Source organism: Triturus cristatus, chromosome 6 (assembly GCF_964204655.1).
Source record: "Triturus cristatus chromosome 6, aTriCri1.1, whole genome shotgun sequence".
Lineage (NCBI taxonomy): Eukaryota > Metazoa > Chordata > Amphibia > Caudata > Salamandridae > Triturus > Triturus cristatus.
The window spans coordinates 420426146-420498234 of record NC_140589.1 but is presented as its reverse complement, the minus strand read 5'-3'; positions in this window follow the sequence as shown (position 1 = coordinate 420498234).

Below are 72089 nucleotides of genomic sequence, written 5' to 3'. Positions count from 1 at the left end.
ATAGTACCATTTTATACTGTATTTTATTGCTGTTATACCTTACCTTTATATCCAATAAAATTTCTTTTACAACTTAAAAAATAGGTTTGCAGTCGTTCCCGCGCTTTTCTCTAGTATGCCATATCACATAAGTTGAGCACAGAAAGACACAATTTAAGATATGGGCCAGAACAGAAAACATTTTTGACTGGCACTATTTTATTTCTTGGAGTTAAGTAAAGCATTCGTAAAGTGTAGCATTATTATGTGATGGTGATGTGTTGTGTTTTTATGTGCTGTTTGTGTTGCTTCACGTTTTGATATGTAATGTATTGTGTCCTTTATATCTTCATTGTGCTGTTATGTTGCTTTGTTTGTGTTACTGTTATGTTCTGTTGTTTACTTTATTGAAGTCAGCAAATGCTACAACATTTCCAACCTAATGCAGCACATACCTTCAAAGATCCAGCGACAAACAGCCATTCACTACTGTCTACAGTGGTAATATAGTGCCATTCCGGCTAGTCAAATAATTAGGAAATCAGTCAGACCAATACTATGGCAGAACCCTGTCTTAAATCAGCACTTCCAGTGCTCACTTTATTTGCTCAGGTTGTACAACAGGTATGCCCAGGCCTGAGTCCAATATGCACTTCGCAATAGGACTCAAGCTGAACCTTACTGATAAGGCCAAAATCGTCCTGAACTGGTCTGGTGTGGCTTATGCTCCTGTTCAGTGGAAACCTGGTCAGGAAGTTTCAGCTTGACTCTTCCTAATTGAGCAGGACCACAGTAGATTAGTATATGGCTCTTTCTTTTCTGAGGTAGAATGGTGTGTAAAAAAACGTTAGACTGTATTGCGATCCAGAAGAAATTAACATTGGCTGATATTAATAAGCATTTCACTCATCACTTTTTTGTTTTCTGCCAGAGAAGGGCACCAGTACAGGGAGTAGGGCTAAAAGTTGGAAATGATGAGTCTGTTGGCACCCAGTAAATCATTTTGGGAAGTGAATATGAATGGTATTTTTTAAAGCAGAAAAAATAAGGGATAAAAGGAATCCAGTGAGTGATGGAGGTGAAAGTAGAGCACCACAGTGCACGTAGGGCACATATAATAATATCTGCTTGATTAGGATTAGAGTGACAATTCTAGCCCTGCTCAAGAAACCACCACAGACCCATTGATGCTCAACAACATCAGACCAATCTCAATCCCTAGCCAACATCCTAAAGAAAATGATTAACAAATGATTCACCAACCATCTCAGCCACCATCAACGTCTTGACATCCCAGAGTCCACACCACAGCATGGAAGCAGCCCTCATCGTTACCACAGATGACATCCACATGATCCTGTACAGAGCATACATGGCTGCACTCATCCTCCTGGACCTCTGCTGCATTCAATTCTGTATTTCACCCCATACTCATCTGACACCTGCACGAGACAGGACTGCAAGGACCCACTCTCTGCTGGATCAGCTCTTTCCTACCTGGCAGTACACAGGCAATCTACTAGGCCCCCTCCACCTCAGACGCTTGCAACCTCATCTGTGGGTCTGCACTGTTGTGTAGTTCCTATAAAAACTATATAGAATCTGCACGTTTCGACAACATACACTGTAGGATTGGTGTCAGACTGATTCTAGAAACCCCCACCTGGCATGTTGGCCTGTGTACCAGCTAGCTCACAGTGCCACTAGAAACTCCTCTTACCAGGGAGAGAATAGTTCTTGGCAACTATCGAACACGACAACCCTGATCCCTCAGGACAGTGGAAACAGTGTACTGCTTTTTGCTCAGTCACTCATGCTCACTTAGTCTCAGAGAGATAAACAGAATAAACGGCACAGACGTTTTTTAAAAAGTATATTGTTGAACAGTCGTTATGCTAGTGTAAAATAGGTGTGCTGAAACAACCATTAGACAGTAACAGATATAAATGATTAGAAGCATTAAAAAAGTAAAAGAATTGTTGATTTCTATCATTTTGCTGTAACCATTGCAAAAATACTACAGGCAAGTATGTAAAATACATGACAATAAAATGTGTACTCCTACGATGCTCTCATAACTAGATGCACCTAAGTGTACCTAGCATGTAAGTAAGTGTTAAGCCAAGTATCCCTCTAGGATAAAGTCAACCCCATTACCTGAAGTGAGAGACTGTGGGACCCCGCATTGGTCTTGAGTTGGACATCCCGCAAGGGATGTTAGACCACTGCGAGCTGGAGTAACTGCATGCAGGATCCTCAGTGTCTCATGTCAGTGTGTCGGCAGGGAAGTCCTGATCTCCTCTCTCTGTCTCAACAAAATGTGATGTTTATATACCCAAAGGTCTCCTCGGGGGTTCTACCTTGCTGTGCCACTTGTCAGACTTAGGATGATGTCGGGAATGAACTTTATACATAGTTATTATAAAGGAAATGGAAGTCCTACTGAGTTTCCAAGAATCCTCATGCATAATGTATGAGGCTTTTACCAGGGAAAATCCTGCGTTTGGTGTGATGTGTTGTTTCTAGGTAAAAAGTCAGTCACCAAGAAATGTTATGTGTTTAATGTAGGGGAGAGTATAGGTGAAAGGCTACGATGTTACCTGAGCCTATATCGGGGTACCTATATGGAATATAACAGCACAAGGATAATCCGTTAGCCCATCCCTCTTCAATGTATACATGTTATGTTATGTTGTCTTACCGACCTTGTATACCGCACAGCTGCCCCAGCAAAGGGGCGTCCCAGCGCTAACGGACGGAGGTTGGAAGGCTACTAACAGAAGGCAATGCCTAAAGTGAAGGGAAAAGGTTGTTTTAATGGAATGCCAGATAGTTTTTGAGGTTGCAGATGTGCGCAGGAAGAGAATGCCACCATTTTGCAGCCAGGGTGCGGCAGGAGCGTCCTCCTGCACGCACCTTGCTCACCCGAGGGACAACCGCCAAATGCTGGCCCATAGATCTAAGTGGGCGAGTAGGTGTATAGGGTTAAAGCAGTTTCGCCAGGATATCTGGGGAGGAGAAGTTCATGATTTTGAAGGCAATGCAGAGGGACTTGAACTTGATGCGCCTCGCCACCGGCAGCCAATGTAGTCGGCGGATGGCGTTGGTCATAAGGCAAGTTCTAGGGAGGCCAAGAAGAGTTCTAGTAGCCGCATTTTGAATCCTTTGCAGACAAAGGATTTCAGCCTTATTAACCCCCAGGTAGAGTGAACTGGCATAGTCCAGCCTAGACATGATGGAAGCCTGGATGATGACTTGACAGACTGTGGGATGAAAAAAACCAACAGCGGTTTGAGCCCTCGCAGGAGTCCAAAGCAGGTCCCAACAACTTTTTTGATTTGGACCTGGAAGCTGAGGTCCGAGTCAACCCATACACCCAGATTTTTAACCACCTGTTTGGGGGCGGGTGCGCAACCCAAGGTCGCCGGCCACCAGCTTTCACTCCACTGCTCAGGATCTCTCCCTACTAGCAGAATCTCGGATTTGCTAGAGTTAAGCTGGAGGCAGTTTGTGGTCATCCACTCTGCGACGGCAGCAAAATCACTCCTGAACTTAAGAGCATCCTGAGTGAAGTCATCAGAGAGTGCTACTACCAACTGAGCATCATCAGCATATGATACCACCGTTAGTCCTCTACTCCTGGCCACTGCTGCTAAAGGTTGGACATACAAGTTAAATAGCATAGGGCTCAATGCTGAGCCCTGTGGAACCCCTTGTTTGAAAGCGTGTATCAGGGAGGCGAAAGGGGGGCCGCCACCTGGAAGGTTCTCTCAGAGAGAAAAGAGGCGAACCATCCCAGGGCCAGGCCCTCAATGCTAGCCTCCTCCAACCGTTGCAACAGGATCTGATGCGATACCGTGTCGAACGCGGCGCTGAGATCTAAAAGTATCAGTGCAGAGGTACGTCCGGCATCTAGGGCCTCCCTCAGGTGTTTGGTCACAACTAGGAGAGTGTCCTGTCAGAATGGAGTTAATGTAAGCCTCGCGATCTTGGACACCCATGGCAGGAGAGAGATGGGGCGAACGTTCTCCGGTTTGGCGGCATCCAATGTGTTTTTTTTTTACAGAGGATCCACCATGGCTTGTTTCCAAGCCCTGGAGACAGCCGCCATGGACAAAGACAGATTGATCAGCTGACACAGAGGTGTAAGGAGTGAAGACAAAGATTTAAGAAATTGCTCAGGCTTAAGAGGATCTGCAGGAGAACCTGATTTGACCATACTACATAATGTATGTATCTCATCTTGGGAGATCAAAGGTAATACAGCGAGTGTGGAGGTGGAGAGGGGTTTATGAACAACGGGACCTGACCATGATACCACTGATAAGTGTTATCCACACCCGTGACATCAAAATCCTCTTCTACGCCAATGACACTCAGCGCTTACTCTCCCTATCTGACAAGAGTCCCAAAACCCAGAACAAGTTCACTGCCTGCATGACCAAAGTCGCTGACTGAATGAAGACCAAGTGTCTCAAACTGAACTCCAATAAGACCAAAGTTGTATCTTTCGGGAAAGACAGCTCCCATGGAACTTCACCTGATGGTCAGCTGAACTAGGACCCCCATCAACCCCCATCATCCACACCAGGAACCTCAGTATCATCATCAACAGTAAGGTCAACATGACCGCCCAAATCAATGCCTTCACAGCCTCCTGCGTCCACACCCTGAAGATGCTGAGGAAAATCTTTAAATGGCCCTGAGCAGTACCATCAAAACCATTACACATGAAAGCTGGACTATGGGAACACCCTCTATGCTGGGATCAGAAAATAAATCATCAGACTACTACAAACCATTCAAAGCTTGCCATCCAAAATCATTCTCAACCTCTAACAGTGCCCCACCTCAGGATCTCCACTGACTCCCTATATGCAAACATGCAGAGTTCAAACTTCTCACTTATACCTTCAGGGCACTATGCCACTCTGGCCATGCCTCCCTCAATAGATGGATCTCCTTTCACAAACCATCTAGGCACCTCTGCTGGACTCCATCTTTCACACTGCCGTTGCATATGCAGAAACAGATCCAGCAGTCAGACTTTCTCCCACATTGCTCCTAAAGCATGGAACGACATGCCATTACAAATTAGAGACTTATCCTCAAACCTTGTGTTCCATGGGAAGTTGAATTCCTGGCTGTTTGGTTTGTCCACCCCAGGCCAGACCAGTCTCACACATGCTTAGCACCAGTATACCCTCCTGGGTGATAGTGTGCTTTGCAAATACTCTTAACAGTACATAGAGCAATGCAGTGGATAGAGAGAAAAGTAGAACAAATATAAGGACTTTGACAGATCTGAGAAGAGCACCGTCTCTGGCAGTAGGGCAGTGCAACCAAATAAATGGAGTTATCTGGAAGCTGTAACTCTGCTACATTTGACAAAAACATCCCAACATATTGCTTAGATCATGCCACATATTAGTGTTTTGAATCATATGTGATTGATTGTTAGGTAGTATTATTAGGTATGGGTCACAAATGTGTTTTCTTGAAGTTTTGGACAAATAAGTTTTTTATTTATATCGAGAGATCCAAAGAGGGACAATACTACAGCATTTGTGAATGGAGATAAAAGATGTAATTGTTACTTTGTGTTGGCGTTATGTTGTGTTATGCTTACACTGTTTATAGAAAACTGATGAATTTCATGTAGCTAATAAAGATTTTAAAAATGTGAAACTGAGGCGATCAATTATGCTGGAATAAAAGTCAAGCTGTGGGTTACTTCCTACAGGTCAGCAGATCGGGATGAACCAGCAGGGCATAGAAAAACAGTCTCTTTTATGTTGCTCCCACATATATATGTATGTGGTATTTGACTTGAGTGAATCCATTTAATCTGGCACTTAAAGTTGGGGTTCAAGCTATCAAAGTTCATTTGATTGAGACAGACTTGCACTATCACTTGATTGTTGTTTTTGACAAATTACAGGAATTCTGGCATGGTGGAGCTGAGCTTTAGATATGTGTTGGACATACATATCTTGTTGAGGTGTGGTGATTGGGGTACTGGATTTCTGGAGTGGATGAGACTTTCACTTAAAGTTGTGTATCATTGACTCATTTCAGGATTCCAATGCTGCTGACAGTGATCAGAGTCACCAGAGGTTGTCTGTGTAGTTTATGGGGACATTATGGAACCCTGGGGCATGCTGCAGATGACAGGGATCTTCTAGAGATTTCCATGCAAACAAACTAGTGTTGGTTTACGAATGTAATAGGAGAACTAAAGAAGGGCATTGTCAGTGAATCCGTTTCAGGACTTTAGAATGTGGATGACAGTGGTATGGTCAATTGTGTCAAACTTAGGCCTACAAATATTAGGACAGGGTCATATTATTCATCCATTGCCAGGAGAGCATTATAGATGTGTAAGGTAGTTTAGCCCATGGTGCAGTGTGTTCTGAAGCCAGATTGGTAGTCATGCAGTAGATGGTGAGTGCTGATGCAATCTCGGGGCTCAGTGTAGACTGATTTTCAATGATGTTGCCAATGAACGTAGATGGGAGATTGGCTGGCACATGATGAGGTCATCAGGGTCCAGTACAGACATCTTTAGGAGTCTGAGGATCTGGTCTGCTATTGAGAGCTTCTGGGAATATGCCTTGAGTGAGGAAGGCATTGACAATAGGTATGAGATTTTCTGTAGAGACAGATTTGATGAAGGATAAATGAGATACTTCATATTCATAGGAGGTGGATTTGAGAGCATTGTGTATGTCAGCTGGATTTCCAAGATGTTGGGTTGGGAGGGCAAATGATTAATTCAAGCTTTAGGTTGATGAAGGAGAAGTCTTTGAAGGTTCTCAAAGTTTTCTGTTCTCTTTTGGCTTGACCACATTGAGTGCATTGATCAGGTTAAGGAGGGGTCTCTTTTAAAACTTGTCTAGTCATGCCACCTTAATCTGGAACCTTTCAACAGACATCAACAGTATTATATGATGCTACTCTTGAGGCAATAATCTGAGAGATTGCTGCAAATTAACAAAAGAGTGCTTCTAAAAGGGTTCTGGGTATAAAGCAAAAACTTGGATTTCACTCTCAGAATTGATAAGTAGTCAATGAAGGCTGCTGAAAAGAGGTATCATGGATAAACCTGCAAGAGACAAGTAGCCAGATTTTGAATGACTGGCTGCAGCACCTTTCTGCAGGTCTCCATTCTCAATTGAAAATATGGCTGAAGATTTGAGTCCAAGAGCAGAGTTATAATCATGACCTTAATCTTATTATTTCCAGTGGGTTATATTATTCAAAATACTTTAATGTAGTATGGGGGCAATACATTTTATCTGGAAATTTACATTTATAGATTACTAGGTACTATGTAAGCTTCAAGACTGGTGGACTTCAAACAGGCAAGAATGTGAGGCAGAGCCTAACGGAGGGTACCTCTTTTATATTTTGTAATTACCTTCTGCAAGATATGAGTCAAGTGTTAATTATTGCACAGGCTTGGAAGTTGCCAGAAGTAGTTACCTACTTCACCTACAAAAAGTTTAATGTATGTTCAATATTGTATCCTTTGTTTTTACTGTATAATGCTGAAAATGTAAATATTTGTAATAGGCGATTTACATTTCTAAACCTTACATGGGTTTTTAAATATTTTGTATGTTTTGTTAATATGAATATGTAAGTATCTGAGTGAAATTACTTCATAAATGAGTAAATAAATAAATGAACGATCCAACAGGGCAAAGGATCATGAGGACCCACATGTAAGATTCCCTGAAACAACAAGAAACTATCTTTTTAGTTATGGGAGTAAAGCTAAATAAGTGGTGGGAGTATGAGGGTATTGACAAAGGGGCTGTGATAAGAAGGCATTTTAAGAGAGAAGACTCTCCTAATATCCAGTACATTGTATTTCAAGAAATATGCAAACATATTGCCGGGAATCCATGAAGCAAAGTAAAGGACAGAGGCATCTACTGTCACGAAGAACTGATTAATATTTGTGAGAAACCATCTTTGATTAATCCATTGTTCGCTGACTAGTATTGCTAGTTTTTTAACTCATCACATTAGGACACTGCTGTCCAGTTATCTGTGTTTGTGCTCTGATTCCTAAAAGATGGTCAATTTGGCTAATCCCCAATTGGTTGATTTAACTTTCCAGTAAAGCCAGAGATTATAGTATAGGAAAATGCAACAATGGTATAGAAAGTTAAATGCCTCTTATTTTACCAGCCACTAAGCTTCAGGCATACATGTGTAGTCTGACTCCTGTTGCTTTTAAATGTGCAGGCGAAACGTCCAAAATAACAGTTTTTGACAGAAAAAAACCCTACTGTTAAATATTAAATAAGTCACCCTAAAGTAGGCCTGTGGTCTGCACGTGGTATGGTGCATAATGATGCATGTACCTGCAATGGCAAGTGATAAAAACCTGCTTTCAATGTATAGGGCTGTAGCTGTCCCCCTGGTAAAAACTCTCTGATTATACAGAGAATCTCCTTTGTGGCCAACTGCTTACTACACTCACAGTGGGACTTTTTCTATTTAACCACAAATATTATGTGAAGTCCTACATAGACTTTAACTTTTGCATTTACTCTTCACCATCCAACTCCTCTCAAGATCATCTGAAGATCATCTGCATCCACAAACTTTTATTATACTATTACCCAGATTACAACAAATCCATACCAAAGAAACACTAATATATATTACCAAGGACAAGCTTTAGACAATGGGTTGTTCCCAACCCTCTTTGAGTAGATTCAGGAATTGCAAATCAGAGCAGCTGGTAACCGACTATCAATGATTTACTGATCCCACTCTAATACCATCCTCCATCTTAAAAAAAGTAGAATAAAGGTTCATTTCTAAAATCATACTAATTATTCTTGATTCACATATGGCATCCCCTTGGAAGACAAACTATTAGTTACAGAAACAATGATAACCAATGTTTCTTCCTTCTACTGTTGTGTGTGGCTTTAGATACCTGTATATAGGTCTATTGAATCAAGCCCTTATGTAGGCACAATTCGACTTGTCCTTATTTAGGCGTAATGTTCCAGTCCTTATTTATGAATGAATAACAAGCTGTAGACTTGTAGGAAGCTGTGCACTGTTCACCTGGTGTGTACTTAGACACAGTGATGTCAATTCCAATTTTTTTTTAAAATAAATCCAATTTATTTCTGACAATAACAACATAAATTCAACCTCTTGTTGGTATGTCAAAAAATATTACTTAATAAAGTTTTTGTTCAGTAAAGTTTTGTTTTGAAGGATATCACACAAAAAATATCTTCATTTTACATAATCATTTGATTTCATCAAAACATTGCATAATCACTACATTGCATTTTAATGTGTGCGTGCCCAATGCATTTCGGAACACAATGGTTCCTTCATCAGGGGCTAATCTGAAATTAAAATAAACATATGTATCAGTAATGGTATCATAGGTGGCTCAAGATGATTAATGGGTACATGGGGTTGAGTATGTTGCATAGTAATTGTATCCTATCTGTACTGGATTACCGCTTGATGTGCACTAAGAAATCGAGAGTAGAGAATGAGTAGAACATGGTAGTGCCTATATTTCGAGTGTATCAAGAAAATACTAAGATGTCTACAGTTGGGGCTAACCTTAGTAAGATTAGAAGTACAAGCTGTGAAAAAATGACATAAACATACAGATTGAGCGTTCAATAATGCTCGGACTCGTGAGCGATATGTAGACTGAACTGAAGCGCCATTAAGGTTAGTAAGAAGTAGCTGATCGCTTACCTCTGTAGAGTAAAGTTCGAGATAACTGAAAATAATGACATAAAAAAACCCGTCAAAAACTAGTACCAAAGAAAAGAAGTACTCAAGCCTAGATATAAGAATGCTGCAAAAACCGCCTTACCTAGTGTTGGCTTAACGGGGATACATCGAGATACTCCGTGGTTAAGGTTTAGTTTGAAACTCCACGAATACCGCGTTTAAAAGGACATAAACATAGAGAGAGGACTGTTCAGGTAACGTCTGGACTAATGCAACGTATTATGAGCGCCATCTATAAACGAGGAGATCCTCGTATGGTGAAAATCATAAAAATGGGATACGGGTAAAATCGGAAATAATATTGAATACATAGGATATGTGTGGATTCAACGTAAGTCTGTGAAATATTAATTGAATCGTTAACGCGAATCAAGACCAGACCCCTGGGTCAATATGAAACCCTGAATATTTCGAAAGTGAAAAAGGACTGTGTTAACCGTCATATGACATAAACATAGAGAAAGGTCTGTCCGGGTAACGTCTGAACTGATACAACGTGGTGTGAGCGCCATCTTTAAACGAGGAAATCCTCGTGTGATGAAATTCATAAAATTAGGATACGAGTGTAGACAAAAATGATATTTCAAAAGAGATTTAAATTATGTGTTAATTCAACGTAAGTCTATTGAATATTAATTAAATCATTAACGCGAATCAGGATCAGACTGAATGTTTTGAAAATGAAAAAGGAGAACTGTGTTCACCGTCGTATGCCAAAAGTGTAACAAAAAAATCCTACCTGAAGGGTAATCAAACTCAAGATTTCATAGATGAAAGTGTGTTTCCATGAGTTAGAAAACACTCATATATTTAATGTAATCCTGGATAATGTTGGCAAGTATATGCTAACTGAAATGTAGGGGATATGTAACTCCTATTTAGTGTACTTCGATCTAATGATTCTATGGCCCATAGGATAATGAATGTGCTTATGTGAGATGTAAAATATGGATGAGTGTTCTACTCAATAAATAAAATTAAGGATGAAACGGATCCAAGAAAATAGTAATCAGAGCAGATTTCAATACTAACAATCTTTCATAAATAACATGACATATCTAATCTGTCATTGATTCCCTTTGGAAGCATGGTGTCAAGATATTTTATCCAATACACTTCTCGTTGTAACAGTTTAAGAAGGTGGTTGACTCCTTGTTTTATTGGTATAAGTTCAATCACTTGAAATCTGAGTTGGGATATGGTATGGTTTGCTTCTAACCAATGATTTGCCAATGAGGAACTCAAATTTCTGGTTCTTATGCGACTTTTGTGTTCGGTTATTCGAATCTTGATTTTGCGTTCCGTTTTACCGACATACATTTTGCCGCACGGGCATTTAATGCCATATATTACATTACTCACGTTGCAATCACTGGTGTGTCTCAATAATATATATTTTCCTGTGTTGGGGTGTGTTAAAACATTTCCCAGGATTACATTGTTGCAATGTGAACAATTTGTACACTTTAGAGTTCCTTTGAAAGGTGTAGATGGTTTAGTGTCTTTAGGTGGAGTTAAGAGTTCTCGTAAATTTGTCCCCCTTGTGTAAGCATGTAATGGCAAACTCTCAAAAATGTTGTTGAAGTCTGGTTCTTGAGACAATAGTTCCCATCTTTTATTGATTATTTTCTTAATCGCTGGAGCGCTCGTTGTGTATTTAGACACAAATACAATTCTGTTCTTTCTTTGTTGTGGTAGTAAGAAGTTCTCTACGGTGTTTTTTCAAAGCTCTGGTCATGCAGTCTTGTACTGTTTTTTCAGGATAACCTCTTTGGTGGTACTTCACTTTATATTCCTCAATTTTAGAATTACAATCTTGTGGATTGGAGCAGATGCGTTTGATCCTGATGAATTGTGAATACGGGAGGTTGTTGATGAGACTAGTTGGATGAAAGCTCGAGTGATGCAACGCATTGTTACGATCCGTGGGTTTGGTATATATCGACGTTTCTAAACTGTTTCCTTCATTTGATTTGGTGATTGTTACATCAAGATATTCGATGGTTTGTATGTGGATCTTGTGGGTAACTTGGATCCTTGGGTTATATGTATTGATTGTTTCAATCATATTTTCCAATGTTTGCCTTGAATCTTTCCAAATTAGAAAAATATCATCAATGAAGCGACAGTATATGTGGATGTTGGCCCACCATTGAGAGTTGTTCATGATATATTCATGTTCAAATGCTGCCATAAAGATATTCGCGCACGTCGGAGCCCCCGAAAAACCCATGGAGGTTCCCGAGAGTTGAGCATAATATGTGTCATTCCATTTAAAATAACTGTGGTGTAAACAAAAGTGTAATAATTTCATGAGAAACACTTTCTGAACATCAATGTCCTCTCTTTGTAAGATTGCCCATTCGACTGCCTCCATTCCTGCCATGTGTGGTATCGAGGTATACAGTGCCACCACATCAATGGTGCAGAGTAACCAAGAAGACTGAATATCTGTTTGAATATGCTCCAGTTTGTTAAGAAAATCTGTAGTGTCCTTTACATATGATGACCAGTTCTGTACAAATTTTTGGAAATAGTAATCAAGATATCTTCCGATGGGATCAAATAGTGATCCACAAATGGGTGCCTGGAAGGTGCTCCTGGGTTTGAATTTTCTCGGTGCTTCAACTCTTTGTGATGTGATGTTTACTATTAGGGCCTGTTCTTCCCGCTGCGCAGCGGGAAGAACAGGCCCTAATAGTAAACATCTCTTCAACAAACATGACGGCCCACCAAAAAAGCGTTTTAAACAAAGGATTAACCTTTGTGCCCAATAACACGACAAACAGATCGGAAATTGATAAAGCTTTATTCAAATTTATGCGTACATTACGCTAACGGCATTTCTTTACCAACATTGTTGACAGCGAAACATCACAAAGAGTTGAAGCACCGAGAAGATTCAAACCCAGGAGCTCCTTCCAGGCACCCATTTCTCATAAAGTGCAGGATACTTTTGAAGTAATGGTTAAAAAGGACATACAAGCATTAAATTTGACTAAAACCAAACGTCAGAATTTGACTAAAACTGAAAGAGGCATCATCAAAGCCATAGCTAATAATCCCAAGATCACAATTCAACCAGCTGACAAGGGAGGAGCTATCGTAAAAATGGACACAGAGTTTTACCAACAACAAGTCAACGATCATGTATTAAACCCTGAGACATATTTACCTTTACCCACAGATCCCACGACGGAACTTCAAAGCATTTTACAAGACATTTTACAAGAAGCACTAACACAGGATTGGATAGATGAACCTACGAAGCAGTTTCTCACAACCACTCATCCACGAAGACCTCATTTATATATGATACCCAAAATTCATAGGAACCTGACCAAACCACCATTCAGACCCATAGTATCAGGATGTGGATAACTATTTGATCCCATCGGAAGATATCTTGATTACTATTTCCCAAAATTTGTACAGAACTGGTCATCATATGTAAAGGACACTACAGATTTTCTTAACAAACTGGAGCATATTCAAACAGACATTCAGTCTTCTTGGTTACTCTGCACCATTGATGTGGTGGCACTGTATACCTCGATACCACACATGGCAGGAATGGAGGCAGTCGAATGGGCAATCTTACAAAGAGAGGACATTGATGTTCAGAAAGTGTTTCTCATGAAATTATTACACTTTTGTTTACACCACAGTTATTTTAAATGGAATGACACATATTATGCTCAACTCTCGGGAACCTCCATGGGTTTTTCGGGGGCTCCGACGTGCGCGAATATCTTTATGGCAGCATTTGAACATGAATATATCATGAACAACTCTCAATGGTGGGCCAACATCCACATATACTGTCGCTTCATTGATGATATTTTTTTTATTTGGAAAGATTCAAGGCAAACATTGGAAAATATGATTGAAACAATCAATACACATAACCCAAGGATCCAAGTTACCCACAAGATCCACATACAAACCATCGAATATCTTGATGTAACAATCACCAAATCAAATGAAGGAAACAGTTTAGAAACCTCGATATATACCAAACCCACGGATCGTAACAATGCGTTGCATCACTCGAGCTTTCATCCAACTAGTCTCATCAACAACCTCCCGTATTCACAATTCATCAGGATCAAACGCATCTGCTCCAATCCACAAGATTGTAATTCTAAAATTGAGGAATATAAAGTGAAGTACCACCAAAGAGGTTATCCTGAAAAAACCGTACAAGACTGCATGACCAGAGCTTTGAAAAAACACCGTAGAGAACTTCTTACTACCACAACAACATCACAAGAGAACAGAATTGTATTTGTGTCTAAATACACAACGAGCGCTCCAGCGATTAAGAAAATAATCAATAAAAGATGGGAACTATTGTCTCAAGAACCAGACTTCAACAACATTTTTGAGAGTTTGCCATTACATGCTTACACAAGGGGGAAAAAATTACGAGAACTTTTAACTCCACCTAAAGACACTAAACCATCTACACCTTTCAAAGGAACTCTAAAGTGTACAAATTGTTCACATTGCAACAATGTAATCCTTGGAAATGTTTTAACACACCCCAACACAGGAAAAGATATATTATCGAGACACACCAGTGATTGCAACGAGAGTATTGTGATATATGGCATTAAATGCCCGTGCCGCAAAATGTATTTCGGTAAAACGGAACGCAAAATCAAGATTCGAATAACGGAACACAAAAGTCGCATAAGAACCAGAAATTTGAGTTCCTCTTTGGCAAATCATTGGGTAGAAGCAAACCATACCATATCCCAACTCAGATTTCAAGTGATTGAACATATACCAATACAACAGGGAGTCAACAACCATCTTAAACTGTTACAACGAGAAGTGTATTGGATAAAATATCTTGACACCATGCTTCCAAAGGGAATCAATGACAGATTAGATATGTCATGTTATTTATGAAAGATTGTTAGTATTGAAATCTGCTCTGATTACTATTTTCTTGGATCCGTTTCATCCTTAATTTTATTTATTGAGTAGAACACTCATCCATATTTTACATCTGACATAAGCACATTCATTACCCTATGGGCCATAGAATCATTAGATCGAAGTACACTAAATAGGAGTTACATGTCCCCTACATTTCAGTTAGCATATACTTGCCAACATTATCCAGGATAACATTAAATATATGAGTGTTTTCTAACTCATGGAAACACACTTTCATCTATGAAATCTTGAGTTTGATTACCCTGCAGGTAGGATTTTTTTGTTACACTTTTGGCATACGACGGCGAACACAGTTCTCCTTTTTCATTTTCAAAACATTCAGTCTGATCCTGATTCGCGTTAATGATTTAATTAATATTCAATAGACTTACGTTGAATTAACACATAATTTAAATCTCTTTTGAAATATCATTTTTGTCTACACTCGTATCCTAATTTTATGAATTTCATCACATGAGGATTTCCTCGTTTAAAGATGGCGCTCACACCACGTTGCATCAGTTCAGACGTTACCCGGACAGACCTTTCTCTATGTTTATGTCATATGACGGTTAACACAGTCCTTTTTCACTTTCGAAATATTCAGGGTTTCATATTGACCCAGGGGTCTGGTCTTGATTCGCGTTAACGATTCAATTAATATTTCACAGACTTACGTTGAATCCACACATATCCTATGAATTCAATATTATTTCCGATTTTACCCGTATCCCATTTTTGTGATTTTCACCATACGAGGATCTCCTCGTTTATAGATGGCGCTCATAATATGTTGCATTAGTCCAGACGTTACCCGGACAGTCCTCTCTCTATGTTTATGTCCTTTTAAACGCGGTATTCGTGGACTTTCAAACTAAACCTTAACCACGGAGTTTCTCGATTTATCCCCGTTAAGCCAACACTAGGTAAGGCGGTTTTTGCAGCATTCTTATATCTAGGCTTGAGTACTTCTTTGGTACTAGTTTTTGACGGGTTTTTTTATGTCATTATTTTCAGTTATCTCGAAATTTACACTACAGAGGTAAGTGATCAGCTACTTCTTACTAAGCTTCAGTTCAGTCTACATATCACTCACGAGTCCGAGCATTATTGAACGCTCAATCTGTATGTTTATGTCATTTTTTCACAGCTTGTACTTCTAACCTTACTGAGGTAAGCCCCAACTGTAGACATCTTAGTATTTTCTTGATACACTCGAAATATAGGCACTACCATGTTCTACTCATTCTCTACTCTCGATTTCTTAGTGCACATCAAGCAGTAATCCAGTACAGGTAGGATACAATTACTGTGCAACATACTCAACCCCACGTACCTATTAATCATCTTGAGCCACCTATGATACCATTACTGATACATATGTTTATTTTCATTTCAGATAACCCCTGATGAAGGAACCATTGTGTTCCAAAATGCATTGGGCACACACACATTAAAATGCAATGTAGTGATTATGCAATGTTTTGATGAAATCAAATCATGATGTAAAATGAAGATATTTTTTGTGTGATATCCTTCAACATGTAAACAAAACTTTACTGAACAAAAACTTTATTAAGTAATATTTTTTGACATACCAACAAGAGGTTGAATTTATGTTGTTATTGTCAGAAATAAATTGGATTTATTTTTTAAAAAAATTGGAATTGACATCACTGTGTCTAAGTACACACCAGGTGAACAGTGCACAGCTTCCTACAAGTCTACAGCGTGTTACTCATTCATATTTTCTCAGTAGAAGTAGACAAACTTCTACTCTGCTGTTGCACCGCTAGTTTAAACGGTATTTCAAGTTGAATAAAAAAGAGACTACAAACGGAGTGCTCTCCCCTTCATATAACTCCAGTCCTTATTTAGGCATTGGCCATGCAGATCCAAATACAGGCATGGTCACCTACATCCGTCCATCCCAAGTCACAACGAGTTCTTAGAAACCAGACCCGTAAGCCGTTGGGATTTTCCCTGCTTGGATTATTGATTTCTCCAAGAACTCATCTATTATGCATGAACTACTATCCCTTAGGGGTTCATTCATGACGTCTTCCTCTGCCCAACTTTACGTCAATGCTAGCATTCCTAGACACCTTCCAGGTAGAAATATACCTACACTTGCCCTGGCAAATCACGGCACGGCACAGCTCAGCTATATGGCTTGCCATGGCAAGTCCTGAAGGAGTTTGAGTCCCCGCCTGACGCACTGAACAGACGCTGTCTTCCCTGCACGCATTGATTCCAGCTTCCAGTGTTCCAACTCCCCTTGCAGGGTGTTAGAGTTTGAGATCTGGAAAGAGATTCCCACCTCCCTCATTCTAAGGTATGGAGCTGACTAGAACCTAAGGAAATTCTTGGCATCTCAAATAAAATACTAAGTTAAGCTCATACCAACTATAGCTTAAATCAGCACCTATTTCCTACCTCGCACTACATTCAAGTTAGGTACACTGGGGTAGAAATATTTAGAAGCACCAGATGGGTATCCACTTTTAGCCTGTGTATTTATGTGTATGTATATAGAGATAGGTCATAGCTAAAAGATAATGCTGTTGCAGTTTTACATATTCTTACTGCTGACGCTGTGCATGGTATATCTTGCTTACTATCTAATGATCGTGACAGCTCATATCTCTTACACGAGAACTAAGACTGTTCAATAAATCCTTTTTATTCAAAACGCCGGTCTTCCTATTTTCTGTGTAACTCTGAAGAAACTAAGCATGCACGATTGACTGAGTGAAACTGATATCTATTGTTTCCACGATTCTGAGACATGTTCCGATTCTTAAAGGAAACAAAGTTGTTATGTTTTTGCGGTTGTCAGAAACTAATCCCTTCTTGTTCATTCGAGAAGTTTCTAGTGACCTCTGAGTTAGCTGGCACACAAGTAATTAAGTTTAATATACTCGATAGTAGCATACTGACCTCAGTCCTATGCACAGAACTATAGTGTATATTATTCCAATGCGCAGAGCCTATAAGGGAAATTGGAAGTACACTACACTACTTCAGGTGATAAATATCAGATATCATTCCTCCATGTCATACGGAATGTTTCAGCAGCACTACTCACTAAATAAAACCATGGACCACATAAATATTCCTTGTTGAGGAGATATTCGGGTCTAGTCATAAACTGTATTTTGTAGTACACTTCTCCTTTCGTTTCTATGGGGATATCCTCACACATGAAATGTACTACTTAGGGGCTGATTACGATGCGGTAGGATACGGCTCCGACCTTCAGTGGGAGCCATTCCTAGCGCATCGTAATCAGCCGGTCGGATTACTTTCCGACTGACCCACTAGGATAGAGTCAGTCGGAAAGGAATTCTACCGGTCATTACCACTGGCTTCCAATGGGCTCAGAGCCCACCCACCATTCGGAATGACTTCAGTAATCCCAAGGGTGGCTCTTTCTGCCCGAGGGATTACAATGTCGGATTCCTACAGCCTTTCTGTGCCAGCCTTTCTGACGCAGAAAGGCTGTAGTAAGTCAACCATGGGTGCACAGCCTCCGGTTGGAGGCTGAAGGGGCACCTATGGTGCCCCCTGTTGATCCCTGCACCCCGTGGCAGGCACCTCAAGGTGCTTGCCACAGGGTGCAGGGATGAACTGCACCTTGCCGTTTTACAATGAGAACATGCATTCCGGTCGAAATGCATGCTCCCATTGTAAAGAATCTGAGGGCGACCTAACAGCATTCGGTTGTATCCTAATTGGTCTGTCGGGATCGCTGGTAGGAGGTCGGTCGGTCTCAGTACCAAAACGACCGCCCGATATCTTAATTAGGCCCTTAGTATAAATGAAGGAGGAACTTGAGGAGCAGCTGGAAAAAGTACATGCTTATTGCTAAATAAGAGGGGCTCAGGGAAGAGTAAGGAGGGGTTTAGGGAGGACTAGGGAGAAGGTTAGAAAGGTGTATGAACTCACCCTGAAAAGGGTAAGCCTATTGCTATTCCCAAGCTGCACTTCTAAAGTTCTTGAAGCCAGAAAGGCAAACAAAACAGCAGTAAACTACTCAGTGCTAGAGTAAGCCAGAATCACATATGCACTACAATGTCCATGTACTGTACCATGTCCACTCTACTGCAATGTCCATGAAAATGATAAATATAGGTACTTAAAATAAATTCTCAAAGGAAATATTGTTAAATTAAAATAAAATAGCTAAAATAGTTACAAATATAAATACATATAATGTGATGCTAAAATAAATCAAAAATTCAAACATATCTATTATTTAATTGTAAAATATTGTAACATCCTTTTTTAAATGTATAAATTAATGTAAAATTATATTTTATTAAACTATAATTAAATTACTTTTTATTAATTCTACATTCAATATATATTAATATATAGTAAAAATGCATTTTTTACGTAGACTTTGTTTTATTTATACTTCAGAATTGTTTTCAATTTAATTTAATATATTTACCTTAATTAATTATTTATTTCAAAATTAAGTTAATAGGGCTGTAGCATTCCTTTGTTTTGTTCGTACATCGATGGTTGGAGGGCTGATTCAGTGAGCAGAAGGGCATATCAGGGTTGTGTCATGAGAGGATGCCATGTCATGCTAGATACTGGGTATAAAAAATATTTTGGACAGTGAGATGAGGTTACCTAGGGTGGCAACAGGCAACCCAAATGTTAGTAATGCATAGGTTTAGTTCAATGGTCAGAAGCTCAGAGGGAAGATCCCAGTGGTGGAGTGTATTACCTCTGACTTCCCTCTCTTTGACGGCCACCATCCACATAAGGTGCAAGTTCTGTAACTTTGAGGTATGCTTTAATGTGATAATAGTGAAGACATGGAAGTAGGAGAGGAGGAATATTATTATTTAGGCATTTATATGAAAAGGAGCTCTTATGATTAGGATAAACGGGAAAGGGTTGGCTACTGAAGCAGTAGTTTTGTGCAATAATACATTTTACACTTGCTCACAGCGGTCAAGAATACTACTAATAAGTGTCTTATTCTTTCATCTTTCAGAACAACCAAAGAAGGCCCGAAGAAAAAGAAAAGAAGACCAAGAAAAACAGGAATGAAAGAAGTCCAATATTAGTGCCACCATAACCACTTCTGACAACCCAGTTCTTGCAGGAGGTAGGTTATGTTAAATTATTTTTCCTTGAATCTTGTGATTTCTATATAGCATGGCCTATACCTAGTCTTTTTGTTGCATTTTTTTCCCCTTTCATCTATTGTGGTTTCTGTTAAACGTTTATGCCTCCTTTCTTTCTGTTCTCTTTTACATCCTATTATTTTGAGCTTTTTTCTTAGCCCATTTCCTCTTATCTTCTTTTGTTTCTTTTCTCTCTCACCAATGATTCTTTTCACTCTCCATTTCCCGCTCTTCTTTAAGTTATTTATTTATTGGGTTCCTGACCCCTCCCTGTCCATGTATCCCCATTTTAAGAATTGAAACTCCATTATGCCAACGGCTTGTACTTGGCAACAGTACAAGCTAGTGGCATATTCAAGTTTGGATTCTTATTTCTTCTTATTAAGTTTGTTATGTCATTACACTGGTCTTTCTTTTGCCTCCTTGGCATGCAACTATGCCATCCATAACTATACAAACCAAACCAAGATCTGAACAAAAGTAATTCTTACCTTACACCTATTTACTCCCTAACCCAGAAACAATATGTGTTGTACTGATGATAAATTAGTGGACGGTAATGGTGTGGTTTGGGAGGAATATGTGTGCAAAAATCATGCAGAGAATTAGCTCAATTAATTAATTGTTTTGATCCTTGAAAAGACAAATAAATTGTGCTTTATAAATCAGATCACATTATTCAGTGACAGCATCACTTTGCAATTTGGCCATTTTTAAAAAGTACTTAATGTTGTCTGCTATAAGATTCACCTTTATGCAATTAATGTTTTGAACTTTTTCCATCTCTTTAAGCACTGTTTTTATTTTTGCAGGTGGTTTGGGCTTAATTCATCATGAAATATCAGTTGCCCCAGGTAAATGACCCGCAATGTTATTCGCTGACTATACATGCCTTTTTCTTCTCTTTTTAGACCAATCTGTTGCTCCCATGGGAGGTCAGAAAGATGCCCATCTTAAGATCCACCAGAAGATAGCCACTTGGATGTGGCTTCAGAAGCAAAAGGTGACTGTGGTGGCTTTCTACCAACTGAAGTATTTGGAGGCAGAGCAGGAGGCAGGTGGTCAGATATTCTCCCAACTAGCTGGTGAAAATATCACTGCCAAATGCAGCCAAGCCATGTGACAACCCCAGCCCACCCAAAACAGCTAATTACAACCCTTTTCCGAAGAGACACTAATGTTCCAGTGCCTCTTCCACAAGATCCTAGAGGGGCATACAGACACTGGCTCAGGCCTCACGAAACTGGGGGACAGGATGGCAGACAATAGGTGTATTTTTTTAGGGAAAGGGTTGGGTTACATTTCAGGTGGTATGAGAGGAATATGTTGGGGAAAGAGTAGGTTAGTTTTGTGTTTTTTAGGGCATTGGGGTGAAGGTGGGGCTTTTGAGGGTGGTATGGGTGGGTTGAACAGGGCGGGGTTGGGCTAGATTTGTATTTTGTCTAGGGCATTAGGGAGGAGGCAAGTATTATGCTGGTGATCTGGGTGGATGGATTTGTATATTTTCCAAATACATTTATTATTTTACAACAAACATGTATTGTTCTTTGTAATTTAATTGGCTTGCTTTACTATTTGTTAATCATAATATCCAGTGTAAACCAGGGAAGGTCATCCTTCCTAGTGACATAGGACCAAATCTGCCCCAACCCAAACAACAAAGAAGATCCCTCATCTTGCCTGTAACTAGAGCTACATGAAATCATTTACCACTCTACTCCCTACAGCCCTCCACCTCCATGCAATCAGTGTGGGAAATCTGAAGTAGCCTATGAGTCCTGTTTGAGAATTAGCACTTGATCCACTTTCCATTAATAATAGTTAGCAACAGCTGTTTACGGCCTCCTCTGAAGTCACCAGTATGTGGTAGCACCCATAGAATAGATGCATGTCACATTGTGACATCTCCCCACAAATTGAAACCTTTCCCTTCGCCTCCTCCTCCACAGAGCAAGCATGGCAGTAAACTAACAGTGCCTCTTAGTAGCTGTTGCCATGGGGGTTTTTGCTGATCTAGCAAGCTGAAAGAAGAAACTTTAATCTACTAAATTCAGCACCCTATATTTTTCTAATACAAAGGACGTAAAATGTTTAAATGTAACCACATTATATGTTATATGCAAAGTATCAATACACCTGGGTGTCAGTCAGGAGGTTTTTTAAACAACCACATTCTCTGCAGGGCATTGATTATAAATAGAAAAGTACAAATTACTAGCCTTAGCCTATCACTGAGTATCGTTTTCAGCACAGGACTGTCCCATGGGCATGGTGGGGGGATGGTGTGAGAGACTTATTATTTATTTGCTTTCTCCTATAGTGGGTTAGTGTTCCTTACACCAGATCTGTTGCCACCAAGCATAATGGGCCCGATTCACAGAACTAACTTAAGACAAAATCCTAAACTTACTACCATTTTGGTATTCACAGAAGGCACATACTCATTTTGGTATTCACAGAAGGCACTTACTCATTTCGGTATTCACAGAAGTTAGGAGTCCTAACTTTAGGACTCCTAAATGCCTTCTGTGAATACTGAAAGTCTTAAAATTAGGATTTTTCTCAGTTTAGTAGTAGTATAGTTAGGACTCCTAACTTTAGGACTCCTAAATGCCTTCTGTGAATACCGAAAGTCTTAAAATTAGGATTTTTCGCAATTTAGTAGTAGTAAAGTTAGGACTCCTAACTTTAGGACTCCTAAATGCCTTCTGTGAATACCGAAAGCCTTAAAATTATGATTTTTCTCAGTTTAGTAGTAGTATAGTTAGGACTCCTAACTTTAGGACTCCTAAATGCCTTCTCTGAATACCGAAAGTCTTAAAATTAGGATTTTTCTCAATTTAGTAGTAGTAAAGTTAGGACTCCTAACTTTAGGACTCCTAACTGCCTTCTGTGAATACCGAAAGCCTTAAAATTAGGATTTTTCTCAGTTTAGTAGTAGTAAAGTTAGGAGTCCTAACTTTAGGACTCCTAAACTGAGAAAAATCCTAATTTTAAGACTTTCGGTATTCACAGAAGGCATTTAGGAGTCCTAAAGTTAGGACTCCTAACTTTACTACTGCCAAATTGAGAAAAATCCTAATTTTAAGACTTTCGGTATTCACAGAAGGCATTTAGGAGTCCTAAAGTTAGGAGTCCTAACTATACTACTGCTAAACTGAGAAAAATCCTAATTTTAAGACTTTCGGTATTCACAGAAGGCATTTAGGAGTCCTAAAGTTAGGACTCCTAACTTCTGTGAATACCGAAATGAGTAAGTGCCTTCTGTGAATACCAAAATGAGTAAGTGCCTTCTGTGAATACCAAAATGGTAGTAAGTTTAGGATTTTGTCTTAAGTTAGTTCTGTGAATCGGGCCCCATATCTTTTGATGGTAGATGTGGATTGCAGCATAATAGTTGTCACAATCTTGGGGGAAGATGGTTAAGCAATCAATTAATAGATGGGTGAGTGGAATTAACAAAAAGTTGAGAATGAGAGACACACATCAAGCATGCAGCCACTTCCATTGATGGCGCACATCTGTCATTGAAGGAAGATGGCACTGAAGTCAGCACCATACCAACTGTCTTTAATAGCCCAGTGACTGCTCCCTAGTTTACCTAAGCTACAATGCGAAAGGGAAGGCATGCATGCACAAGGTTTTTCCATACTTTTCTATACAGTTTAATTTCTGTTGTGTTGCGTTGAGTCATAGTTACTCGAGGGGAGGCGTTATAGTTACTTGAGATAACTGTAACTGGTGATTCAGTGGTTTTGTTTGTTTTAAAATAATATATTTTAACTGACATTTTCATCTAACTATATTGTCACTTCAACTTTTGTTTTTTCAGCGAATTTCTAGGCTTTTTTAAATGTAAAGTACCATATTATTAAAATTCCTAAATATAAGGTCACTTTGTTTTTTCAGTGAGTGTCCATGTTTTTTAATGTAAAGTGAGATGTTGTTCATCGTGTGCAGCATGGGGTTGGGCACAGGGAATAGGCTATGCCCAAGCCCTGTGCCCAACACCCTGTGAGCTCCCTACCACCGAGTGCATGGCCTTAGGCCATGTGTAGTGTGCGGTTTAGTGCAGGGCTTGGCCTGCTGTCAGGCCCTATGCCTAACTCAACCCTGGCACCCAACCCCCACAGCACACGGCCTGGCTATGTGCCCAGCTTCTGCTGGCTGACTATGTGATGTTACAATATAAAAAGTTTGATTTTAAGTATGGCAAACTTACTGAGTTTGTCAAAAGATCAAAACACCAAAATCGGCCAAGTGGACCTATTGGCTTTATCAAGGGGGTGAGCAAATCAACGTATATAACACAGACCTATCATTTTTGGCAAATAATCATCAATAGTTAGATGAATATTTCGTTAAATCATACAATGCAATGTTTAATAAAAGTGATCATCCTCAACAATGTATAATAAACTTTTAATTTAAAAAAATCGACAGGTCTCTGAGTGTTTCTTTTAACATTTTTAAGCCCACAAAATGCAGCAATAAAAACAACCTCAACAGGGCCCTCCCTTCCAGGTGAGAACATGAACCTCCAACTAGGTTTGCTATAAAAATTATGGTGAGCTATCCTGGGGTCATGCATTTAATGATCCACAAGACTTATTTTTTCAATGTTGCTTGTGGGCTGCTGTGCTTTGTTCACTGTCCTGGGCAGGGAGCAACAGTTTCCCAGGTGATGGGGTCCCTGGAACACTGTAGCTTATCAGGCCCTGGGGATTTGGGAATCCGAGGTGATCATCAGCTGATGGAGGGGGCCATGCATTTATGTTTGGCCAAGGGAGATGGGGTCCTCAGGGCCTCTTCAAGGCTTGGGGAGTCGTAGTCCCTCGAACATGAACCATTTTTCAAAGTATGGCACTTGACTCTCTTGAATTTCCCAACAAGTATTTAAAAATGGTAATGTACAGGAAATTTGTTCTAGGATTAGCAATGCGTAAGCATACTCTTCCGAGAGGATTGAGTTTGATGTGATGGCATGTCATTTAGACTTGAATTTCTTCAAAAGTAATGCTGCTGTCCAAAGGTCAATCAGAGACGATATTTTAATGGAGAGCTGAGTGTCAACAGCATAAAAGGGAATAATATATTAGATTTTTAAGAAGGTTGACTAGAGGTTTCATAATTCAAGGGTAGGTGAAGCAACTTGCGGACTCTTTGGCCTACACAAGTAATTTTGGAAAGTAAGTTTGTATTTTTTATTTTTCGACCTTTGCTACCAAGATAGGATGTGAACCAATTGAGGGCTATGTCTTTTTGAGTCTTTCATACCCATCCTGTCTCATAGAGCCTTTGATAGCATGTGATGGTTAACCGAGTCAATTGCAGCAGAGACAGCTAGGATTTTAAGGAGTATTCTGAATCCAGAATTTTCAGGGCATCATCAATTATGTTCAGAAAGGCAGTTTCCATTCTACCCCATCTCCTGAAGTCTCATTGATAGTTATCAAGACGTTTTTTGCCATTGATATATTGGTTAAACTGTAGTACCACGCAACGTTCCAAATGTTTAGTGGGAATGTTTAGTGGGAAAATGTAGCATTAAAACATATTATGTTGTGACCTCTGTTTTGCTCTACGGAGATTTTCTGTAGGAAGTATTGATTTAATTGAAATTCTGAACCAACTGTTTAGGCCTTCTAAGTTGCTCTCTTATGTGGTCCTAGATAATGGAATGGTCTACACTATTTGGTAGTGTTTTTGCTGGCTGTAGAACTTTACCTCTGCGTACAAGTGGCAAATTGTCTGTGCACCCCCTTTCAACATGATGAAATTGGAAGTACCCTAATTTACATATTTAACTTACCTATGTGTCTCTAGTACGTGGTATCCAAAGTGCACCCTGGGTCTGTGAGTTAAAAGATGGGGACTGCAGCACTCATTGTGCCACCCACTGCAGCAGAAATGCAAACATGGCTGAAAGTCAGCCCTGTGAAGCTTGGCTGTTCAAGTTTTAAGTGCAAGTTTGCCCTATCAAAATAACCCCTTTTGACAAGCCTACACCTTCCTTTTCAATATTTATAAGTCACCCTAAATAGGCTTTATTGGCCCTAAGGCAGAGTCCATGATATTTAAAAGTAGGACATGTATATTGATATGCTTGTCCTTAAAGAGAAAAAGCCCTCAATGCTATTTTCACTGTGACATGGTGCGGGGTGTTAGTTTTTTTTGTAATTTTTTATTGAGCAGGTACAATCAGCATGCTAAGGCATAGGAATAATTCATACTACATAATTAAATAAATATACAATAAAAATGTTTTGAAATTAAAAAAGCGCCAGTGTTTCACAATACAATTAGTTAACAATGGGTCATCAATCTTGTACCTAAAATACAACAAGAAATTGCTGGTGCATATGTTCCCAGACACCTAGGTCCAGAACTTTGTGCAACTGTAACCATTGGTTGGTGCTGTCACCTCTATAAAAGAAAATACTGCATTTCATTGCGTGCTCTGATTCATAGATATGAGAGAATACAGGTACTAATATATTCATAAACATATGATTCACTGCACCCTTTTATGCACAACCAAAACTTGAAAGATTTTATGCTACAGCCAAGTTCAAGGGGTTCCCAAAATGCTGCCATATAGCTGTATACCTCCTAACACTCCCTACTCTCTTCGCATGTGCTTCTTCGAACTGTTTAGCCCTTTACATTTTAGTCCACCAACTCTGGAGTGGTGGAGCTAACAGTGTTCTCCGAATTTGCAATCATAAGGAGCAAGCTATCGTGAATGAGATTGGGATAAAGTAATGTCTTTCTTTACTTAATTTACGAGTCTCTTTAGTCCCAAATAGCACTACACTTGCCTCTTTTTTAATTCTGGCTTGCAGACTTCTATTTCTAGCCGTAATTAACTATCCCCAAAATGTAGCCAGTCAGTTTTAGGCATGCATAAAACGAATGAATCCAATCCTCCCCCTTCCTGATGACAAAAAATGCACTGATCCAGTACAGAGGGAAGCATTTTATGTAAAGGCTTGGAGCGTGTAATATGCCATCAAGCGGGACAGAAATTACATCCTTTTATAGTTTGCTGCTCTTAAGGAATTACTCCCCAATTCAGAAATTAATCTTTTATCGATAACCTACATTGCTTTCTGTAAAAAATAAATTCCCCTAAAATCAGCAGTCAATTCCTGAGCCAGGTGATTGCAGAGTAGTCTCAACCAATTGTCGGTGCCTATAAGTTTACTCGGACTAAAGCATGCCAGGCCGAATGTTATCTTGTTAATTGTACGTTAGTATTTAGAAAATGATCTATCCATAGCTCAGAACAAGCTGGCTACACTGCCCCTTCTACCGCAGTAAGATATCTTCCCATGTAATATAGTTACTCCTTACTACAAAATCTCTCAGCTCCTTAAGGTATTTAGGGGCATATTATTAAGACAGGCGATAACATTATCGCCGCTATAGCGGCAGAAAACTGCCGCTAAAACGGCGATAATGGGCTTGATAATATGCTCTATGGAATTCCAATTGAAGCCCATGTTAGATGTGAAGGACATCTAACCTGAGCTCTACAAAATCAGGGTAAAATTTAGATGCCTTCCTTAAGTATTATATTAAATTACACAATTCAATGCCGAGTTCATCAATAGTTCATAAGGTGCTAGTGTCTCATAACCCAAGAGGTTGGGTAGCGTTCCTTAAGTGGGCTAGTCTTTAAATCCTAATTGCGGATGTCCTAAACCTCGCTCTTCAGCTTGTTTACAATTGTGCTAATCAAGTAAAGAGATTTTTCCAAAGTGGAGCTAGTGCTGACATTTGCAATCTGAAGGTGAGCTATTCTTTTCCATGCTTTGTCATTATTACTTAGATGCTGGAAGTCCATTGATGTAAATGTGGGTGTTTCAAGCTGCCGTCGGGCAATGCCTGCTCAGGTTATATTTTGTTGGTCCACGGACAGCATGCCCTTGTGCATTTTTGTTACTAAGTCGAAGAACTTTGTAAGTGGAGAGTTTAGTTTTGTCTCGACTGGATTAAAGCACAGATTTACTGCCTGCCTGCAGGTTCGAATACCATGCAGCTTAAAGGATGGACGTAACCAGCTATGGCTGATATCCTTTAGGTTGGGGCAAATGCAAACAACATGAATAATGTCTTCCTTACCGACTCCACATAAGCGGCAGAATTGCGAGCTGTTTTCCCTTTCCCAAGGCGGAGGATGAGGGGTGATCGGGAGGCGTAGCTTTAAAACTTTTCTTTCGCCTTTATTTTGACTCCGGTTTTAAAATAAGATTGAGGTTGCAATATTCCGTAGTCACTAAGCGTTATCCAGCCATGCGCTCTTTTAGCAAGTGCCTCCTTGTCCTCAATGGCAGATGTGGATTTGTGTTGATTTTTTCACGATTTTTTTAAAGGACGAAAGGTCGGTGGGGGTGTCCCAGAGGTCTGAAAGTCCCAATACTTGAAGTGAGTCAAACAAGTAGTCCCCGGCTGAGGATTTTCTGTGGCGGAGTAGCTCTTCCCAGAGGTTGGAGTTTAAGAATCCAACCTCCGCGCTGCAGATTTTGTCTCAGCCGATTACGTACACACTACTTCTTTCCACCGTTTGTTTTAGGAGGCCAAATTCCAGCCGTATTTTTGCTGGGGAAACGTATTTTGGCGAGTTGAAGATTTCTCTGTACAAGTTGGCTAACACTGTGTCCAGTATTACGGTGTGCTTTCCTTGAAGGGATTTGCTCCCGTACGTAAGAGTCAGTTGCAGCTTTGCACGCAGTACCTGAAGCTAGGGGTCAAGCGTTAAGTCGGGCAGTTTGACCTTTATTGATTTTATTGACAGGTATGCCGCAGTTCCCTTCCCCCGCAGGAACTCCATTTGGGGTTTGAACGTGTTTTTGGGGTCCAAAAGTATTTCCAAGTACGTATAGTTGGTTACCAAGTCTAACTCTTGTCCGTTTAGATGCCAATTGAGCTTTTTCTTTTTTAAATAGTTTACTGCCATGCTCTTAGTTTTTTTTAATTTATTTGCAGGGAGTCCTTTCTGAGAAGGTGTAGGTTGCATTTAAAAGATGTTGAAAGCCGATAGGGGTCCGGCTTATCAGTACCAAATCGTCCACGTACAGCAAATTTGACAGCAGTATTTTCCACAGTTTCAGGGCGTGGGAGGCACATTTGTCGAGTTCTCCCGGCAGGTCTGCAAGGAAAAGATTGAATAAAAGCGGGGATAGGACGCAGCCTTGCTTTAGCCCTTTTGTGGTTAAACATTAGTTTAGTAAGGTGCGTTGCAGCTCCTAGTGTGACCTTGATCCAGGTGTTTGTATGCAGTAGTTTTAGCTGGTCCACAAGCGATTTCTGTATTCCCCAATGTTCCAGTTTCTGCCAGAGCTTGGAGCGGTCAACGTGATCGAAGGCAGCAGTGTAGTCAATGAAACAGAGGAATAGAGGGGATTTGGCCTCTTTTGCTACGTTCATTAATAAGGTCAGTGCCATGATATTCGTTGTAGTCCCCTGGCCCCGGCAGAAACCTGTTTGGTTAATGGGAATAATGGAGTTTTCTGATGTCCATGATATTAACTCCTCCATTATCAGTCCTGCATAATATTTTGCCTCCACAGCAATGAGAGCAATACGCCGGCAGTTGTTTGGGAGTTTCCTGTTGCCATGTTTGAAAATTGTTACAACAAACAATTGATGGACGGAATGCTGACAATGCAGACATTCTCCCCCAGTCAAGAGATCTGGGTTAAATCCATCGTTCTGCATATGGCCATGTCTAAACTGGGGTGGTGTAGTGGGCAAAAGAACGATGGATTTAACCCAGATCTCTTGACTATGGGAGAATGTTTGCATTGTCAGCATTCCGTCCATCATTTGTTTGTTGTAACGCTTTTCGCCCTAAGTGGGATGGGTATTCCCAGACGTGGGACCCGTGCTCACTACGCCACTGGAGTCAAGCTATCCTGGCTGATGACGGCTGATAGCCAGAAACCGGTCCTAGGATGCTTGATTCCGGTCCAGGGAAGACATGGCTTGGCAGTTCGGGCTGGACTGTTCCCATGAGGCACAGGGTCAAGACTGATTTGCATATGGCCATGTCTAAACTGGGGTGGTGTAGTGGGCAAAAGAACGATGGATTTAACCCAGATCTCTTGACTGGGGGAGAATGTTTGCATTGTCAGCATTCCGTCCATCATTTGTTTGTTGTAACGCTTTTTGCCCTAAGTGCGATGGGTATTCCCAGACGTGGGACCCGTGCTCACTACGCCACTGGAGTCAAGCTATCCTGGCTGATGACGGCTGATAGCCAGAAACCGATCCTAGGATGCTTGATTCCGGTCCAGGGAAGACATGGCTTGGCAGTTCGGGCTGGACTGTTCCCATGAGGCACAGGGTCAAGACTGATTTGCATATGGCCATGTCTAAACTGGGGTGGTGTAGTGGGCAAAAGAACGATGGATTTAACCCAGATCTCTTGACTGGGGGAGAATGTTTGCATTGTCAGCATTCCGTCCATCATTTGTTTGTTGTAACGCTTTTCGCCCTAAGTGGGATGGGTATTCCCAGACGTGGGACCCGTGCTCACTACGCCACTGGAGTCAAGCTATCCTGGCTGATGACGGCTGATAGCCAGAAACCGGTCCTAGGATGCTTGATTCCGGTCCAGGGAAGACATGGCTTGGCAGTTCGGGCTGGACTGTTCCCATGAGGCACAGGGTCAAGACTAATTTGCATATGGCCATGTCTAAACTGGGGTGGTGTAGTGGGCAAAAGAACGATGGATTTAACCCAGATCTCTTGACTGGGGGAGAATGTTTGCATTGTCAGCATTCCGTCCATCATTTGTTTGTTGTAACGCTTTTCGCCCTAAGTGGGATGGGTATTCCCAGACGTGGGACCCGTGCTCACTACGCCACTGGAGTCAAGCTATCCTGGCTGATGACGGCTGATAGCCAGAAACCGGTCCTAGGATGCTTGATTCCGGTCCAGGGAAGACATGGCTTGGCAGTTCGGGCTGGACTGTTCCCATGAGGCACAGGGTCAAGACTGATTTGCATATGGCCATGTCTAAACTGGGGTGGTGTAGTGGGCAAAAGAACGATGGATTTAACCCAGATCTCTTGACTGGGGGAGAATGTTTGCATTGTCAGCATTCCGTCCATCATTTGTTTGTTGTAACGCTTTTCGCCCTAAGTGGGATGGGTATTCCCAGACGTGGGACCCGTGCTCACTACGCCACTGGAGTCAAGCTATCCTGGCTGATGACGGCTGATAGCCAGAAACCGGTCCTAGGATGCTTGATTCCGGTCCAGGGAAGACATGGCTTGGCAGTTCGGGCTGGACTGTTCCCATGAGGCACAGGGTCAAGACTGATTTGCATATGGCCATGTCTAAACTGGGGTGGTGTAGTGGGCAAAAGAACGATGGATTTAACCCAGATCTCTTGACTGGGGGAGAATGTTTGCATTGTCAGCATTCCGTCCATCATTTGTTTGTTGTAACGCTTTTCGCCCTAAGTGGGATGGGTATTCCCAGACGTGGGACCCGTGCTCACTACGCCACTGGAGTCAAGCTATCCTGGCTGATGAAGGGTGATAGCCAGAAACCGGTCCTAGGATGCTTGATTCCGGTCCAGGGAAGACATGGCTTGGCAGTTCGGGCTGGACTGTTCCCATGAGGCACAGGGTCAAGACTGATTTGCATATGGCCATGTCTAAACTGGGGTGGTGTAGTGGGCAAAAGAACGATGGATTTAACCCAGATCTCTTGACTGGGGGAGAATGTTTGCATTGTCAGCATTCCGTCCATCATTTGTTTGTTGTAACGCTTTTCGCCCTAAGTGGGATGGGTATTCCCAGACGTGGGACCCGTGCTCACTACGCCACTGGAGTCAAGCTATCCTGGCTGATGACGGCTGATAGCCAGAAACCGGTCCTAGGATGCTTGATTCCGGTCCAGGGAAGACATGGCTTGGCAGTTCGGGCTGGACTGTTCCCATGAGGCACAGGGTCAAGACTGATTTGCATATGGCCATGTCTAAACTGGGGTGGTGTAGTGGGCAAAAGAACGATGGATTTAACCCAGATCTCTTGACTGGGGGAGAATGTTTGCATTGTCAGCATTCCGTCCATCATTTGTTTGTTGTAACGCTTTTTGCCCTAAGTGCGATGGGTATTCCCAGACGTGGGACCCGTGCTCACTACGCCACTGGAGTCAAGCTATCCTGGCTGATGACGGCTGATAGCCAGAAACCGGTCCTAGGATGCTTGATTCCGGTCCAGGGAAGACATGGCTTGGCAGTTCGGGCTGGACTGTTCCCATGAGGCACAGGGTCAAGACTGATTTGCATATGGCCATGTCTAAACTGGGGTGGTGTAGTGGGCAAAAGAACGATGGATTTAACCCAGATCTCTTGACTGGGGGAGAATGTTTGCATTGTCAGCATTCCGTCCATCATTTGTTTGTTGTAACGCTTTTCGCCCTAAGTGGGATGGGTATTCCCAGACGTGGGACCCGTGCTCACTACGCCACTGGAGTCAAGCTATCCTGGCTGATGACGGCTGATAGCCAGAAACCGGTCCTAGGATGCTTGATTTCGGTCCAGGGAAGACATGGCTTGGCAGTTCGGGCTGGACTGTTCCCATGAGGCACAGGGTCAAGACTGATTTGCATATGGCCATGTCTAAACTGGGGTGGTGTAGTGGGCAAAAGAACGATGGATTTAACCCAGATCTCTTGACTGGGGGAGAATGTTTGCATTGTCAGCATTCCGTCCATCATTTGTTTGTTGTAACGCTTTTCACCCTAAGTGGGATGGGTATTCCCAGACGTGGGACCCGTGCTCACTACGCCACTGGAGTCATGCTATCCTGGCTGATGACGGCTGATAGCCAGAAATCGGTCCTAGGATGCTTGATTCCGGTCCAGGGAAGACATGGCTTGGCAGTTCGGGCTGGACTGTTCCCATGAGGCACAGGGTCAAGACTGATTTGCATATGGCCATGTCTAAACTGGGGTGGTGTAGTGGGCAAAAGAACGATGGATTTAACCCAGATCTCTTGACTGGGGGAGAATGTTTGCATTGTCAGCATTCCGTCCATCATTTGTTTGTTGTAACGCTTTTCGCCCTAAGTGGGATGGGTATTCCCAGACGTGGGACCCGTGCTCACTACGCCACTGGAGTCAAGCTATCCTGGCTGATGACGGCTGATAGCCAGAAACCGGTCCTAGGATGCTTGATTCCGGTCCAGGGAAGACATGGCTTGGCAGTTCGGGCTGGACTGTTCCCATGAGGCACAGGGTCAAGACTGATTTGCATATGGCCATGTCTAAACTGGGGTGGTGTAGTGGGCAAAAGAACGATGGATTTAACCCAGATCTCTTGACTGGGGGAGAATGTTTGCATTGTCAGCATTCCGTCCATCATTTGTTTGTTGTAATGTTTGAAAATTGGGCTTATTATTGATCGTAACCAAGATTCCGGTAATAGTGTAGAATCCTTTATGTCTTTAAAGACCGGTTTTAGTCCTGCACTCCAATATTCTAGGCTTTATACAGCATTGGTGGGATGCCGTTTGGACCGGGGGCACCTGTTGGTCTGCCCATGGCTATTTGCCTCTTGATATCTGTGGGTGTAGGGTCACGATGTTAAAATTTGGCAGGAGGAGGAGAATTTAGGACTGGCACCAGTTCGCCCTCCCAGGTGCGGTTTCGCAGTTCCGACTGGGTTTTGCGGCGTGGCCATTGTGTATCAGTTGCCTGTTTTTTCCATATTTTTTTTGCTGCTGCACTCTGTCATATTACCCGTTTCTTTGACATTCTTGTCTTTGTCGGCAGCTATACTAATAAAGTGTGTGAAGAGGTATACTACCCATGCTTCCTCCGTTATATTGGAGTTTACATCACAATGTTTTGGATTCTTGATTCTTTTAATTTTTTGCCGGAACCTGGCACTGTTTTTTTGTTTAACTTCATAGAGCAGCTTGGCTCATAATTCCTCGTTTTTTGATTTTTTCTTTTCTCATTTCTTCCTCTTTAGCAGTGCCTTAGTTTTCTCGTGAGTGATTTGAAAGTCCTGATTTGTTGGATTTTTGCGTATCTGCCTCAATGTTTGATTTTTAGTTTGTTTTAGTTTTTTTGATTCTGGACTAGCTGGTAATCTTGTCGATGCTCCCTCTAGTTGGCTTAGCCTTGCCACTGTCCTTTTCAATAGTTTGTCACCAACAGTTGTTATAAAGCTTTGCCATGCGTCTACTGGTTTGGTTGTCAGAAGTGCCCCTTGTGTATGTAGTGTTTTAGCCGCAAGGGATACTGCATTGATGTTGCTGAGGTCGCACCGCAACCGCTTAAGGTTTGAGGCCCCTTCGATGTTGGGCCCTGCATATGGCTTGAGATTGAGGACTATATTGGCTTTTATTATCATTTCTTGAGGCAAGTGGTCGCTGTGTCCCTTAGTACCTATCTTGAAGGTTGCTACTTTGCCAAGCATACTTAGCAATGTAAATGTAAAGTCGAGGTGGGAAGATTGTTTTATTGAATAAAACGTTGCAGCTGGTGTGTTGTCCCTCTGAAAGCACCTATTCAAGGCTCTTAAGTTAAGATGTTCGAGTTGCCACAGCAGGTATTTTGAGCATGTTGTAGGTTTTTGAATTTTTGGAGAGCCTGATTTGGTACTTACCATGCAGCACTAAAGGCCTTGATCAAGGGCTTCGTCTATTCTGGCGCCGATAAGATGCAGGTTAAAGTCGCCTGCCAGGATAATGCAGTCAGTGTCCTCTTCATCCATTATCTTTTTTGTTGCTTCTATCAATTCCTTGGCCGCTTTCAACTTTTGTTTTGGGTGGATGTACGGCGTTAATTATTATGACCTCTTGGCGCACGTTATTGAACTCAAGTGGCATCTGTCTCGCCTGTATAATGCTTAGAGATGCTATTTGAGCCTCTATTGGCGTGGTTTCTCCTATTGTTGTTATGGATGCCAGGATCGTCAAGCCCCCTGATCGACGGCCAAAGTGGAAGCCTTTTGTTGCTGGGACGCAACGGGAGGTGTAACCTTGAAGCTCAAAGGCCCAGGTCACTTGGAGCAATATCAAGTCAAATGATTTTAAGTATTGCAGAAACTCCGGGTCTTCTCTTTTTCTGGCTAGACCATTGATGTTCCAGATGCATGTGCTGATTTTCCTGGTCTCATCTGGTGCCGGTCGTGAACTGCACCCCCTTTGTCAGTTTGATTGGTCCATGATGGTTGTACGTTAAATTTGCCTCCAGTGTTGCGATGTAGCTAGTGAAGCGTAACGTGATTCCCTAGGGTCTAAGTTTGAGGGTGATGCCTTTATATCTGGTGCAAAAAGAACTATTGATGGACAGAATGCAGAACAATGTCATAAATTCACCCCAGTGCAGAGATCTGGGCCTAAATCCATCAGTTTTTTGGCTCACCATGCCATTCCAGTTTGGACCCAGCCATATGCAAATCAGTCTTGACCCTGTGCCCAATGGGAACAGTCCAGCCCAAACTGCCAGGCCAGGTCCTCCCTGGACTGGAAACAAGCATCCTAGGACCGGTGTCGGGGTTTCACCCCTCTTCAGCCAGGATAGCTTAATTCCAGGGGCATGGAGAGCACGGGACTCACGTCTGAGCATACCCGTCCCACTAGGCGTGGCAAATGCAAAAAGAAGTGTTGATGGACAGAATGCAGAACAATGTCACACATTCACCCCAGTACAGGGATCTGGGCCTAAATCCATTGTTTTTTTACTCACCATGCCATTCCAGTTTGGACCCTGCCATATTCAAATCAGTCTTGACCCTGTGCCCAATGGGAACAGTCCTGCCTGAACTGCCAGGCTAGGTCCTCCCTGGACTGGAAACAAGCATCCTAGGACCGGTTGGCTTGGCAGTTCGGGCTGGACTGTTCCCATGAGGCACAGGGTCAGACTGATTTGCATATGACCATGTCTGAACTGGGGTGGCGGAGTGAGCTAAAGAATGATGAAGGATGAAACCCAGATCAGTTGACTGGGGGTGAGTGCTTGCAACGTTCAACACTCTGTCCATCATCCCCTTTGTTTTTGCTTTGTTCGCCCTAAGTTGCCCAGATGTGGGTCCCTTGCTCACTTTGCCACTGGATTCAAGCTAGCCTGGCTGATGATGGCTGGTTAGCCAGAAATGAGTCCCAGGATGCTTGTTTCCGGTCCAGGAAAGACATGGCTTGGCAGTTCGGGCTGGGCTGTTCCCATGAGGCACAGGGTCAGACTGATTTGCATATAGCCATGTCTGAACTGGGATGGCAGAGTGAGCTAAAGAATGATGATGGATGTAACCAAGATCAGTTGACTGGGGGTGAGTGCTTGCAATGTTCAACACTCCGTCCATCATCTCCTTTGGTTTTGCCTTTATATCTGAGGCATACGCTCTGGGGGTGCTGCTCCTGGCTCCCTTTAGTACTGAAATGGTGTTTTTTCATGGAGCAATCGTACTGGAGAGTAGAAAAGGTGTCAGATAAGGAAGTTTTTGTATGACTTCCGGTTTTATCCCCCATTGTTTGAACGTGTTACCTTCTAACATGATTTTCTTAACTACCTCGCTAGAGTTCCAGGTTGCTTTGGTTGCTTCTGGACATTACGGGTTGTTGGTCAAGTGAAACTTTATCGTGAGGAGATCGGCAGAGTTAATACTGTCTAGGCTGGCGATGGAATGTAAAACCGTAATTTATTCCCTCTATTTAGTATGTCATCTCTCCACCGAGATGGGTATTTGGAGGTAAAAATAATGGTGGTCGTCATGCTTTCCTCGTTTTGCGCCTCCATTTGCTTTATGGGGTGCCCCTTATTTTCAAAGGGTCTGGGTTGGATGAAACGACTTGTAGTCACACCCAGGTGAACGCTTGTGGGGAGAGTTTGTTGCCGATCACATTGCAGCCTTGCATTCCCTGGGTCCCATGTTGTGTTTATGTTCCCTCCTGCTGGCTGTTGTGATAACTCCATGCTGTTAATCTGGATGTCGTCACGGGGACTTGAAGTTTGTTCAAATTTAGTGATCTTTGTTGAATCTGGTTTGGATGGGGTTTGTTCTTTTCTTTCTTGAGATAGCCCCTGCTTATTATCACTAGTTGGAAGGTTCTGTGATGAGTCTCTTAAAGGTAGACCGAAGACTGTTGGCGAGGCAGCGTTGGATCCCGTGAAGGAGGACTCTGAGTCGTTGACCAGGAAAGAAATGGGAGCCTGGGTAGCTTTTGCAGAAGTTGGTCCATGGGCGGGTAAGGTTAAATGTGGCTGAAATTTTATGCATAGACCTCCGCCAATTATATTCCTGTTTCTTCCCTTCCTTTTTTTCTCCCTGCGAGTTTTCTGTGGTGTCTGGGCGTTAATTACTATGTGATCGGCTGTTGTTACTGCTGCTTCGCAGGCCGCTGGAAGGGGAGTTCTGGTTTTGATTACTGCACTCTCTGTTGGTGTTGTTAATACTTCACTACACGCTGGAAGGGGATTGCTGGCTAGTGTCCACTCTGTTTTTGGGTGCTCAAATGCCATTGTTGATGTTCCAGGTGATATACTACACTGGTGGGGGTTTAATAAGACCATTGTTTTTAAATCTGATATTAGGTCCCCTATCATAGATGGTAGCATTTGTAACTTGTCGACAATCGGTACATAGGAGCATGCTAATGGTGGTGTGTGAAACAAATGTGCAGCTTCCTGTCCTCTCTTTATGAGGCCGTTAAGCTCTGATATCTTCCAGTCAATTCCTGAAATGGAATCAGCCATTGTTTGAAGAACTGTAAGCTGCAGATCCTTTTTGTGTGATTGGATTTGTAGTGCTGCGGCTGAGTTTTACAGGGTGTTTAGGATTGTTATACAAATGGATTCTGAGCTTAAACTTCCAGTGTTGTTGCTTTTCTCCAGCCGTGTGAGGTTATTAGGTTCTTTAGGTGAATAAGAGAGGACAGGTTTTAGATTATAGGAGGCGACTAGTTCCTCCCATTTCTGTGCGCTATGAAAGTCGTGTCAGTGTACATCGAATGGGCGTCGTCATAGGGTAGCAGTGTACGACGCACTGGAGGTGTGTTTACTATTGAATTGTTGGGTGCTGCTAGGTACTCCCAGGTGTCTGCTTGAGTTGTTTGCGGTTGAATGGGAGAGCTGTTATTTGGCTGAGGGGAGTTGTATCTTGTTCTTTTTGGTCCTGTTGATCCTGTCCCAGGGTTTTAATTGGTGGATCCACAAGGTCTCTAAGGTCTGCCAAATTGCCCACGTAAGGCAAGCCAGAGGGTAAATTGTCACCCGATCTACCAGTTTTAGACCCTCTTAGGCTCACCATTTATCGGGTTGGCTATATCCCCCGCTCCTGTTGATGTTATTTTCCCGAGAAGATGTTGGGGCCTGGTCCATACACATGATGAGGTCTCGTTGGATTGGTGTTGTTCAAAAGGCTGTGGTCAAGTTTGCTTGGTAGAAGTGGTGTTTTCAACCCCTTTATGTTCTCGGTGTTAGAATAGATGGCTGATCCAGGGTCTTTCAAAAACGAAAATTTTGCATAGATCTTGGGCTGGTAGGTGCACAGCTTTTTTCTTTAGGGCATCCCTTCGATGTTTGTAAGATCTTCTGGATCTTGACCCCTTGGTGGTGCTGTTAATGATGGTAGAGAGGGCAGTGGTAGTGTACAGTCAGTTAGAATTAAAATGTTAGTTGACGCTGAGCCGTAGGCCTAATGCATACCTCGCCTCTCCGCAGATGAATTTGTGGGAACACCCCTTCTGGGTGATGTGTGATTATTTGTATCTGTGGTTATAGGTATACTTGTACTTTTGCTTGTCCTTTTGTGATCATGATCGTGTATGTATTGACAGCTGATCATAGGTTTTTACCACAAATATTCCCAAATATTGAATAGGTCGCTGTGAGCTAGCTTACTGCTGTAGGCTAACAGGATGCTCCCCCATGGAAGCATAAAATAAAAGTATTTTTGTTGTACTCTCACTAATCTTATACTCCCCCTATATTGGTAAAGGCTTGAATCAAGTCGAATGCCCTTTGTATGTTTACCTCATCTGGTTTTATATACAGGATAATATCATCAGCAAATAAATGGGTTAATTCCCTACATATTACAAATCTTTACAACCAGTGTCCCAATAAAAAGAGCAAATAAAATAGGAGGGAGGGGGCATCCCTGTCGAGTTTTAATTGTAAGTGAGCCCTTAACCTTGGATGGATAACTATTTTGGGCTGTGCTCCTTTATTATGGGCCCGATTCACTGAACTAACTTAAGACAAAATTCAAAACTTACTACCATTTACTCATTTTGGTATTCACAGAAGGCATTTACTAATTTTGTTATTCACAGAAGGCACTTACTCATTGATGAGTAAGTGCACTTACTCAAGTTGGTATTCACAGAAGGAACTTACTCATCAATGAGTAAGTGCCTTCTGTGAATACCAAAATGAGCAAGTACCTTCTGTGAATACCAAAATGGTAGTAAGTTTAGGATTTTGTCTCACGGTAGTTCTGTGAATTGGGCCCATAGTTCCCTATTTATTGTTATAAATTGCAATGTAAATCCAAATTGACTCAAATGGTATAGCAAGGCATACCAGTTAACTAAATAAAATGCCTTCTCAGCATCCAGCATTATTGTTGCTGCAACATTTTGTGATTGCACGAGAAATAATCAACTGCCTGAATTAAAAAGTTAGTATTTGATGCAATTAACCTATTAGCAACAAATTTGCTCTGGTCCTTATTTATTACTAGCTGACCAGCGAGGTTATTCCGAGCTACCCAGACCTTTGTCAGTAATTTGTAATCTGAATTAAGTAAACGTATGGGCCGGTATGAGCTGGCTTTCTTCGGCCATTTGTCTTTCTTTAAAAAACAAACTATTGTGGACTCTTTAAAAGTAAACGAAGTCTCTTCTCCTTCCAGTATCTCATTAAATAACTCTACTAAGAAGGGTACTAGTTCCTTTGCAAATGTCTTATACAATGCTGAAGTGAAACCTTCATTCCTGCAGGCCTTTGCATTTGGCATTTTTTTTTGAAGAGCTTCTTCGACCTTACAGATCATTATTTTTGTCACTATTGCATCCTAATGGGTTCTTGAAAACCAGGGTAGATGAATAGAGCCATAATATTGCTCAATATCAGGAGCTGCAACTGGATAATTATTTACATATATATGTTACTGTAGTGCTGCAGGAATATCTGAGACACAGCCTCTTCCTGAGAGACTAGGGAATTGGTCTCTGGGTTCTCAATTTGCCTAATTACGTGTTTGTCTTGTTTAATTCGAGTGGCCCAGGCAAGATGTTTTACAATTTGGTGGTTTCCTTCTTAGATCTTCTGTTGAAATACCCTTGAGCTGCTTATTTCCTCCAATACAAAAAATTCCCTTTCCAACTCTTGTTTATCTTAATACAGGTCTCTTTAGCTAAATTTATTGCCAGTTGTAATTCCTCGATTTGTAACTCCCGCTGCTTATTCTGACTGGCATTATATGAAATAATATACCCTGTGTTGTGGCTTTAAAAGCCTTCCATCCTGCAAAACCTGATGCCGTATTGCAATTCACCTGAAAAAAATCTTTTATGAATCATACACCCACTCCTGATTGGTAAGCAGTGACCTCTTAATCTGACATTTAGGCTTCACTTTAATACCAGAATCCAGCTTATTCCATATCGAAATTGCTGAGTGGTCTGAAAAAGCATTTGCCCAGATATCAGAGCTTTTCCTCCTAAGTGCTTGAGACAAATCCAATTTTGATGCTGTTTTAAAGCACTGTGAGTAACAAGTATATTGAGCTTTCCTAGGATGGCTCACCTGCCATGGATCTATTAATTGGAAGTCAGTTTCTATAATAGTAAAGATTTTCTTTATTTTTGGTTTAAGTAGTTTTTTCGCTCGGTTTGATGTATCCAAAGAGAGGTCCTGGGTATATTTGAAGTCTTCCCCCTAAATTAAGGACCCTACTGCACCCATAGTGAAATTATGTAGCTGCATTAGTGGATCAATCTCGTCACTAATGGGCCAACAATAGATACCAAGTTTACTGGGACCCCCTGAGCCAAAGCTTTCACTCAAAGCAATCTAACTTTTTGGATCTCTAATAACATATTTTATGTCCCAGTCAATCCTGTCACTCTCATAGATTGTGAAACCCCTCATTGCCAGCCCTGAAGTTGCAAAGAATGTTTGGGAGTACTGCTTTGGTATTTAAACATTCGGGTTATTACTTTTTAGGTGAGTCTCTTGAAGAAAAATCACTTCAGGGCTGAGTGATATCAGCAATCTTAGCAGCGCCCTCCCACCCCCTCCATATTTATGATGATTTGAAATTCCATTGGCATTATGCAATATCAGACCATTTGGACCGGTTGCGCCGCCGGGGTAGGATCAACTCTTTGTCTCTACTAAAGAACCAACACTAGAATTCAGTGTCGCCGGCGACCGGTACTGTTATGGCCAGGACCATAAAATATTAAGGGTTACACTTGATTGACACCAGAGGTACCCCCACATTTTTTAGGGTGCTGTAAGGGTAGTCTTTCTATTAGGTCCTGAGGAATTGCCATCGAACTGATAATAGGACAAGAAACATGTTGACCTCACATTTCAGCGTATAATAGCACAACATAGGCTAACATACGCGATTCTTTTTATTTTAATTAGGGGAAGAACCAAACTCATTAAAATTATTTTGATTGGAATATTTTTCTCTATTTTAACTTCACTATACACTCTCACATTCACCTACACTAAGACCCTCACTTACACTTCACCTGACGGCTTCGGAATAAAGATCTCCGTTAAGTAGGCCCCATCACGGGCGCCTGATCGGGCATTGCAGCGCCGGCCCGAGTAGGAGCAGGCCCGATGATGAAGCAAGACACCTTCTTGTCAGGTGTGTGAGGGCCTTTTTCCAACAAGGAGATCACTCTCCTGCTTTTTTACTGGTGGTTGCTTTACATTTAGTATTTGTCTTTGTTCTTTTTTGTTAGGAACTGCATACTCATTGTATACATAGTCGTTTGGGTACGTATGCTGGACCTGATTACAAAAACCCTTGTTCCTCTTTCCCCTCGTCTTTGTTTCCATTATGCAATATCACCCTTACCTTATTCTTTAAAGTGTATTGCTATACTGACATTCTCACTCCTCACCCCTCTCAACCTAGTTTTGCTCCTACATACAAAGCTTCTAGAGTTGAACTAACAGCACAGTACTTAACTATATAACTGCTCTTTTTTACTGCTGGTGCTCCTCTCAAACCCCCCTCCTCACAATCCCAGGCTCCCCTCCGCCCCCACTCTACCTCCATCTGAGGAAGAGGAAGGCCATTGTACCTCTCGCTCAGCCCACCCAATGGCGGTGCCATGTCATGGCACCTGGTCACACTCTGTCACCTACTCCACCCACACTTTCCCTTATTACTACTAGATATAATTCCAAAAAGTGCTAAGTAATAAGTGCTAAGTGTTCAAGACTATATACAGTAGTATACAATTAGAAACTTACACCCCCCACCTCAATCATTGTCACTAAATTTGCAACAACAGAGGAGAAAGGCCCCTAATACAAAGACAGCATGCAAGAAATACAAGATAAATTAATTGAGCCACATTAAACAGTTAGTTGGGAACTTACAGCAAAGTCGTCTCATCGAGGCCTGGATACTGATGCAAAGCACACAATATTTTTTCCTATTTTTTTCAAAGTGCAGCATACTGATATGCGAAAACAACAAAATGACTAGTCCTCTTATATAATAGAGTAAAGTGACTAAGGCAAAAATTGACAAGTGCACAACATTAAAACATCACTTCACATGACCCAATAACTTTGTGCATACCTCCAATACCTTTTGAATTTCCCAAATTTTCCAATACCTGACTATTTCCTTATTTCATAACTTTATGCAAACTTCTTGGGCTCCCACCATTGTAACACAAATATAGAATTGCCCTTTAAACAAAATTGTGTGCTTAGATTGTTGGACAACTGAAGCCTGTGCTCCAGCATTTTTAAATTGACTGATAACCCCTAGGAAATCTCTATGTCGGTGAGCTGACAATGCCGACATGTTTGAGAATACTCTAACTTATGACTGATCAGTTAGCAAAAAATACCTTTTCTGGATGACTTTAGATAAAATAGCCTCCTTTAAATGGCAGTCGACAAAATATACAATCATTGTTCGAGGGTATTTGGCATTAGATGAGCATTGTGCAGAAACGTAGTGAGCTCGCATTAAGGTAAGATCCTCAGGGGCTTTTTACAGTATATGTTCTTTTATAATTTTTTCCATATACAGCAACAGGTTTGCATGACCATTGATAAGTTCAATTTCCTCTGGGATTTCCATAAAGCCCAAATTTGATCTTGGATAGTTCTCCATTTTATCCACCTTAATTTTTGAGGCGTGCAGTTTTGAGGCCTGCAGTTTTTTTCTAGAGTACGTCATTTCCCTTATCCCAGCTAAGAGAGCGATCTTCCAATTCTGATACCCCCTGTTCAATCTCTTTGATTCGCTCTGGGATTTGTTGGATCATTTCCTAAATCTAATAAGCCTATGATGGACTGAGGCAATTTCTTTTGCCTGAGAGGTCTTGCATTCTCGGATTTTGGCAGGAATCATTTCAAAGAATCGCTGAAACTGATGAATAGAGGGTTGACTAGGATCAACTAGAGTTTCTGGTCCAGGGACAACATGGCTTGGGAGTTTGGGCTTGACTGTTCACATGAGAAACAGGGTCAAGAATTATTTGCATATAGCTATGTCTGAACTGGGGTGGCGAAGTGACCTAAAGAACGATGATAGATTCAACCCAGATCTGTGACTGGGGGTGAGTGTCTGAAAAGTTTCAGCACTTCATCCATCATCACCTTGTGTTTGCTTTGTTTGCCCTAAGTTGGCAGGGTATGCCCAGATGTAGGTCCCTTGCTTACTTTGTCACTGGATTCAAGCTAGCCTGGTTGATGAGGGGTGTTACCCTGAAACTGGTCCCAGGATGCTTGTTTCCGGTCCAGGGAAGACTTGGCTTGGCAGTTTGGGCTGGACTGGTCCCATGAGGGACACGGTCAAGACTGATATGCATATAGCTATGTCTGAACTGGGGTGGCGAAGTGACCTAAAGAACGATGATGGATTCAACCCAGATATGTGACTTGGGGTGAGTGTCTGAAAAGTTTCAGCACTCCATCCATCATCGCCATGTGTTTGCTTTGTTTGCCCCAAGTTGGCAGGGTATGCCCAGACATGGGTCCCTTGCTCACTTTGCCACGGTATTCAAGCTGTCCTGGCTGATAAGGGGTGTTACCCAGAATCCGGTCCCAGGATGCTTGTTTCTGGTCCAGGGAAGACATGGCTTGGCAGTTCAGGCTAACCTGTGCCCATGAGGCACAGGGTCAAGGCTGATTTGCATATAGATAAGTCTGAACTGGGGTTGTGAAGTGAGCTAAAGAATGATGATGGATTCAACACAGATCTGTGGCTTGGGGTGAGTGACTGAAAACTTTCAGCACTGAGTCCATCATCTCCTTGTGTTTGCTCAAATAGAGCAATGCCTTGCGATGACCCCTGAACCAATGACATGCTTGGATTATTTTAAATATGTGACATTTCATGGTTAGTAGATAATTCCTGCCCAGACTTTCCAGGAATTAACTTATCTGCAATTTTTGGTAGAGAGATCAAAGAGCTCAGAAGATCTGAGACTCTATTACTAAGGGGATTTGCACCATCTAATGTCAAAGACAGATCTCCTGAAACTGTATCGGATGGCAGTAGTGCTCTCTCTTCACCAAGTCCCTCAGCGTTGTAAAAGTTCATTTAAGCTGAGCTCCATGCAGTAAATACCGAAGTAAAATGAGGAAAGGAGAAAAGGCAGGTATCCTCACATTTTCCCCCCAATCTGCTCCAGTACAGCAATCCTCAACAGCATCTTCCCTGCATCTGCTCTGGCATTCTAACGTTGAAGCCATGACCTCTCGCGAGGGGGTGGAGCTGGAGAGTGTTCAGAAGTGAGTCATGCGGGCTTGTTACATTACTGCTTTTTAAGGATAAATCATGTTACCTCCACCCAGTAAACAGCTATGAAGTTTATTCTTGGACTTTTCAAACTATTTATCACAATGCCAAATCATTGCTAAAGTTGCATTTGTAATACATATTTTGAAAGTGGTACTTTTAGGAGGTTGCTTGTTTCCCACATGCAGATTCTGCAAGTCTATTTGCATGAACTTCACCCAGGAATTCAATAGCCTCTTTGATGAGGTGTGAACTTACTCTTAAATCCAATACAAAGACCTTGGATGTGTGGAGCTGCTCTAATCTTCTGCAGGTTGATCATCTGGACTGTTCTCAGTAACTTAATTAACTTGAAAGAAGAATACCCTGTCACAGACAGATGGAGATAATACCTTTCCCTGTCCCATTCCATTGCCCCCCTAGCAAGTCAGGCACCAGGCCCAGTGGGATAGGAGCTGCCCCCTGATGGTTTAGACTAGAGTTACCACAGAGTAGAGGTAGCTTATTACCCTGGCTACATCTTCAGGTGGGCATGGGAGCTCCACACAGGGGAAGAAAGGTTCTGCCATTCTGATTTTAGGCAGAGAGGGGCACTTTGGGATTGTTTGCAGTATGGCACACAGGAAGTACTGCCGAAATGGGTAGGGTAGCGCTTGGAAACCTTTATTCCATTGGTTAGGGAGTTGCCAGTAGTTTCCCCCACCTACAGGCAGGCACTGGACATAAATGCAGCATCCCCATTACCCTTCTCAGAACTCCTCAGTCCCGGGCTCTGGAGCTGTCCGCCAAAGTCCGAGGATCGAGGTGAGGGAGCTGATCCCAAAACACCCTCTGATGGAGTTTTCTGTCGGCAAGTGCTGCCACTATTAGTCAGTGGCTGCCGAGAGTGCACCACAGGTGGTCCTTGGAGGTGGCCCGGGTTAGCTCCGTTGATCTAATGATCTGTTCCCTGTGTTCCAAAAAAGATGTAATCCATGCCAATGCATTCCCTTCTATGCCCATGTTATTAAATCTGCTTACAAGCATCCCATGGGGCACCGTATTGAATGCCGCTGACAAGTCTAACAAGATCAGAATTGGTCTTCCCCCATCATCAAGCTGATCTTCAAGGTATTCAGTCACTTCCAGCAGGGCAGACTCTGTGCTGTAATTAGCCCTTAACTCAGATTTCGTAGAGTGGAGGAGATTATATTCCTCTATGTATTCTGTCATTACGGTGTTAACATTTTTTTCTACTACCTTAGCGAAGGCAGGAAGAAGTAATATAGGTCTATAGTTATTTGGATTGTTGGGTCTGTGTTGGGTTTCTTCAGGAATGACAAGATTTTTGCCTACTTCCAGGCAGATGGCATGACACCCGTAGCCAGTGAGGAGTTGATTACCTTATTGACTGGCACGTTTAAGGTACCGGCTAGTGCTGGTAACAGAGAGATAAGTGAGAGAGTCTGCCATTTTGAGGACGGGGAATTGTGACAGTGATGGCCTTTGTAAAAATATCTTCGAAGGGGAGAGTGAAAAGACACCATTCCTGTGTGAGTAGTGGAGGTGTGGTTACTCCGTCTCAGAGGAAAATGACTGTTGGATCACCTTAATTTTATCATGAAGGAAGCAGGCCACCTGCCTTTCCCAATTGGCTGGTGATGTCGTTACTTGGATCTCTGCTTTAGGGTTTGTGAATAATTTAACAATTCTAAAGATTTCCTTGCCACTGTTATTATAATTAGTAATTTTATCTTAAAAATATCCCTTTTTGGCCCTCCATACTAGTTTGTAGTGTACTTTGAGTGCTGCCTTGTAGGTATTTCTGTCCTCTACAAGATACTGCCTGCACCAGTCCCTCTCTAATCTTTTACAGTTACTTTTGCTAGATCTCAGTGCTTCATTGAACCACTGTGCCGAACGGTCAGTTTGCTTCAAGGCGCATTTGGCCCAAGGGGCAGCTGCCTCCATGTTGGTCCTCAGCCACTCTTCTACCAAGTCGGCGTCAGATTCAGGGTTGCCCATCAGAGAAGGGGAGAAGGAGTCGAGCGTACACTCAAGGGACGGAATATCTATTTTATGGAAAGCTCTATAAGTGAGCGCAACCTTTGATTTCCTAGCAGGGCTTGGCTTCCCTGTGACTGGAATCCAAAAGTTGACTAGGAAGTGGTCTGACCAAATTGGTCTTCGAATGTATGAATTTACAATGCATACGTATTCCATGCATATATTTACCACACTTCCTTTACCATGTATGCCTTTACTATGCATGCCTTTACCATGCAAGGTAAGTATAGTTAAGGTAGGCTAAACCTACTCAGAACCACTAAAATACCTTTACCACCCCCAAACCCTAAAAATACCCTTAACACCCTATGCCCCTTCCCACTCCTTAACTCTAAAAATATCCTTACCACCCACTACACCTACCCACCCCTAAGCCCTAAATGTACTCTTACCACCCTATACCCTCTACCCGTACCCTTACCCATCCCTAAACCCTAAAAGTACACGTATCACCTCATATCCCCACCTCTATACCAAACAATTGCTCTTACCACCCTTTATTCATCATCCCTAAACTCTAAGGAGCTTATTTACAAGCCCCATGCGCTGCCGGTGCACCACTTTTAATATGAGGAAAAGTCACTTACCAGCAGTGCAAGGGGCTTGTAAATAAGCCCCTATATAACCCCTACCACCTTACATCACAACCCACCCCAACCCTCTTCAATATTTTTATAGAACTATATAAATATACAAACATCAGAAATGTTAAAGTTACAACTTACATTTAGAATGTATTCACCACTTTCAAATTACTATAAGTTGCACACTTACGTACACAGTCTGGTCACCTCTTTCACCACACTACATTAACTATAAATCACCCCTCTACCATATACTGTGTTCTCACAAATCATGTCATTTGAGATGCCATAAGTGTTGGTAGGATTGCTATGATTTCAAATGGTTTAAGTGATGTAATAGGCAAGTGTATAACTACTGCATGAAGAAGGGGAGAGTTATAGTTAATGTAGTGTGGCAAGTGAGGCAACCAGACTGTGTATGGAGGTGCATGACTTATAGTATTTTGAAGGCTGGGCTTAAATTCTAAATATAAGTTATAACTCATTTCTAATGTTTGTATAATTTTAGTTGGGGCCCTATAGAAAGAACTAATAAACATTTCCAAACTAGAATTTACCTTTAACCTTTGTTTTTTTCATTGGATTTAAACAATTTTTATTTGTTAATAAAAATGTGTTTCAAATCGTACTGTTGGATGCCATTCAGTTGAATGTTCTTAACCTCTTGAGTGCCCATGACGAGATGGTCTCGTCATGGGCCGCGGTTGCGCTGTGCCCATGACGAGACTATCTCGTCATGAACCCCGCCCGCTAATGAAAGGGCCGGCACAGGGTGGGGAAAGGGCGGGGCACTCAAGGGGTTAAGTGGAGTGTCGTACAGTATAGTGGAGCACAGTGCCATAGCGTGTAGTACTGCAGAGTGGACTAGAGTAGAGTGAAGTACAGTGGGGTGGTGTAACGTAGAGTTAAGTGTTATACTGTGGAGTGGCATGGTTTGTCGTATAGTGGAGTGGAGTATCCTAGAGTGGATTGGTGTGTTTGATAGTGGATGTGGGATGTGTCATACAATGGAGTGTCATCGATTGCAGTATTGGAGTGTGTTAGAATTGGCATCTTTTGGCTCGTTTCCCCTGAGTTTTTGCTTTCTGACCTCCCGATTTTGACTCTGTTTTTGCTGGTGTAATGATTCTGCGCACTTTTCTCACTGCTGATCAGTGGTAAAGTGCAAGTGCTCCTGTAGTAAAACGTGTTATGGATTGGTGTTTCCATGATTGGCCTATTTGATGTGTCAGTCCTTAGTAAAGTGCACTGAGAGTGCCAGGGCCCATAAATCAAATGCTGTTTGTGGGTTGCAGCACTGGATTGTGCCACCCACGCAAACAGCCCGTAAAGTGTAACTGTGGCCTGCCATTGCAGAGCCTGTGTGCAGTCTGGGAATGCCATGTAAACTTGGCAAGTGCACGCACTTGCCAGTCCCTAAACCTTCCCTTTTCTACATGTTAGCCACCCCTAAGGTAGGCCCAAGGTACCCCAGTGGGCAGGGTGCATTGAATGTGAAAGGTAGGACATGCCTTGGTGTGTGTGGCATGTCCTGATAGTGAATTACAGCCAATTTTGTTTTTCACTATTGCAAGGCTACCTGTTCCCATAGGCCAGAATGGGCAGTTTGATTATAACATCTTACAATCCTAACTGACGCAGGGAACATGGCAGAAAAACGAATTTAGTATGCCTGAACTCAGAATGATAAAATACATCTTTTAGTGAAGTTGTTTTTAATATTCTGTGTTTGAAAATACCACTTTTAGACAGTAGGTATTTTCTTACCTAACCATCCAGCCTTTCTCTGCTAGCTTGTGTATTGTCTGTCTGGTTTGTGAGTGACAGGGGCTGGGGAGACTCCAGGGGACAGGGTGAGTCAGCACAGGGCTAAATAGACCTATTTGCATGTAGAGTGGTGGGAGAAGTAGCACCTAGGTCTGAATAGGGCCCTGCCTACCTTCCACAATGCTGGCTCCACCTCATGTGGTGCATCTAAGGACCCTGTTCCACCCTGACAAAGGAAGAAGGTGTACACTGGCAGAATGCACCCAGAACTGGTTTGGACTAGGTACAGGATTCCCTGCCTTCAGAGAACAAAGTAGTTGGTGGTATAAATATTGGTGCCCAAACCCCAGAACTTTGGAACTCTTTTGGATCAAGAAGACTGCCAAGAAGAAGAGCTGGAGAAGCTGTGAGAAGGAACTACCACTTTGCTGTGTGCTTTGCTGTGTTGGCCTGCAGTGGCCGCTTCTGTCTTGGGCAGTGAAAGGACTGGACTGAACTTTCTGCAATCTACTTTTGTGAGTTTCTCCAAGGGCTAGAGCTAAAGCTTGCCTGATGGCACCACAGAGGGCACCGCCGCAACGCCGCACTGTGACGCTGGTCTCACTGACAACACCTGCTGATGCCGCCACCGAGCCGCTGCTCGCACCACGACCTGTGGGCACCGCACTCCACACCGCCTCACTTCACAACAACACCTTGGTATCCCCGACGATGCCGCTCCACGCCGGAATCGACGCCGCTGCTTGCACCGTGGTTCGAGGGCACCACTCGTAAAGTTACAGGATGCACCGCCCTCATTACGCACCACAGCCTTGGCCTACCGATGCCGGTGCCATCGACTCCAGTTCGTCAGCCGACGACAGCGCTTCAGCAACGACGATGCCGCTGCCTGCATCGTGACCTGCCAGCACCGTGACGAGCACCGTCTTCATCTCGCACCACAACCCTGGTCTCACTGATGATGCCATCTGATGCCGCCACCAAGCCGCTGCTCGCACCGCGGCCTGAGGGCACCGCACGCTGCACCGCTGCACTTTGCACCGCAGCACCAGACGCCTGCCTACGCCAGCGCTCCTGACTTCAACAAAGAGGAGTTTGATCTGCAACACGTGTGACTTCAAGGGCCCGACTTTCTACTTCATCATGCCTGAATCAAGAGCATCATCGGTTGCATCCCTGGAAATTGCAATACAATGTGAAAGAATTGAAAGCGATTTGCAAGAACCTGAAAGTCCAAGTCAGAGGCCTCACTAGGAAGGAGGAGCTACAAAAGGCACTGAGGGCCTGGATAGCAGCCAGTCAGGCCAGTGAGCAGTCTGGTGGTCTCAGTGGAGAGGCGAAGGAGCCTATTTCTAGGGCCCCAAATGCGAAGGCAGTCAGATGGACACTGCAGGTCTTGCCAAACTTGCCAGGGAAGTGGCAAGAGTGGGAGGAAGGTGAAAGCTCCTCCCCAACCTCTTCCAGTTGTTGGAACACCCTTTGAAAGGGTAGGGATGGACATTGTGGGGCCACTGGATCCCAAGACAGCCATGGACAACAGGGACTTCCTGGTCTTGGTGGGCCATGCCAACCAGAGGCAATCCCTCTCAGGACAACGACGGTGCCAGTGGTGGGCCAGGCGTTAATGGGGATCTTTTCCTGCATGGGGTTCCCCAGAGAGGTGGTTTCTGACAGGGGGGCCAATTTCATATCCAAGTATATGACATCCCTTTGGAAGGAGTGTGGTGTAACCTACAAGTTCACCACTCCTTACCACCCACAAGGTAACGGTCTGGTGGAAAAATTCAACCAGACCTTGAAGGGCATGATTAAGGGTCTAACTGAAACCATGAGGCATAAGTGGGATGTCCTCTTGCCATGCCTTCTCCAAGGAATTCGTCGTGCAGACTGACGCTTCAGAGCATGGTGTGGGAGCGGTGCTCTCACAACTGAACGAAGAGGGCCTAGACCAGCCTATAGTCTTCCTTAGCAGGAGACTACTTCCCAGGTAACAGAGGTGGAGTGCCATAGAAAGGGAAGCTTTTGCTGTGGTCTGGGCACTGAAGAAGCTGAGACCATACATGTTTGGGACTCACTTCCGGGTTTAGACAGACCACCGGCCCCTCAGATGGTTGATGCAGATGAGGGGTGAAAATCCAAAACTGCTGAGGCAGTCCATCTCCCTACAGGGAATGGACTTTGCGGTGGAACACTGCCCTGGCACAGAACACGCCAACGCAGATGGTCTGTCCAGGTTCTTCCACATTAGTGAAGAGAACTCCCAGGAGGTTGGGTAGTTCTCCCTACTTTCAGCTGGAGGGGACATGTGTTAGACTTGGCATATTTTGGCGTGTTTCCCCTGAGTTTTTTCTTTCTGACCTCCCTGTTTTGACTCTGTTTTAGCTGGTGTAATGATTCTGCACACTTTTCTCACTGCTGATCAGTGGTAAAGTGCAAGTGCTTCTGTAGTAAAACGTATTATGGATTGGTGTTTCCATGATTGGCCTATTTGATTTATGTGGCAGTCACTAGTAAAGTGCACTGCGAGTGCCAGGGCCCATAAATCAAGTGTTGTTGGTGGGCTGCAGCACTGGATTGTGCCACCCACTGTAGTAGAGGCGGAGTTTTAGATGACATACATTGCTATGTTAGCATAGGCGTCTTATATGTTAGAAACGCCATCTTGCCACTTTTGCTGCTTTTGCACACGACACTGCAGGTAGATGTCATTATTTGAAAACTGCTTGCTTGCCTTTTCTTCACATGAGAACTGTCTGTTGTTCACATCTCTAGACGTGCACTGCGACCTTGGTCTGAACATTGTGTGCAGAAACAGTCTGAGCCACCAAACAATGTATGTTTTTGAGTTCAGGTTGATCGGCCCACGCTGTAGCCATAACACGCACACAGCTGCAAACATCTGAAAGTCGAGCGCCTTTAATATTGCAGTTTGCATGCACTAGACACACATTCTGGAGAATAACTTTTCCAGGCGCAGAGCAAAGCTGATCCTGTGATGTGATTCACCTAAGCTGATCTTTACGGTATGGGGTTCCCCATTCAAACCTAGAGACCTTCTATTAGTATAATAATAATAGCTTACTAGCGAAGGGAGGGTGGTTATATTCCACTGTCATTTGTAATATGATTTCTCCCTTCCTTTTCTATGGTATTGTAACAATGCTGATGGTTTTAATTTTATTCATTTGTCTGCTTATGTTAGCCAAATTACTGCATCTTCGGACACGTAGTTCATAAAATAAACATTTTAAACTTTACTGTGTCTCTGAATACTCTTGTTGTGGACTGATATGAGAATAATAACGAACAGGTATTTCTGATTCCCACCATTCCTGAGAGTACTCTAAAGTCGCATGTTCTGGGTTGTCTAATCATTGGTAGCTTCTATATGGTATGAAGAGCGTATGAGACACTGATGCTGGTCGGATAGGGGTTCTGGGTACTGAGGTGAGTTTTTGGTACACCGCAATTCACTGAGGTACTGGTTTCCTGCGCACAGTTCTGTGCATGAGCAGAATCCCTGCAACATGGCGCACCTAACGTTTGGTCTTCTAATTTGAGATGCCTTAGTAGTGCTTATATTAGTCCACAACACCCTCACTCTTGTTTCCGGATAGAGGGAGCAATGGTTTTAACCTACCTATTGGTCTGATAGGATCGATCAAGCTTGTTATCTAAAAAGGTTTTACATTTTTGAACCCTTGTGCTACTACAAATTGTTGTTCTTCTCTGTGTCCATATGGCGGTCGATATTGCAGCACATAGCCTCTGCAACGTCATTTGACGCAGTTTGTGGTGCCGGACGATGGGATGGCTGTTATTTATATGGTGAGTGCCGATGCATCATACTCCTACGAGTTGTTTTACTCTTGGGTGACTATGCCTGCGATGAATGCGGATGATAATACGTTTCACACCTATACTCCCACGCGGCTCCTAGCAAATTATACGCCATATAGGACACAGGAGATTCCTATTTCGGCTTGGCAGCTTCGTATTTGGTTTAATGGTGCCCTTCCCCATGCAGTTAAACCGGTTAGAATGGGCCCTTTATCAATTCCAGGGGCCACTTGGCCGGTACTGGCCGGATTTACACCTCATCCTCGTTATTTGAATGTTGCGGTAAATGAGTTGCGTTTCCTCCATACAGCCCTGATTACTGTATATTGGGCTTTGGTGCAATACGTCTCACGCAATGTGCAGGTGGGGGCACCTGTTGTTGTGGGACAGCCAGCTGGCCCAGCCGGGATTGTCATTTGTCCCGTCATGGTTAATTCGGTAATAGGCAAGCACCCTCAGAATAAGGACGATTTACCTTATTGGCTTGCTGAGAAATTTGACCAGCTGGAAGCAATATTTCCGCACTCTACTCCTGTGGAAAAACACAGGATCCTCACCATTAGTTTGCAGAAGGACTTGGACCCAGAGGTGTCAGACTGTGAGAACTGGGGTAAGGTTTTTGCAGCGGTATACTCGAAGTGCTTCGGCACCCCATCTATGGCAGTGGTTCCCTCCGTCATCAAGCGTGTTCAAGATCAACACGGACCGGAGGCGGCGGTCGAGTTGGGGATGCGGCTTGTAGGTGTGTTCGACGTAGTGGCCTCTCACATCCTTGGTAATCTCAAGGGAGAGGCGGTACACTTTCAGGTGGCGAATGGTTTAGCCCTCGTCGACAAACTCGATAAGCCCAGAGAGTTGCCTAAAATGATTGCGGAGGCTTATAGAGCTATTGGCCGCAGTAGTTTAGGGATTAAGCCTACTATTGTAATTCCAGACATACAACAGCAAACTAAGGTGAGTTTGTCTGTCAAAGATGATCGTCCAAGTTTTCCTAAACAAAATTGGAGAACAAAGAAACAGGGAAAGCAGCAACAGAAACAGGGGTCTCGTCCTGCGTCACCGGTACAGGCGACTGGTGAACGCACATATGATATGCGCGATCGCACTAGTATTAGGTCACCTGATAGATTTAAGGTTACTGAACAACGTTCTCCTCGTTCTTCACAGGAAACATCGTCCTCACAGTCTGGTGGCGGTGAATGTGGCAAAGGTCGGGGTGCCCAACAAGGACGTGAGGAAACCCGTCAGTCTGATGGTAAAGGCAAGCAGGACGAGTTTGCACGTCAACGTCCCCAGTTTCAGAAGAAGAAAGTTGCTGCGCTAACAGCGAAGTATGCCACAGATAGTGAGAACGCAGCTTCGGAACCTGACATGGGCACTAACGCTGCTCGACAGCGCAGCGGAGGTTACAGTAGTGCGGCAAGCACTGCGTCCATATCTGGAGGCGACAGCAGATGACACGTTCATAACTGTAGAAACTGCTGATACTAGAGTGGCTCCCCCTGATAGACTATATGACATAGTCCTCTTAACTGAAGGTGACATACAACGTACAGTACAAGGGATTTTTTGGTATAATCTGACCTCTTCCTATGATATTCTCTTAGCGGAGGCGGACTGGCCCCCGGCTTTCATTTTGGATGCTCCTAGAGGGGAGGAGGTAATCCTCCCGTCCATTGCGCACACAGTGCCAAAGGAGCACGCTGAAAGGTTTGCCGAAGATTGGGCTCAGTTGCTTGCTCCGGCGTTGTACCGTACTCAGGTTGGGTGGGATAAATTGTCTCCGAGCCATGAGATTCCTTTACGGTCTATGCTCCAGCCGCAGCCCCAATATCCCATGCGCCGCGAAGCTAGATCACACGTCGCGGAAATCCTTGACCAATTGGAATATCAGGGTGTTATTGAAACATGTGTGTCACCAATGAATAATCCTTTATTCACTGTGACGAAACCTGATGGGTCGTACCGCCTAGTTTTGGATTACCGGCATTTAAACTCTCATTGTCGGACGTCTTTGCCGCACGTGTTGTCTCTCTATTGGAGAGCATTGACCCTGATGCGTGCTCGTATGTTGATGATATATATCTCACAGACGACGAATTATGGCCGCATCTGGGTCTCGTTGATCGCATCATTGTTATGTTTGCGGACTTCGGTTACAAATTCAACTTTGCGAAGTTCCACATTGCAGAGTATACAGTGTTGTTTTTAGGCTACGAGCTCAACAATGAAGGTCGAGGTTTAGCTCCTCACTTCCTGGAGAAGTGCCCATGTTTGCGCACTCCAACAACACTGAAAAAATTACAATCTTTGCTGGGTTTTCTGAATTTCGGGCGTACTTACATTCCCGATTATGCCCAGCGTATCAAGCCGCTATATGCCTTGGTACAACCTACTTTTTCCAAATCGAGCTGGCTGCCAGAGCATTCAGCTATCTTGCAATCTTTGCAGGCTGCTCTTGCTTCGAAATACTTACTGACACGAGATAACCACACTAACCTGGTCATAAGGATTGTGCCAGGTACAGTGGGTTTCACGTACTTAACGTTCAATGAGGGCGATACAGTCCCCATTGCCTACAAATCACACCTGTACACTTCGGCTGAACTGCGCTTTTCCACGGTTGAAAAAGTTTTGACTGCGGTGCAGATGGCGATTCTTAAAGAACGAGCGCTGTCGCAAGGAAAACGCATGTTGGTGGTTACTTCATATCCTGCTCTAGAGGCAGTGACGAAAGCCAGTGTACCTAATTCTAAATCTTTGCATCCACGTTGGATACAATGGGCCACTTCTTTGACATCGCCAGATGTCACCTATATCTTTGATGCCTCATTGCAGACTCAGGAGTACTTGCAGCGTGAATTTGTTCATCCAGCTCCTCTGTCTTTGCGCCCGCTTGAAGATTACCATTGTGTCATTTACAGTGACGGTTCGGCGCAACCGGCAACGGAATCAACGCATGCCTATTCAGCGGCCTGCGCAATTGTAGCGGGTACTTTCGTGAATGGAGAATTCAAGTCCGATGTCGTGCATACGCAGTCATTGGGTGATTGTACCGCACAGTTGGCGGAGCTCCGCGCTCTGGTACTTGCACTGGAGTTTGCTGATCCTCGTGTTACTACTCTTATAGTGAGTGACTCGTTTTACTGTGTTCAGTCTTTTAATGACAATCTATTCTTTTGGACTCAGAATGAATATCGCGATTCCAAAGGTAGCACAATTAAGCATAAAATGCTTTGGGTTCGTGTGGCATAACTTTAACAGACTCTGCCTCTCGTGAATGTAATTCACACTCTTGGTCACCAACGATTTGGTGTCCACGCTGTCGGCAACAGCTTAGCTGACGAAGCAGCGAAAACAGCTGTGGCGACATATCTTGTAGCAGCAGTTACAAGATCCAAAACTAAGATCGATGATGACATCTTGGCAGCTATTGCTGCAACAGAGAAGGGAAGTAATTACCCGAGAGGTTTCCCTGCTCAGTACTCATATAATTTAAGTCCTGATAAAGTCCCTTATGTGAGAATTATCGACGTTGGTGACAGATTGATTCCCAACACGGACTGCAGACCTTCTTTGATAACAGCCGCTCACGAAGGTATGGCTTCTGCCCAAGCCGGCGTTTCAGCTACTGTTAGTCTGTTACAACAGCTTTACTGGTGGTGCGGGTTGTATAAACAGGCTCGCACTTATGTTCTTGATTGTGACATTTGCCAGCAGATTAAACCTTCAACTGCTGCGCGACCACCACAAACTCAGTTGTACTTATCTAGTAAACTGCTTGGGTGTGTTTATTTAGATCACTGTGGTCCTTTCTCCTCTGATACTGCGTACAAGTATATCTTAGTTGCAGTGGATTCGTGTACACGTTTTCTTCGGGTATGACCACAAAGGAGTGCTGATGCTCGAACTGTCATAAGGGATTTGCGTGTCTTTGTGGGAATTTTTGCATGTGGTACCTTTCATTCTGATCAGGGCCCTGCGTTCGCCTCTAAGGCGTACAAAGAAGCCATGAGATCTTTGGGGGTCCAAGTCAAATTTTCGTCTCCATACCGGCCTGACGATAATAGTGTTGTGGAGCGAATGAACCGTGACTTAAAGCAGTCCCTGACAGCTAGGGTTTTAGGCACTGGACGAAACTGCTTTGCCCATCTGTACAACGTACAACGTGCACTTAATAATCTCCCTAGAAGGTGTCTGGGTGGGCGGACCCCATACATGATGCTCTTTGGCATAAAAATGTTTGGCCCGGACCTTGATGGTCCGGAGATGGCAGCGTTGGCCGCACCCTTTGACGTAGATGATCACTGTGCTGTATTACAGACTCTACAAGAGACCAGAGACAGTCTTGCAAAAGAACACTTGCCCTCCACATCTGATGCTGCGCTTCAGATTCCGGTAGTCGGCTGGCTACCTCGAGTTGGTGACCTGGTCCGTGAGAAGGTGGAGAACAAGTAGGAGTTTGGCCCCTCTTATCGTGCACCGGTTCCAGTGCTTGGCGTGCAGGGAACAAGAACAATCATTTTACCTCCACTTCCTGGTCGCAAGGATAACAGGTACATCTCCACTGACAATGTCAAACTACAGCGAGTGGCCGATTCTTCTTAGTATGACTCCAGCGGTCTCTTGTCCTGCAATGCTGAGAAATTATGTTTTGGCCTCCGGCTTCTACCACCGTGTCTGATATTGCCATTGAGATGCATGCAGTTACTGATACCTTGTTGACACCGCCGGCTGGTGGTCCACTTGAAAATACTGAGTACGCTTATCCAACAGATGTGTCATTGCCTGTTTTACAATCAACGGCAGTTACCCAGTCACGTTTCTCCTTTGACACTAATTCTTGACTTCCAGTGCTCCGTCGAGGATTTCTATTTTTGCTGTCTGGTTTAAAAGACATTTTTTAATTCCCCCTTGGACTTACATTTGGCTGGTGCTCATATGTATTTTTTTGTTTATGTCCATTGGCTTTGTGATAGTATTTTTTCGTCTTGTAAATGGACACTACCTGAAGGAAAGATCTACGATTGGACTAATTGATGGAACTTTGGCCCCCCACTCCTCATCACACATCATGAATAGGGACCAGACTTTTGTGAATATTACTGCCTGGCCTGTGTTAGATGGGATTGTGTGGGAGGCTGTTAAATTTCAAATTCATGGACCCACTGAGGTTATTAATGTTCCGAATGTTCTTTGTGTTTCTATGGGTGATGTTGTTCTGATGATTGGGATGTTCAGGCCATAGAGGCACTGTTTTCTGATTTGAAATATTATGCTGCCTTTGATGCTGAAGATTTGTATTTAGACACTGCTAATTATAGGGAACTGTTTTGCTATCAACATTATGGCAATCATTTCCTACATAAAGCCAATACGTTTAGGAATTTAGTAAATTATACACAATGGGAACATTGTCCAACGCCCCTGCAAGGCAGCTCCAACACATTGGTGAACAAATTAGCATATTTTACTGATTTTAGTGTCTCGAAACCTGCCGCCTTTTATTTTAAATTGCCAGCTGAGTCTGCCTCGAAGGTGCGTCTGAAACACACTAAATTATTGTATTCCAAATCCTTTATGGATGAATTGGCTATCGGGGTTATGACTTGTGGAAAGCTACTGTTGATCTTAAATCTGTTTGGGGTTCTAAAGCGTGGCAGGTAAGGGGAACGGAAGCTTTGCATCGTGCCTGCATCATCCCAAACCACATACAGTTTTTGAATTCTTCTATTTTTCAAACCACCTGCTTAGGATTGGCTACTTCTAAAAAGTTGAATTCCCCCTCCATTCTTGATCTGGGTGCTTATCCTAAATGGGAAACTCATACAGATCTGTCCCTTGCAGAATTGCAGTCGTACATTACTAATATATCCTTCAATATTTCTGATTTTGATCGTGAAGCATGGTTACTATGGCAGAGGAGCTCCGATTCCTGTCAACATCGTTTTCTAGGTCTACACCCTGGATATACCCAGGGTCGAGTGGACCCCGGCTTTGAATCTTCCCATTCAGTTACTACCTACTCTGTAGGGAAGTTATGTCAGAACAGGCTGCAACATTCCACCTTGGTATCTGTTAAACTTCATTAATCAAAATTAAATGACAAAATAGATTTGAATGATTTTGTTAAGGGTCCTGTAGGTGGCAGGTCCAAAAGATGGGTGTATGCTGTTTATAACGAAGTTTGAAAATTTTCGCAAATTGAAGCAGCTTCCAGATTGAGGGCCACTGATCAAGCCAATTTGGAAAAAGTATTAGCTGTTATCGATAATAGCATTAACACCCTTTCTTCTAGAATTTACACATTAGATAATATTGTTTCATCTGTTGTTGATATTGTGCAGGATGATATGTCTGTTTTATATCGTGGTCAAAATCAATTGCGTTCTATAATGCAGTTTGCATGGACTTTGCAATCATTGAAGGCTGGGAAAGTCCCCTGGGACTACATGAATACATTGTCTTTATTCCTTCCTTTTAATTTGACTGCGAAACAACAATTCATGTCCGTGAAAGATGAAACATACTCATTGCTGCATATTGAAAAGTTAGAACCTTTGCCTTTTTCTGTGGCCAAATTGAACTTCGCTTTGTGGCTTATCCACGGGTTAATCACTTTACCATTTCCTTTGTTTAAGTTCAGTTTGTACATGAAACATTATGCCCTAGGCAGATATGAACCACTGGGTACTGCTTTCCTGCATGAGGTTTGGTCACTCCCATTTACATACAGATGCATGAGAGAAGGGAAAGAAGTTTATTTGAAGGTTGCGGAATGCACTTCCACACCTGATCACTCGGTAGTCTGTAGACACATCCAATTGCATGGTGCATGTAACATTCATGCACCGAATTTAGCTTGCATCCTGAAAGGGGTTCCAGTGCCAGCTATTACGCCCTCTTTCACATTGTTAGCTAACGGTAGTTATTTGCTTTAAAATAACGAAGCTTGCTGTGGGATGCTAGTGGGAATTCCCTACATTGTGACTGTATCACAAAGAGTAGTCTGCTGTAAAAATGTCCTTTTCCCGCCCCCGCATGGGCGGCTGGATGTATCCATCTGGCCTTCCATTCCAACCTTGAAAGCAGAGTTGAACAAGATGAGCAGAATAAGGGCTCTATTGTCTCAAACAGAAGTCGCTCTGACTTCATCCCGTGAAACATTTGTCCTTCACGTAGCAAACACCTGCACAGAGGTGCATGCACTTTTAAATACTGATCTTCCCCTTCATTTCGGTGCTCTGATTCACACTATATTCAAAGCCTCGTCAACAACTGGCTTGGTACATTTTTTCAAAGTTGTGGGCTCCGGCTTCGTGACCTCCTTCCAAACTATTTTTGGTGTGATACCGGCATTTTTTCATTCTATTTTTTCCAGCATCTTTGGTGGGCTCCCGTTGATTCTCGCCCTCACGGCTGGTTTGCTGCTGTTGGTCTGCTTACTGCGCAATGGCTGCACAATTTGTGTCACACGACAACCTGTTCCAGCTGCTCCATCTTCGTAACCGGATGCTTGAATATTATTGAACATTGCCACTGCCACCTTAAGCATAGCCTATGGATTGTCCTTCCGGTTTTCATACTTTACTTGCGTACAACCTGTTTTTCATTGCGTAGATTGTCCTTTTGAATGGGCTCTGGATTTGTGCTTGTCAAACTCGGTGTCTCCTGCCCCGGATTATGGTCGACTGATGAGTCCCTTAGTGGCTCATAAGTTGGACTGTTCTGGTGTCAGGATTATGGCCTGTGGAGCGGCACATGGAGTCCTGGGGAATTGGGACACCGGTACGGCCGCGTATTACTTCTTGGCAAGAAGTTATCTTGAAGTACACGCCAGTTGTCCTCTGATTGTGCTAAAGGATCCGGTTGTCGAGGAACATGTATGTTCGTTTACCTTTTTAGACTGGATGGCGGAAACTTTATCAGAACATTCTAATGACTTCCTCTTGGAAGCTGTCGCTACTACTTGGCTTACACGTTGATGGATTAACTTGGATGTCATCCAACTTTCCTTATACGACATTTTTTTGTTTTTCCCTCCATTTCCTTCATTTTTTACGCGTTTAAAAAAAATATATATATTTCTGTTTTTTGTTCGAACATTCACTCCCCTTTATATGGTTTTCCAATACATGCATTTGGTTCCACTCTGTCAAGCTTGAACTCTGCGTTCCTTAATTGTATCCCTAATAGTTCGTTGTCCGATCAAGGGAGGGTGTAGTGGAGGCGGAGTTTTAGATGACATACATTGCTATGTTAACATAGGCGTCTTAGATGTTAGAAACGCCATCTTGCCACTTTTGCTGCTTTTGCACACAACACTGCAGATAGATGTCATTATTTGAAAACTGCTTGCTTGCCTTTTCTTCACATGAGAACTGTCTGTTGTTCACATCCCTAGATGTGCACTGCGAACTTGGTCTGAACATTGTGTGCAGAAACAGTCTGAGCCACCAAACAATGTATGTTTTTGAGTTCAGGTTGATCGGCCCACGCTCTAGCCATAACACGCACACAGCTGCAAATATCTGAAAGTCGAGCGCCTTTAATATTGCAGTTTGCATGCACTAGACACACATTCTGGAGAAGAACTTTTCCAGGCGCAGAGCAAAGCTGATCCTGTGATGTGATTCACCTAAGCTGATCTTTACGGTATGGGGTTCCCCATTAAAACCTAGAGACCTTCTATTAGTATAATATAATAGCTTACTAGCGAAGGGAGGGTGGTTATATTCCACTGTCATTTGTAATATGATTTCTCCCTTCCTTTCTATGGTATTGTAACAATGCAGATGGTTTTAATTGTAATCATTTGTCTGCTTATGTTAGCCAAAGTATTGCATCTTTGGACACGTAGTTCATAAATTAAACATTTTAAACTTTACTGAGTCTCTGAATACTCTTTATGTGGACTGATATGAGAATAATAACGAACAGGTATTTCTGATTCCCACCATTCCTGAGAGTACTCTAAAGTCGCATGTTCTGGGTTGTCTAATCATTGGTAGCTTCTATATGGTATGAAGAGCGAATGAGACACTGATGCTGGTCGGATAGGGGTTCTGGGTACTGAGGTGAGTTTTTGGTACACCGCAATTCACTGAGGTCCTGGTTTCCTGTGCATAGTTCTGTGCATGAGCAGAATCGCTGCAACACCACAAAAACAGCCTGTAAAGTGGAACTCTGGCCTGCCATTGCAGAGCCTGTGTGCAGTCTGGGACTGCCATGTCGACTTGGCAAGTGCACCCACTTGCCAGCCCCTAAACCTTCCCTTTTCTATATGTTAGCCACCCCTAAGTTAGGCCCAAGGTACCCCAGTGGGCAGGGTGCATTATATGTGAAAGGTAGGACATGCCCTGGTGTGTGTGGCTTGTCCTGATAGTGAATTACAGCCAATTTCGTTTTTCACTATTGCAAGGCTACCTGTTCCCTTAGTCCAGAATGGGCAGTTTGATTATAACATCTTATAATTCTAACTGACTCAGGGAACATGGTAGAAAAACAAATTTAGTCTGCCTGAACTGATAAAATACATCTATTAGTGAAGTTGGTTTTAATATTCTGTGTTTGAAAATACCACTTTTAGAAAGTAGGTATTTTCTTACCTAACTGTCCAGCCTGCCTCTGCTAGCTTGTGTATTGTCAGTCTGGTTTGTAAGTGACAGGGGCTGGGGAGACTCCAGGAGACAGGGTGAGTCAGCACAGGGCTGAATAGACCTATCTGCATCTAGAGCGATGGGAGGAGTAGCACCTGGGTCTGAATAGGGCTCTGCCTGCCTTCCACAATGCTTGCTCCACCTCCTGTGGTGCGTCTGAGGACCCTGGTCCACCCTGACAAAGGAAGAAGCTGTACACTGGCAGAATCCACCCATAACTGGTTTGGACTAGGTACAGGACTCTCTGCCTTCAGAGAACAAAGATTTGGTGGTATAAATATTGGGGCCCAAACCCCAGAACTTTAGATCTCTTTTGGATCAAGAAGACTGCCAAGAAGAAGAGCTGGAGAAGCTGTGAGGAAGAACTACCACTTTGCTGTGTGCTTTGCTGTGTTGGCCTGCAGTGGCCGCTTCTGTCTTGGGCAGTAAAAGGACTAGACTGAACTTTCTGCAATCTACTTTTGTGAATTTCTTCAAGGGCTTGAGGTAGAGCTTGCCCTCTGTTCAAGAAGTCTCAGGAACAGCAAAGAATGCAAACTCTTTTACCCTCAGCACTGGGGACTGTGTGTTTTGTGCTGCAACAGAAGAAAAGCAACTCGATGCTGTCTATGAGACCCTGGTCTCAGCGATGACGCCTGCTGACGCCGCCACCGAGCATCTGCTCGCACCGTGACCTGTGGGCACCGCACTCCGCACCGCCACGATGAGGCCTTGGTATCCCCAATGATGCCGCTCCATGCCGCTCCATGCCGGAATCGACGCTGCTTGCACCGTGGTTCGAGGGCAACGCTCGTAAAGTAACACGACGCACCACCCTCATCCAGCACCGCAGCCTTGGCCTACCAACGCCCGTGCCAACGACTCCAGTTCTTCAGCCGATGACAGCGCTTTTCTATGACGATGCCGCTGCCTGCACCGTGACCTGCCAGCACTGTGATGAGCACCTCCTTCATCTCACACCGCGGCCCTGGTCTCACCGACTGCTCCATCTGAAGCCGCCACTAAGCCGCTGCTCGCACCGCGGCCTGAGGGCACCGCATGCCTCACCCCTGCACTTTGCACCGCAGCACCCGACGCCTGCCAGCGCTCCAGACTTCAACAAAGAGGAGTTCGATCTGCAACGCGTGTGACTTCGAGGGCCCCGACAACTCCTGCACCAACCTCCGGAACCGACGCTTGCAGATGCCGTGTTTTCAGAAGCTCAACAAGAGGTCATCGACGCCCTGCATTTCTGAAAGGTACTGTTTGCGGGTCTTCCCGACACCATAGCTGGCCCGTGACGCCATGGTCAACCAGAACTGTTTGGTTTCGTTTGCTCACGACGCCGTGATTGCCCCGGATTGAGCTATCAACATCAAGGAACTGTTTTACAAGGCTATTTTGATAATGGAAGATTTTTAAGTACTGAATTGTGGATTGCTATAGTTTTTGTCTTGTCTTAAGTATATCAAAAAAATGTTATTTTTCTAAACTGGTGTGGTGTCCCTCTGTAGTGCTTACACTGTATTACTGTTGGTTATCTGCAAATGCTTTACACACTGCCTCTAAGATAAGCCTGACTGCTTGTGCCAAGCTACCAAGGGGGTGAGCAGGGGTTATTTTAGGAGTGTAACTCCCTTATCCTGACTAGGAAGAAGGGTCCCTATTTGGACAAAGTGCAAGCCCTTGCCAACTAGAGACCCCCATTTCTAACAGAGTGTCATAGAATAAAGTGTTGTACAGTGGCAGAGTGCAATAGAGTGTTGTACAATGTAGTGGCATAAAGTGGCAGCAGCTGCAGTAATTTGATTTATTAACCCTCACCTACTGTCTCATCTCTGGGGTGGAGCCATTTCTACTGCTGATTGGCAGCAGGAATTACTGCACTAAAGCCTAAAGTGCATATGTCAGATTGGGCGGCCGTCTTGCGATGGCCGGCCCAACATGTGCACTTCAACCCGCACCTATGTATTAGTTGAGTGAACGAAGGCGGACTGCAGGCACAAGCTCCTATTCTGAAAAGGAGCGCTGTGTGAACCTGCTCCAACCAATCATGGAGCTACTCTCGCTGAGAGCAGCTCCAGGATTGGTTAATTTTGTTGACTCTTCACTTCAGGCGTTGTGCGTTTTATGTGTGAACAAAGTAGACTGCAGATTCTGAAATCTCCAGCCGGATGAACCAACGTCGTTGGTAGGTACTTTTGTCTGTTATTAATGTAAAGAAGTACATGATTTCCTGGTTTGCAGGGAGGTGTGCACAACCTCGTGCTGCACGGGATCATGGCTCTGTACTTCATGACAAGCCATGCCAGCAAACGGCTGGTGAGGCTGTGAAGGGGTTGTTGAAGGTCTCTCACACTACTACACTTTCATTTTTCATCCATGAAGCCTCTTGGTGCTTCACAGTCACAGCTTCCAAATCGGGAGGAAAAATGTTACAGTTGGACTGACCTATAAAAAAGAACCACTCGTTTCTCTAGATAGACAACGGATTATGCGACGCGTTGCCACGTGCTTTAAGGACATTTTCTGTCTACCAACAATTATGATAATAATTTCTCACTTTGTTTCTCATTCTCACTGGAACTGGCATGTTTTTCATTCCAAAATAAAACGTGTTTACAGATATAACACACTAACTTGATAAGCGTTTTTCGGCCTTCTGAATTTGGAAAGAATGTGGGAGCTGGCAACATAATTAGTGTAGATTAGCAGATAATTTGTTATTTGAAGGGAAACGTTTTTTGAAACATTGACATATATGAAGCTTTTATTTTCGTCTTTGGTTCAATTGTTGCTTTGCTGTTCTGGGGCCTTTTATGATGGACTTCACTCCACCGGCACACAGCCAGTGTTACTGGTAAGGTCACAAACGCTGCACGTCTGGCATTTAAAATGGCCTATGATGGGCGAGAGCCCCCATAAAGATGTTACTGATTGGCTGTTCTTTTCTTTTTGTGGCCACGTGATGGCATGGACAAGTTTGTCTGAGAGGTTGTTACCTCTTTTGTATGAGAGTAAGGGGGGTTCCTTGAAATATGGAAAGGTACAGAGCAAGGTCCAGTTTTTTTTGGTTATCTTGCCGATCTTGTTGCTGGAAGGGCTGTAGGTAGAGACAAATGGAATGCGTAAATTTTGGCGTTTGGTAGATGGTGTCAGAAGTATCTCTATGGCTGTACCATGCACGCTTAAGAGCCTTCCAGACAAGATGCTTTGGGTAGCCTCTGTTGGTCAATTTCTCAGACAAGATGGCTGCCTCACGAAAATAGTCCTTGCGCCACTTACAATTCTTCCTGATACGGAGGAATTGTACATATGGTAGGCCATCACGTAAACCACGGGGAAGATAACTAGAGTACAGTAACAAGGTATTGCGCTCCGTGGGTTTTCAGTACAGTGTAGTGCCAATGGTACCGTCCTCTACGTGAAGTGTGTGGTCTAGGAAGGGTAAGTCATTTTTCCTGATGTCTGAGGTAAAGGTGAGGTGGGGTTGGTTGTCGTTGAGCCAGTAGACAAAGGAGGATAGGTCTTCTTGTTGGCCATGTCACAAGAGAAGGATGTCATCTATGTAGTGACGCCATAACGTAATGTGGTTCAAAAAGGGGTTTTGGATGGAGAAGATGAGTGTGGTTTCCAAGTGATGGATATAAAGAACAGCAAAATTGGGGGCGAAGCAAGCGCCCATAGAGACTCCTTTTATCTGGAGATAATAAGAGTCCTTGTACAGAAAGTAATTATTGGTCAGTGCAATGTGAAGGAGTTCGATTATGAAGTCAGTAGGAATGTGCATGGATCTTGATCAGGTTTCCAACAGATGTTTTATCACGCTCAGATCCTCTATCTGGGGGATGTTGGTATACAACGATTCTCTGTCGAGACCATCCATGAGGTCAGTCTCAATGTTGAATGGGAGCTCTTCAATGATATTAATCAATTGAGTGCTATCCTTAACAAAGGTGTTGGTGAGTGGAACAAACTGTTTTAGGATGGCGTCAATGTACTTGCCCACTGGTTTCAGGATGGAACCACAACCAGATACTATTGGGTGGCCCGGTGGTTCAGAAGGGTGCTTGTGGACTTTGGGAAGTATATAGATCACATGTGTTCTGGGGTGTCGATTATTATTGAAAGCGTGTTTTTTTTTTGCAAATTATGTCAGCATGGAGTTCCTGAGTAGTGACCGTGGATATTTTGTCCCGGATAGTTGTGAGGGGGGTCTGATGTCAAAACACGGTAGTGTGTAGTGTTATTTAATTGGCGTAGGATCTCGCCATCATATTTGTCTTGATCCATGACAACTATGTCTCCGCCTTTGTCAGCGGGTTTTATGACAACATTTTTGTTGTCACTTAGGCTGTTTGTGGCAAATTTTTTCTGTCAGTAGGGGACAAATTCAGACTGATGTTGTAATTCTTTAACCTCGTGTAAAACAAGTTTTTCGAAAGTTAAGATTTCAGGTGGCATCATCGAGGTAGGTGGCAAAAAGGTGGGAGCTGGTTTAAATTGTTTCTCAAAGGGCCTATTGGTGGCAGGTTTATCTGAGAAAAATTGTTTGAGACGGATAAGTAAATCTGCTTGTAATTTGAAAAAGTTACTGTGTTCAGTGGGGACGAAGGAAAGTCCTTTACTGAGCGGAGAAATTTCATCAGAGGATAGAAGATGGGTAGATAAATTGAAAATGGGTAAGTTGGTATTAGAGAATGATGGTGTATTTTGTGGTAAATGTGGCGTATTTGGTTCTACCTCATTGTTTATATTGGGTTGTAAAGGCCATGTGGGGGTTGTCATGGATGGCATGGGGACGGGTGGCAGGACCCTATTATCAATAATGATGTTGGAAGTCATAGGAGTGTCCATGGGTGAGACGTGTGAGAAAATGACTTGAGGAGTCTCAGTTATCATTGCTGGGGACCCCATTGGTAAAATGTGTGGCGAGTTTGTCTCTCGCCTGCGTATTGGTATTGGTAGTTCTGTTTTTGGCGACCCCGACCGTGTCCACGGTCTACTCCTAAAAAGCCAGTCGGTAGGAGTGGTGGTGGATGTGATCGGTTGTGTGGGCCCGAGCTCAGACCTTCGCCTCCGTCCGAGTCCACAATGGATGTGTTAGAGGAGTCAGAGAAGGTAATAAGCTGGCTGTTACGGTATCTTCCCCAATTCTTGTTTCTAGGTGGCTGGCAGGGGGTATTGTAGAATGCGTCAAGAAAGTATGGGTAGGTCTGATCCCTGTTGTAATTCTTAATAAGTTTCTGAATTTTATTTATTTTCTTATTTTGTTCAAAGGTATGAAAGGATGCGATAGTGGTGTTTACTTTGTCTAGGAGACCTTTTTCATCGGGGATGGTAGTGTCAGCTAGGATACGTTTTTCTAGCTCTGCTATCTCCTCCAGTTCTTTCTTACTGTGCTCTATCACTGTGTTGATGCTAAGCACCATCCAGTTCCTGGAACAGGTTGTGGCCAGATGACTAAAGCTGTTGCGAAATTTGGGACCCTGGGTGAAAATAGCTGGAACGTTACGTATCTGTAGTCCTAAGGGTATGGTGTTGGATTTGAGGTATTCAGTGAGGATACGAGCATGCAGGTCAGTTCGAATCTGTTTTTTCTTGAGATTTTCTAATCTCTCTAGTAATACCCTAGAGGTGTTAAGTGCTGATGGAAGAGGGGTAGAGGTGTGGGGCAGTAGAGAGGGGTCACTGAGAATGTGTTGGATGTAATCATCCCAGTAAGAGGGGGTCTCCCTGGAGAACATTTTATGCAGATTAGTTGCACAACATATGACACCATTAACGTGTACTGTATATATAAAGATATACTCTCGCAATCCAACGATTGCTCAGTAACAAGAGAACGGAAACAGGAGTAAACCTGTTAACCCAGCTGAGACCGGGTAAGCTTTATAACAAAAAGAACAATGTCTCAACCAGTATGTCATTCAGGGGGGAATGTTCGTGGAAGGTGTTGCAGTAACACAGGAGGGGGGAAAAAAGGGGGCAAGGGAGACCAAGGTAGAGTTGAAGGGTTGTTATTTGCACATAGTTATAGCAGCACTACGATACAACTAGTTTGCAGTAACCATAAAAACCAATTGTGCACTGGAAGTGTTAGTGTGAGTGAACGGCGCAGTGACACAAGTGATTAGAGAACACCATTCGGCGGCAAAAAACCAGTAAAAAACAATCAGAATCTATTTTCTTCTACCTGAATGCTGTTACAATTTATATGGCTCCAAACTTCTGCCCCATATGTTGCCTTGGGTATACACTGTGTTTTATATATTTTCAATAGAGATAACACTACCTCGGTTCTTCTAGGTTGGGGGAGGCTCAAAATCGAATTAACAGCCTTTAGAAATTTACTCCGGCTGTGTGCCAAATGAGCTGCCCAAGAGCCATTTTCTAAAAATACTAGACCCAAGTATGAAAAGTGCAAGTGCGTAGCAGATTTTCAGAACCTGAGGTAATTACATTAACAGAGTGTTTCTTGGGGCCACAACTTATTAAACACGAGTTCTTAAAATTTGCACAAAGGTCCAAGCCGTCCATAAAATCAACAAAACCCCTAACTAAAGTGCACCGTTCATTTGGGGTGCGGCCCATTAGGACCGCATCGTCCGCATATAGTAGGCCGGGCAGTTTGTTACCATTAATCATCGGGACATCTGTAGTCAGTTTAGACAGCACATTGTGTAACTCATTAATGTATAAAATAAATAGAAGTGGGGCCAGTACGCACCTCTGAATGACCCCTCTACCAATAACTACGGCCCCTGAAACTGCCCCATACCTGCTGATCCTCACCCTTGCCCTCAGGTCCCTGTGTAAATAAGCTAAGAAATGCACTAAAACCTCATCCAACCCATATTTTAAAAGACATGACCATAGACGCAATCTATTAACAAAATCAAAGGCTGAGGTAAGGTCCATAAAGGCTAAGTAAATGGGAGAGTGCCGGGCTATGGTATATTTGCAGATAATCAAATTAAGATTACGGCATTGTTACACGGTTCCCAAATTACTTCTAAAACCTAGCTGACACTTGTTAAATACTTTGCTCCTCAGCCCAGGACCTGATGTTATTAAATAACACTCTCCCGAGTATCTTAAGTGTGTTGTCAATCAGGGAGATCGGTCTGTAGCAGCTAGGGTTGGATCTGTCCCCCTTTTTAAAAATCGAGACAATAATGCTGGTCGACCATGTACTGGGAATTTGGATATTTGTTAAATTATTAAAAACGTTGAGAAAAAGGGGCACCCAAAACTCCGGTTTATGCTTAATAAGATCAATGGGAAGCCCAATCTGGCCAGGGGCCTTGTTACCTAAACTTTGGTGAATAGCATCCTCAACTTCAGATAACAATATCTAGATTCGTGTAGCAGCATAAATATCTGTGAGATCCTCACTCTGAGATGGGCTGTATATATTTTGGAGAAATGGGCTTCCCAGGCTTCACTAGTTATATTACAGCTTAGAGGGGTGAGTGTGAGGCCCATAGTTCTCATATCTTTGACTGCTGCCCAGAAACCATTTGTGTTATTTAGTCTTGCAGCACAGGCCAAGTATTTCCATTGTTCTTTCAGGATCTCATCTTTCCTCTGCTTGGCCACTTTGTTACATTGATGCCTCAATAATCTAACGAGGTTTGCATCACTTGGTGCCGCAGTAAGAGCAACATGGAGCTCTCTATTTGCCCATGAGCAAGCACTATTAAACCACTTACGATTATGATTGTTGTTAGATGCAGGTCTTGAGATCATTTGTTTGATGCCTGCACATAAGTGGATAACGGCAATATCTGTCTCAGGATTGGGGTCAGTGGACAACAGACAGATGTCTAGGATGCTAGATTACTGGCCCCTGGTTCTTCAATAAAGTCTGGTCTAAGGGCGACCCTAAGTGTAACTGAGGTTGGGTTGTGGTCCCCATACAAGGTGGGTTTAACCTCAGCTCTGACTAAAAAATCTTCTAGTGAAGCCCATATAAAAACATAATCTATTATTGAAACACAGCCGCGGCCTCTATAAGTGGGTATTCGGTGACTATCATTATGGTTTATGGCAGCGATATCCATCACGTTTAATAGGTTGTGATTTAACAAGTAGTCCAGTAATTCAATCCCCCTTTTACACAGGTGTGCCTGGAATTTGTGGACGGCAACCAAATTGTTTGCCCCGTCAATCTTAACAGTAAAGTCGCCGCCCAAACAGATTCCAGCTAAATTATGATTCCCCATTAAACTTTGTATGCCCAAGACAAAATTAAACAGATTAGCAAAATTAGGTACAGTTAAAAAGTCATTATTATAAAAATTAATACAACAAATGGAGACCCCCCGTGTGTATATCAGGGCTTGAAAGTTGGCACTATTAGTAGGGATGGTTTTAGCGCTGCCACCTGAAGAAATGTTCACCCAGATGGAAAGACCACCAGAGGGTCGCCCATGTTTGGGGATGGGTGCAGTGACGTTAAAGCATTCAAACCCTTCAAGGTATACCTCCCTTGTTGCCCAGGTCTCTTGGAACATTAAACTATCATATTTATTTACCATCTTGACCCAGTCCTCAGTACTTACTTTAGAGGCCAAGCCTGCAATATTCCAGCTTAGCACCTGCAGGTTTCGGTCATGTGGCTCCGGGCCATCATTTTCCAAGAGAACCGGCATGGGTATAGAGGGGACAGATTCAGTGGGTGTTAATGTAGGCAACAGTCAGTCTAAACAATCTAAACCAGAGAGGGCAGAAAACCTATTATGTGTCGAGTATAGGGAGATGACAGGTGTGTTTTGCCCAAAGATTTGTTTGTAAAAAAAACGAGCGGCAGTGACCAAATATGAGTGGGTGAGGAGCTGTTATACTCTTTTGACATCAATATTGATCTTACAAGTGCCGTTCGGCGGAAATTGATAACAACACAGTCTCCCTCTATGGTTTTGTCTGAGGGTCCAACCCAGCCAACTCTGCACACCATTGAGATGTTGTTGATGTTAGAAAGCCCCGAACCCTTTGTGTTTAGCCAGCCAGTCAGTACTCTTGTTATGTAGTTGGTCCCAGGGCCCAGACTGGTTTTTCCCTAGAGGGGGGACCCTTGCAAGAACCAGGACATAAGGGCAGGCCACCGGTGGTAGGCTTAGAACATCTTTACTTGCCTCAACAAGCCCGCAAACATTATTCTTAGTAGCATACTCTGGGAGTTGTGTGCTAAGCAGACGTTATTTGCTGGGGCTGTGAGGGAAGTATGGTCAACTGATTAGCTAGGTGGATGTGATCTGTTAGGGTCACCTGGCTTTGAGAGTTTTTCCTGGTGGATAGGATGTTTGGGGAAGATACATTCTTTAACTTTACGGCAAGTATCGCAAAACTCAATTAG